The 72,089-nt window shown below is 34.5% G+C and overlaps 4 protein-coding genes across 11 annotated transcripts; 2 read left to right on the top strand and 2 right to left on the bottom strand.

Moving 5' to 3' along the window:
- Window positions 1-18,520: 18,520 nt before the first annotated feature.
- LOC112766302 (probable 6-phosphogluconolactonase 4, chloroplastic) lies at window positions 18,521-20,474 on the top strand. The gene is made up of 3 exons (XM_025812211.3): window positions 18,521-18,939; window positions 19,514-19,649; window positions 19,732-20,474. Exons 1-3 carry the CDS (start codon window positions 18,581-18,583, stop codon window positions 20,206-20,208), a joined length of 972 nt encoding a protein of 323 aa, XP_025667996.1. The 5' UTR covers window positions 18,521-18,580; the 3' UTR covers window positions 20,209-20,474.
- Window positions 20,475-24,678: 4,204 nt separating this feature from the next.
- On the top strand, window positions 24,679-26,451 carry LOC112766575 (6-phosphogluconolactonase 3, chloroplastic). Its single transcript, XM_025812470.3, has 3 exons — window positions 24,679-25,099; window positions 25,211-25,346; window positions 25,789-26,451. The coding sequence occupies exons 1-3, from the start codon at window positions 24,735-24,737 to the stop codon at window positions 26,251-26,253; spliced, it is 966 nt and encodes a 321-aa protein (XP_025668255.1). The 5' UTR covers window positions 24,679-24,734; the 3' UTR covers window positions 26,254-26,451.
- Window positions 26,452-28,336: 1,885 nt separating this feature from the next.
- Window positions 28,337-39,607, bottom strand: LOC112765111 (serine/threonine-protein phosphatase 7 long form homolog). 8 transcript variants are annotated; one of them, XM_072223457.1, is made up of 11 exons: window positions 39,109-39,607; window positions 38,346-38,569; window positions 37,796-37,865; window positions 34,246-35,394; window positions 33,697-33,982; window positions 32,663-32,745; window positions 31,935-31,985; window positions 30,252-30,332; window positions 29,378-30,085; window positions 29,185-29,275; window positions 28,337-29,090 (listed from the first exon to the last, which is right to left on the bottom strand). In XM_072223457.1, exons 10-11 carry the CDS (start codon window positions 29,269-29,271, stop codon window positions 28,599-28,601), a joined length of 579 nt encoding a protein of 192 aa, XP_072079558.1. In that variant the 5' UTR covers window positions 29,272-29,275; window positions 29,378-30,085; window positions 30,252-30,332; window positions 31,935-31,985; window positions 32,663-32,745; window positions 33,697-33,982; window positions 34,246-35,394; window positions 37,796-37,865; window positions 38,346-38,569; window positions 39,109-39,607; the 3' UTR covers window positions 28,337-28,598. The 8 variants fall into 8 exon arrangements, 6 of the variants coding, with proteins under 6 accessions (XP_072079558.1, XP_072079562.1, XP_072079559.1 ...); XR_003183518.3 differs by lacking the exons at window positions 37,796-37,865; window positions 38,346-38,569; window positions 39,109-39,607 and having other exon boundaries at window positions 32,637-32,745; window positions 33,697-33,797; window positions 34,295-34,686; XM_072223461.1 differs by lacking the exons at window positions 37,796-37,865; window positions 38,346-38,569; window positions 39,109-39,607 and having other exon boundaries at window positions 33,697-33,797; window positions 34,295-34,704.
- On the bottom strand, window positions 29,437-29,868 carry LOC140180710 (serine/threonine-protein phosphatase 7 long form homolog). Its single transcript, XM_072221993.1, has one exon. The coding sequence runs from the start codon at window positions 29,866-29,868 to the stop codon at window positions 29,437-29,439; it is 432 nt and encodes a 143-aa protein (XP_072078094.1).
- Window positions 39,608-72,089: the final 32,482 nt, after the last annotated feature.

A 72,089-nucleotide genomic window follows, 5' to 3' on the forward strand; every position in this document is an offset into this window, starting at 1 on the left:
TTTTGACGAAGTCGGCTGCTTCCTTTTATAAGGTCGGCCAAAAGAAGTCAGCTTGGATCACTTTTTTAACTAGTGACCATGCTCCTAGGTGATTTCCACAAATGTCGTTGTGGACTTCCTCTAAAACCTCATTAGTCTTGGAGGTCGGGATACACTTTAGTAAGGGCGTGGATACTCCTCTTTGATAAAGAATGTTGTTGACTAAGATATAGTTCTGTGACTCCCTTACGAGCTTCATTGCTTCTCTTTCTTCTTTTGGGATGATATCAAATTTAAGATATTCGATAACAGGAGTCAACCAACCTAAGTTTAGATTGGAGATAACTAATGCATCCGACTTCTCGACTTTCTTGACCACTGATGGGGTGTAGAAAGTTTTCTGGATAAGACTTCTATTATTGTCCCCTGGCTTGGTGCTCGCCAATTTAGAGAGAGCATCAACTCGGCTGTTTAACTCCCGAGTTACGTGCTTGACCTCTTCTTCTTGGAATTGGGCTAATTGTTCGAACATTTCTTCCAAATACTTCTTCATGTTGGGATCTTTAACTTAGTAAGTCTCATTTACTTGAGAAGTTATTACTTGAGAGTCGCTAAACACTATTAATTTTGCTGCCTTGCCTTCTTTGGATAGCCTCAAGCTAGCAAGCATGGCCTCATACTCAGCCTAATTATTGGAGGCCGAAAACTCGAATTTCAATGAAAGTTCTATTCGAGTTCCTTCTTCATTCTCAAGAATTATTCCTTCTCCACTTCTAACTTTGTTAAATGATCTATCTACATATAGATTCCAGGTCGTAGGATTTTCTTTGGCTCCTGTATATTCGGCTAAGAAGTCGGCTAGGTATTGGAATTTGATTGCTATTCGAGCTTCGTACTTTAAGTTAAACTCAGATGGCTCTATAGCCCATTGTAGCATCTGACCCGCAATATTTGTCTTCTGGAGGATTTGCTTCATGGGTTGATTAGTTCGAACATTTATGGTATGGACTTGAAAATAAGGTCGGAGCCTTCTGGAGGTAAAGACAAGGGCATATGCAAACTTCTCTATCTTTTGATAGTTTAGTCCTGCCCCTTATAAGGCCTTGCTAATAAAATAAACTAGTTGTTGTGCGTTCTTGTTTTTTCGGATTAGAGTAGAGGCTATGCTTTACTTGCAACTATCAGGTACAGTATGAGCTCCTCCCCTTTTTCAGGTCGGGTGAAGATCGATGGCTAACTTAGGAAATTCTTAAAATCTTGAAAAGCTTGTCCACATTCCTGAATCCATTCGAATTGACATCCCTTATTGAGAATTTAAAATAGAGGTAGAGATTTCAAGGCCGATCCTGCCAAGAATTTGGATAAGGCTGCCAGCCTTCTATTTAGTTGTTATACTTCTTTAAGGCAGGTCAGATTTTTCATCTCAAGTATTGCTTTGCACTTGTCTGGGTTGACTTCGATACCCCTTTAAGTGAGCATGAAGCCTAAGAACTTCATGACTTCTACTGCAAATGTACATTTTGAGGGATTTAACCTCATCACATGCTTCCTTATTGTCTTATTGTTTTGAATACCTCAGTTAAGTTAGGCAAGAGGTTAATATCTTCTTTAGTTTTGACTAGCATGTCATCCACATATACTCCCATTAATTTTTCAAGGTGAGATGAAAACACCTTGTTCATTAGTTGTTGATATGTGGCTCTAACATTTTTCAATCCAAAGACATCACCACATAACAATAATTAGCTTTTAGAGTGATAAAAGAGGTCTTCTCTTGGTCCGACGTGTATATCGAAATTTGGTTGTATCTTAAATATGCGTCCATAAAGGACAAATATCTATATCTCGAAGCCGAATCCACTAAAGCATCAATGCTAGAAAGAGGGTATGGATCTTTAGGACAATATTTATTAAGGTTGTTATAGTTAACACAATTCTTCATTTGTCGTTCCTGTTTTTCACGAGTACGACATTGGCCAGCCACAAAGGGTACTTCAATTCCCTTATAAACCCAGCTTCTAGCAATGCTTGGACCTGCTCTTCAATGACTTACACTCTTTCAGGACTGAGCTTTCACCATTTTTGTTGAACATGACATGAGCTTGGGTAGACGGCGAGCTTATGACTCATGAGGTCAGGATGTATTCCAGGCATGTCAAAGGCTTTCCACGTGAAAAGGTCAGAATTTTCTTGTAAGAGTTTAATGAGATCTGCTTTCAATTCTTTGTTCAGGTTTGCTCCTATGCTTGTTGTCTTTCCGACTTGATCTCCAATTTGAACCTCTTCAGTCTTTCCACTAGGTTGTGGCCTTAGTTCTTTTTGTGCTCGGATACCACCAAGCTCAATGGTGTTGACTTCTTTTCCTTTAATACATCAACATAGGTTTAGGCCTTCATTGTAGCATTTTCGTGTCAATCTCTAATCTCCTTTTATGGTTGACATTCCCTCTGAAGTCGAAAATTTCATGTAGAGATGAGGAGTAAAAATGATCGCAGCAAGTCGGTTTAAGGTTGTCTAATCTATTGTTGCATTGAAGCCTGATACTATGTCAACCACATTGTAGTCTATACTCAAAGTTCTGGACTTCATACCTTTACCAAAAAAGGGTATGTAACGGGATGAAGTCGAGAGGTCAGCTGGGCGTGTCTCTTAACCTGAAAAGGGTGTCGAGGTATGCTCTTAACTCTTTTTCTTCCAACCCAAGCTTGTCGAAAGCAGGCTTAAATAGTATGTCAGACGAGCTTTCTTGGTCTACCAGAGTTCTATGGAAGTTTGCATTAGTGAGTATCATCATGATCACAACAAGATTGTCATGCACTGGTATTATCCCTTGAGCATCTTCTTTCGTAAAGGAAAATCTTCTCTGACTTGATAGACTTTTTTCAAATGTCTTTTACAAGAAGACTTAGTTATTCCGCCTCCTGCAAATCCTCCAGCTATCATATGGATGTGTCTATCAGGGGTTCGTGGTGGCCAATCTTGTCGACCCCTGTCTTCTTCGTCTCTCTTTATTTTTTCTGGATCGTCTGATCTTTTTTGTAGGTATCTTTCTAACTGACCTTCTTTGGCCGGTTTTTCTATCACATTTTTCAAGTCGTAGCAATCGTTGGTGAAATGTCCATATAATTTGCGATACTCATAGTATTCTATCCAACTTCCACCTTTCTTGCTCTTGATAGGACGAGGAGGTGAAAGTTTTTCGGTATGGCAGATCTCCCATTAGATGTCGACAAGAGAAACTCGTAGAGGGGTGTAGTTATAGTACATTCAAGGCTTGTCTGAGCTGTACTCATCCTTTTTCTTTGCTTCTTTCTCTCTATCCCGAGCCCGATAAGAAGGATTTTGTCTGGGAAGAGTGATGAGCGGATATTTTATACGCTTTTTGGGGATAATTTCATATAGTTTAGAGTATGTTTTAGTTAGTTTTTAGTATATTTTTATTATTTTTTAGGAAAAATTCATATTTCTGGACTTTACTATGAGTTGTGTATTTTTCTGTAATTTCAGGTATTTTTCTGGCTGAAATTGAAGGAGCTGAGCAAAAATCTGATTCAGGCTGAAAAAGGACTGCTCATGCTGTTGGATTCTGACCTCCCTGCACTCAAAGTGGATTTTCTGGAGCTACAGAACTCGAAATGGCGTGCTTCTAATTGAGTTAGAAAGTAGACATCTAGGGCTTTCCAGCAATATATAATAGTCCATACTTTGCACAAGGATAGATGACGTAAACTGGCGTTCAACGCCAGTCCTCTGCCCAATTCTGGCGTCCAGCGCCAGAAAAGGATCAAAAGCTGGAGTTGAACGCCCAAACTGGCATAAAAACTGGCGTTCAACTCCACAAATGGCCTCTGCATGTGAATTGCTTAAGTCTCAGCCCCAGCACACACCAAGTGGGCCCCAGCACACAGAAGTGGGCCCCAGAAGTGAATTTCTGCATCATCCATCATAGTTTATCCAATTTTTGTAAACCTAGGCTACTAGTTTAGTATTTAAACAACTTTTAGAGACTTATTTTGTATCTCATGACATTTCAGATCTAAACTTTGTATTCTCTGACGGCATGAGTCTCTAAACCCCATTGTTGGGGGTGAGGAGCTCTGCTGTGTCTCGATGAATTAATGCAAGTATTTCTGTTTTCTATTCAAACACGCTTGTTCCTATCTAAGATGTTCATTCGCGCTTAACTGTGATGAAGGTGATGATCAGTGACATTCATCACCTTCCTCAAACCATGAACGTGTGCCTGACAACCACCTCCGTTCTATATCCGATTGAATGAGTATCTCTGAGATCTCTTAATCAGAATCTCCGTGGTATAAGCTAGAACTGATGGCGGCATTCATGAGAATCCGGAAAGTCTAAACCTTGTCTGTGGTATTCCGAGTAGGATTCAAGGATTGAATGACTGTGACGAGCTTCAAACTCCTGAAGGCTGGGCGTTAGTGACAGATGCAAAAGGATAATAAATCCTATTCCAACCGGATCGAGAACCAACCGGTGATTAACCGTGCTGTGACAGAGCGCGTGAGCGTAGTTTTCACTGGAAGGATGGAAGGTAGCCATTGACAACGGTGATCCACCAACACATAGCTTGCCATAGGAGGACGTGCGTGCGTGAACAAGAAGACAGAGGAAAGCAGAGATTCAGAAGACAAAGCATCTCCAAAAACTCCAACATATTCTCCATTACTGCATAACAAGTAACCTTTAATCCATGCTCTATTGTTTATTCGCAATTCAACTGATAAACATAATTTACTTCCTGACTAAGATTTACAAGATAACCATAGATTGCTTCAAACCAACAATCTCCGTGGGATTCGACCCTTACTCACGTGAGGTATTACTTGGACGACCCAGTGCACTTGCTGGTTAGTGGTACGCGTTGTGAAAAGTGTGATTCACAATTCGTGCACCAAGTTTTTGGCGCCGTTGCCGGGGATTGTTCGTGTTTGGACAACTAACGGTTTATTTTGTTGCTTAGATTAGGAAAAATCTTTCCTTTTTTTTTGGTTTAGAGTCTTTTATTATTTATCCCTTATTAAAACACTTTAAATTTATAGCTCAGTTAGTTAGAACGTGGTGTTTATGTTCATGGTAATTGGCTATCATATTTTTAAAACCTTTTTCAAAAATAATTTTTTCTATTAAATCCTGTGCCAAACTTTAAGTTTGGTGTTTTCTTGTTGATTTCCCTTTGGTTTTCAAAAATTTTGGCTTGGTTTTCTAAAAATTTTAAGTTTGGTGTTCTTTCTTCGTGTTCTTGAGTTTTCCTTGTGACTTGATTTTAAAATTTTTAAGTTTGGTGTTCCTTGGTGTTTTCCCTCCAAAATTTTCGAAAATAGGGAGCATTAGATCTAAAAATTTTAAATCTTGTGCTATCTTATTGTTTTTCTCTCTCCTCTTTAAATTAAAAAATATCCTTTCTCTCTATTTTTAAAAAACAAATTTTCGAAAATTATATTAAAAAAAAATTTAAAATCTTTTCCAAATCATATCTTTTTCAAAACTTTCTAACCACTTTTTCTCTCCTCACTTTTTCGAAAATCATAATTTTTGTTATTTTTATTTTTGGTTAAGTTGTCCTCTTTCCATAAAATAAAATAATTAAAAAGGTAAATCAGTCTAAGTTATATCCATATATCCATCATGGACATAAATGGAGATGAACAGTCCAGGAGGACTCTGGGGTCATATTCTAACCCCTCTACTGCTTCATATGGGAGTAGTATCTGCATACCCTCCATTGGAGTCAGTAGCTTTGAGTTGAATCCTCAGCTCATTATCATGGTGCAGCAAAGTTGCCAGTATTCCGGTCTTCCACAGGAAGAACTTACAGAGTTTCTGGCACAGTTTTTACAAATTGCTGACACAGTACATGATAAAGAAATAGATCAGGATGTCTACAGACTATTACTGTTTCCATTTGCTGTAAAAGATCAAGCTAAGAGGTGGTTGAATAACCAACCTAAGGCCAGCATAAGGACGTGGAAACAACTGACAGAAAAATTCCTGAATCAATATTTCCCTCCAAAAAGGATGACACAGCTAAGGCTGGACATCCAAAGCTTCAAGCAAGGAGATAATGAATCTCTTTATGATGCCTGGGAGAGATACAGAGAGATGCTACGAAAATGCCCCTCTGAAATGTTTTCAGAGTGGGTTCAGTTAGACATCTTCTACTATGGGCTTGCAGAAGGAGCTCAGATGTCTCTAGATTACTCAGCTGGTGGATCTATCCATATGAGAAAGACAATTGAAGAGGCTCAAGAGCTCATTGATACAGTTGCCAGGAATCAGCATCTGTATCTAAGCAGCAACCCTTCCATGAATGAAGAGGTTAAAACAGTAACTGCTGAATTCAGTACTGTAAAACAAGCTGCTGAATTTAATCAGCAATTGAATTTTCTAACAAAGCAGTTAGCTGAATTCAAGGACAGGCTACAGGAGACAAGGATAGCTAATATACATATGGACGAACAGTTTAAGCAAACAAAGCAGCAGCTATCAAGGCAAATAGCAGAAGAATGCCAAGCAGTTCAATTGAGGAGTGGGAAAACACTAAATACCCCACCTCAAGGCATCAAAAATTTAAGAAATGAGCGACCCACCAAAGATTCACCTGAGGACAGTAAGAGCCCAGGGAAAAATAATTCTGGCACTAAAACGCCAGAAAATGGGTGGAAGGCTGGCTCTGAACGCCCAGACCATGCCCAAAACTGGCGTTCAGCGCCAGAAACAAGGCAGGATTGGCGTTCAACGCCAGAAATGGGCAAGAATCTGGCGTTGAACGCCCAAATGGGGGCAGAATCCAGCGTTGAACGCCCAAAATGGGCACATTTCTGGCGTTCAGGCGCCAGGAACAGACAGTGAGCTGGCGTCTAACGTCACTCCAGCTTCTGACTCTGGCACTCAATTGCCAGTGAGGGATCAGACACACACAAGTGCTGATAACAACCCCTCTAAAAAGGCTTCTTTAACCACTAAGGTTGAGGAATATAAAGCCAAGATACCTTATCCTCAAAAACTCCGGAAAGAGGAGCAGGATAAGCAATTTGCTCGCTTTGCAGATTATCTAAGGACTCTTGAAATAAAGATTCCATTTGCAGAGGCACTTGAGCAAATACCTTCTTATGCCAAGTTCATGAAAGAAATCTTGAGTCATAAAAAGGAGTGGAGAGAAACAGAAAGAGTTCTCCTCACTGAAGAATGCAGTGCAGTCATTCTGAAAAGCTTTCCTGAAAAGCTTAAAGACCCTGGGAGTTTTCTGATACCATGCATATTAGAAGGTGATTGCACCAAGACAGCTTTATGCGATCTTGGGGCAAGCATCAACCTAATACCTGCATCCACTATCAGGAAGCTTGGCTTAACTGAAGAAGTTAAACCAACCCGGATATGTCTCCAACTTGCTGATGGTTCCACTAAATACCCATCAGGAGTGATTGAAGACATGATTGTCAGAGTTGGGCCATTCGCCTTTCCCACTGACTTTGTTGTGCTGGAAATGGAGGAGCACAATAGTGCTACTCTCATTCTAGGAAGACCCTTCCTAGCAACTGGACGATCCCTCATTGACGTCCAACAAGGGGAAATAACCCTGAGAGTCAATGATGATGAGTTTAAGTTGAACGCTGTCAAAGCCATGCAGCATCCAGACACATCAACAGACTGCATGAAAGTTGATCTCATTGACTCTTTGGTAGAAGAGATCAACATGGCTGAGAGTCTCGAATCAGAGTTGGAAGACATCTTTAAAGATGTTCAGCCTGATTTGGAGGATTCAGAGGACATGAAAGAGCCTCTGAACTTTCTTCTGAAAGAGGAAAAACCTCCTAAACCCGAGCTCAAGCCACTACCACCATCCTTGAAATATGCATTTCTGGGAGAAGGTGACACTTTTCCAGTAATCATAAGCTCTGCTTTAAATTCACAGGAAGAGGAAGCACTTATTCAAGTGCTAAGGACACACAAGACAGCTCTTGGGTGGTCCATAGGTGACCTTAAGGGCATAAACCCAGCTAGATGCATGCACAAAATCCTATTGGAGGACAATGCCAAACCAGTGGTTCAACCACAGAGGCGGCTAAATCCGGCCATGAAGGAAGTGGTGCAGAAAAAGGTCACCAAATTACTGGAGGCTGGGATTATTTATCCTATTTCTGATAGCCTTTGGGTGAGCCCTGTTCAAGTCGTCCCAAAAAAGGGAGGCATGACAGTGATTCATAATGAAAAAAATGAACTGGTTCCTACAAGAACAGTTACAGGGTGGCGCATGTGTATTGACTACAGAAGGCTCAATACAGCCACCAGAAAGGATCATTTTCCTTTACCATTCATAGACCAGATGCTAGAAAGACTAGCAGGTCATGATTATTACTGCTTTTTGGATGGCTACTCAGGCTATAACCAGATTGCAGTAGATCCCCAGGATCAAGAGAAAACAGCATTCACATGTCCATCCGGAGTGTTTGCTTATAGAAGGATGCCCTTTGGGCTATGTAATGCGCTTCCAACCTTCCAGAGATGCATGCTCTCTATTTTCTCTGATATGGTGGAAAATTTTCTGGAAGTCTTCATGGATGACTTCTCAGTATATGGAGACTCATTCAGCTCCTGTCTTGATCACCTGAAACTTGTTCTGAAAAGATTCCAAGAAACCAACCTAGTTTTAAACTGGGAAAAGTGTCACTTCATGGTGACTGAAGGAATTGTTCTTGGGCATAAAATCTCAAACAAGGGAATAGAGGTGGATCAAGCAAAAATAGAGGTAATTGAAAAATTACCACCACCTGCCAATGTTAAGGCAATCAGAAGCTTTCTGGGGCATGCAGGATTCTATAGGAGGGTTTATAAAGGATTTTTCAAAAATCGCAAAACCTCTAAGCAATCTGCTAGCTGCTGACACGCCATTTGTGTTTGACACAGAGTGCCTGCAGGCGTTTGAAACGCTGAAAGCTAAGCTGGTCACAGCACCAGTCATTTCTGCACCAGACTGGACATTACCATTTGAGCTAATGTGTGATGCCAGTGATCATGCCATTGGTGCAGTATTGGGACAGAGGCATGACAAGCTTCTGCATGTCATTTATTATGCCAGTCGCGTTTTAAATGATGCCCAGAAAAATTACACAACCACAGAAAAGGAATTACTTGCAGTGGTTTACGCCATTGACAAGTTCAGATCCTACTTAGTAGGATCAAAGGTGATTGTGTACACTGACCATGCTGCTCTTAAGTATCTACTCACAAAGCAGGATTCAAAACCCAGGCTCATCAGATGGGTATTGCTTCTGCAAGAGTTTGATATAGAAATAAGAGACAGAAAAGGGACAGAGAACCAAGTAGCTGATCATCTGTCCCGGATAGAGCCAGTGGAAGGGACGTCCCTCCTCTTTCTTGAGATCTCTGAGACGTTCCCTGATGAGCATCTATTTGCCATTCAGGAAGCACCATGGTTTGCCGATATTGCAAACTATAAAGCTGCAAGGTTCATACCCAAGGAGTACAACAGAATACAAAAGAAGAAATTAGTTACTGATGCAAAGTACTACTTGTGGGATGAGCCCTATCTCTTTAAGAGATGTGCAGACGGAATTATCCGTAGGTGTGTCCCCAGAGAGGAAGCACAGAGAATCCTATGGCATTGCCATGGATCTCAATATGGAGGCCATTTCGGAGGTGAGCGAACAGCCACCAAGGTCCTCCAATGTGGCTTCTATTGGCCCACACTCTATAAAGATTCCCGAGAGTTTGTACGTAATTGTGACAGTTGCCAAAGAGCTGGTAATCTGCCTCATGGTTACGCCATGCCTCAACAAGAAATCTTGGAAATAGAGTTGTTTGATGTATGGGGAATTGACTTCATGGGACCTTTCCCACCATCATACTCAAACACTTATATTCTGGTGGCAGTTGACTATGTATCAAAATGGGTTGAGGCTATTGCCACACCCACCAATGATACTAAAATAGTGCTGAAGTTCCTCCAGAAACATATCTTTAGCAGGTTTGGTGTCCCTAGAGTGTTAATCAGTGATGGGGGCACTCACTTCTGCAATAAACAGCTTTACTCTGCCATGGTTTGGTATGGAATTCGCCACAAAGTGGCCACCCCATATCATCCACAAACCAATGGGCAAGCTGAAGTCTCTAACAGAGAATTAAAGAGAATCCTGGAACAGACAGTAAGTACCCGTAGAAAGGATTGGGCAAGGAGCTTGGATGATGCTCTGTGGGCTTACAGAACAGCATTCAAGACCCCTATAGGGACCTCTCCATACCAACTCGTGTATGGTAAGGCATGCCACCTGCCCGTGGAACTGGAACATAAGGCCTACTGGGCAACCAGATTCCTAAACTTTGATGCCAAATTAGCAGGAGAAAAACGATTGCTCCAGCTAAATGAGCTAGAGGAATTCAGATTCACAGCTTTCGAAAATGCCAAGCTTTATAAAGAAAAATAAAAAAAATGGCATGACAGAAAGCTGTCATCTAGAATCTTTGAACCAAGACAGAAGGTTCTGTTGTTTAACTCTAGACTCAGGCTATTCCCCGGGAAACTGAAATCCCGGTGGAGGGGACCATATGTGATTACAAGTGTGTCACCATATGGTTACGTGGAGCTTCAAGATATTGATTCTGATAAGAAGTTCATTGTCAATGGACAGAGAATCAAGCATTATCTTGAAGGCAACATTGAGCAAGAATGCTCAAGGCTGAAGCTAGATTAAAAGCTCAGCAAGGTCCAGCTAAAGACAATAAAGAAGCGCTTGCTGGGAGGCAACCCAGCCATGGGGCATCAATCCTCTAAGCATTTTTGCCCTATTTTTATTTTTATTTGTTTATATAAAGTTCACTGACACTAAGGTACAGAACCATTTGTATAAGTTTACAGGGTTACAGAAGGAATCCGCACACAAAACAGAGATAGGGAGCTCAATGGCAAGAAAACGCCAGTAAAGGGGCATTTTGGGCGTTCAGCGCCCAAAATGGGCATCCACTGGGCGCTGAACGCCAGTAAGGGCAGCAATCTGGGCGTTCAACGCCAGAAACAGGCACCCAATGGGCGTTGAACGCCAGTAATGGCAGCAACTGGGCGCTGAACGCCCAGGAGATCAGCATTTGGGCGTTGAACGCCCAAAACAAGCAGCGTTTGGGCGTTCAAACGCCAGGAAGACAGGGAGGAGCCAAATCCATTTATCCCACACGTATTTCCATTCTAATTTCAAATTTTATGCTTCAATGCATGATTCTTACATGAACATATCAAGAACCCTGATTTCTAAAATCCTTAATTTTTAAAAATCCATCTTTCCAAATTCAATCCAACTCTTTTCAAAATCTTTTCTGAAAACAAATCTATCTTTTTCACTCAAAAATCTTTTCAACTAATCCATATCTTTTTCAAATATCCATATGATCTTTTTCAAAATTCAGAGTTATCTTTTTCAAAAATCTATCATATCTTTTCAAAATTAAACTCTATCTTCTATCTTATCTTTTTCAACTCAATCTTTTTATCTTATCTCTTCCATTTTTTCGAAAAGCCACCCCCACCCCTTTAAAATTGGGTTCGGCCTCCCCCCTCCTCCATCAACATGTGCACCTCGATCTCCTTCTATCCCCTCCTTTCTTTTCTTTTGCTTGAGGACAAGCAAACCTCTAAGTTTGGTGTGTTTTTCCGAGATCACTAAGATCATGGCTCCCAAAGGAAAACAATCCACTCCAAGAGGCAAGAAAGAGAGCGTTCCAAAACCACTTTGGAATCAAGGGAAGTTCTTATCTAAAGAACATTCAGACCATTATCTTAAAGTAATGGGTCTGAGATCAGTGATCCCGGAAGTTAGATTCGATCTGAAAGAAGACGAATATCCGGAGATCCAGGAGCAAATTCGAATCAGGAACTGGGAAGTCCTAGCTAATCCTGAAACGAAAATAGGAAGGAACATGGTCCAAGAGTTCTATGCTAATATGTGGCAGACTGACAAGCAAAGACTATCTGGAACTGCCTGCTACGAATTTCGGACCATGGTCAGGGGAAAGATTGTTCATACCACCCCTGACAAGATCAGAGAGATACTAAAGCTACCTCAGCTAAAGGATGATCCAGACTCCTTCAACAGGAGGATGATGAGAGCAGACATTGGCCTGGATAAGATTCTAGAGGACATATGTATCCCTGGAGCCAGGTGGACCACCAACACAAAGGGCGTCCCAAATCAACTCAAGAGGGAGGATCTCAAACCAGTTGCCAGAGGATGGCTGGACTTCATTGTGCGTTCTCTGTTGCCCACTAGCAACTGTTCTGAAGTCACAGTTAAAAGAGCAGTGATGATTCATTGCATCATGATGGGAAAGGAAGTGGAGGTTCATCAGCTGATTTCAACTGAGCTCTATAAGATTGCTAACAAAAATTCAAAAGAGGCCAGGTTGGCTTATCCAAGCGTGATTTCTCTGCTCTGCAAGGACGCTGGAGTCAAGATGGGAATAACTGAATATATCCTAATTGAAAAGTCAATCACTAAAGCATCAATGGAGAGACAACAAGCACAGGAGGATCTTATCAAGAAGAGAGCACAGGAATTCCTCCCAGAGATTCCTCAAGCGGAATATTGAGAATATCTTGAGACGTCTGTCACCAAGATACAGGAAGCTATGGAGCAAATAATAAAACAACAGAAGGAACACAGTCAAATGCTGACCCATATGTTTAAAGAACAAGAGGAGCAGGGACGTGACTTAAGGGAACTGAAGCGCCAAAAGTCTTCTGTAATACCAAGCATCCCAAGGATCAGAGGAACCCCCATACCCCCAGAATAAAGGTTGTTAATTTCCAATTTCTGCCTTAACTCTGTGACAGTGTCCTTATAAAAAGTTTACCTTAGAAGTCATATAAGAGTAATTAGTATCTATTTAATTTTATCTCCAATTAAGCTATAGTTTATTTTTCTCATCATCATTAAACATGAATAAAATAGTAGATCTTTTGAATAAGAAGCAATAAAATTTCGAGTTTAATAAAAGAAATTCTAATTGGTTAAATGTGGTGGCAATGCTTTCTGTCTTCTGAATGAATGCTTGAACAGTGCATATGTCTTTTGAATTTGTTGTTTAAGACTGTTAAATATGTTGGCTCTTGAAAGATTGATGAACATGAGACATGTTATTGATAATCTGAAAAATCATAAAAATGATTCTTGAAGCAAGAAAAAGCAGCAAAGAACAAAGCTTGCAGAAAAAAAAAAAAAAAGCAAGAAGAAAAAGCCAAAAGCTCTTAAAACCAAAAGGCAAGGGCAAATAAAAAGGATCCCAAGGCTTTGAGCATCAGTGGATAGGAGGACCCAAAGGACTAAAATCCTGGTCTAAGCGGCTAAACCAAGCTGTCCCTAACCATGTGCTTGTGGCGTGCAGGTGTCAAGTGAAAACTTGAGACTGAGCGGTTAAAGTCAAGGTCCAAAGCAAAAAGAAGAGTGTGCTTAAGAACTCTGGACACCTCTAATTGGGGACTTTAGCAAAGCTGAGTCACAATCTGAAAAGGTTCACCCAGTTATGTGTCTGTGGCATTTATGTATCCGGTAGTAATACTGGAAAACAAAGTGCTTAGGGCCACGGCCAAGACTCATAAAGAAGCTGTGTTCAAGAATCATCACACTGAACTAAGAGAATCAATAACACTATCTGAATTCTGAGTTCCTATAAGATGCCAATCACTCTGAGCTTCAATGGATAAAGTGAGATGCCAAAACTGTTCAGAAGCAAAAAGCTACTAGTCCCGCTCATCTAATTAGGATCTGAGTTTCAATCAAAAACTCTGAGATATTATTGCTTCTCAACCTATTAGTCTTCTATTTTATTTGTCTAGTTGCTTGAGGACAAGCAACAGTTTAAGTTTGGAGTTGTGATGAGCGGATATTTTATACGCTTTTTGGGGATAATTTCATATAGTTTAGAGTATGTTTTAGTTAGTTTTTAGTATATTTTTATTATTTTTTAGGAAAAATTCATATTTCTGGACTTTACTATGAGTTGTGTGTTTTTCTGTAATTTTAGGTATTTTTCTGGCTGAAATTGAAGGAGCTGAGCAAAAATCTGATTCAGGCTGAAAAAGGACTGCTGATGCTGTTGGATTCTGACCTCCCTGCACTCAAAGTGGATTTTCTGGAGCTATAGAATTCGAAATGGCGTGCTTCTAATTGCGTTGGAAAGTAGACATCCAGGGCTTTCCAGCAATATATAATAGTCCATACTTTGCACAAGGATAGACGATGTAAACTGGTATTTAACGCCAGTCCTCTGCCCAATTCTGGCGTCCAGCGCCAGAAAAGGATCAAAAGCTGGAGTTGAACGCCCAAACTGGCATAAAAACTGGCGTTCAACTCCACAAATGGCCTCTGCACGTGAATTGCTTAAGTCTCAGCCCCAGCACACACCAAGTGGGCCCCAGCACACAGAAGTGGGCCCCAGAAGTGAATTTCTGCATCATCCATCATAGTTTATCCAATTTTTGTAAACCTAGGCTACTAGTTTAGTATTTAAACAACTTTTAGAGACTTATTTTGTATCTCATGACATTTCAGATCTAAACTTTGTATTCTCTGACGGCATGAGTCTCTAAACCCCATTGTTGGGGGTGAGGAGCTCTGCTGTGTCTCGATGAATTAATGCAAGTATTTCTGTTTTCTATTCAAACACGCTTGTTCCTATCTAAGATGTTCATTCGCGCTTAACTGTGATGAAGGTGATGATCAGTGACATTCATCACCTTCCTCAAACCATGAACGTGTGCCTGATAACCACCTCCGTTCTATATCCGATTGAATGAGTATCTCTGAGATCTCTTAATCAGAATCTCCGTGGTATAAGCTAGAACTGATGGCGGCATTCATGAGAATCCGGAAAGTCTAAACTTTGTCTGTGGTATTCCGAGTAGGATTCAAGGATTGAATGACTGTGACGAGCTTCAAACTCCTGAAGGCTGGGCGTTAGTGACAGATGCAAAAGGATAATAAATCCTATTCCAACCGGATCGAGAACCAACCGGTGATTAGCCGTGCTGTGACAGAGCGCGTGAGCGTAGTTTTCACTGGAAGGATGGAAGGTAGCCATTGACAACGGTGATCCACCAACACATAGCTTGCCATAGGAGGACGTGTGTGCGTGAACAAGAAGACAGAGGAAAGCAGAGATTCAGAAGACAAAGCATCTCCAAAAACTCCAACATATTCTCCATTACTGCATAACAAGTAACCTTTAATCCATGCTCTATTGTTTATTCGCAATTCAACTGATAAACATAATTTACTTCCTGACTAAGATTTACAAGATAACCATAGATTGCTTCAAACCAACAATCTCCGTGGGATTCGACCCTTACTCACGTGAGGTATTACTTGGACGACCCAGTGCACTTGCTGGTTAGTGGTACGCGTTGTGAAAAGTGTGATTCACAATTCGTGCACCAAAGAGGTTTTCTTAGTTAGGCATTCTCTTCCATATTGATGTACTTTTCTGCTCGCTCTTGTACCTCGTACAGGAAGGTCAGATTTCGCTTTGATATGGATTGAGAAAATTATCCTTTTTTGAGGCCATTAACTAGCCCTATTAATACTGATTCTAGAGGCAGATTTTGAATCTCCAAGCAAGATTTGTTGAATCTTTTCATATAGGTTCAGAGAGTTTCTCCGACCTCCTGTTTAACCCATAGGAGACTTGGAGCATGCTTGACTTTTGCCTTCTAGATTGAGAATCGAGTGAGAAATTTTCTTGTAAGATCGTCAAAGAAGGTCACAAACTTGGGTGTAGACTATCAAACCACTTCATCGCCGCTTTGGTTAATTTTGTCGAAAAAGCTTTGCAGCAAGTCGCATCAGACGCGTCAGCCAAGTACATCTGACTTTTAAAGTTGCTTAAATGGTGTCTTGGGTCAGTCATCCCATCATAGAGGTCCATGTTGGGCCTTTTAAAGTTTCTAGGAACCCTAACCCACATAATCTCTTCAATGAATAGATCTTCTCCTCTAAAAGGGATTTCTTTCCGATCTGCGTGATTGCTCCAACCTCAAAGATCAGCTTCTAATTTCAAGAGCTTTTCTTCCAATTCTCTTCGTCGACGCACCTCCCTTCTTAGGTCTCTTTTAGCTTCTTTTTGTCGCTCTATCTCTTGCTCGAGATGCTCTAAACGGCCATGGTATCCATATATCAGACCCATCAGTTCTGTTGAATTCCAGTTTATCGCATCTTCGGGTGGGTGGACTTCCAAATTTATCCTTTTGGGTTGCGGATTTCGTGAAGTCCCCTCTCCATTATGGATGCATGTCCTATCTTGTTACGGGAGTATCATCGATGCTCAATTGTCGTTGTGATATTCTGGCTCGGATTTGGATGTCGTATGCCCATATTCGGGTTGATCATCCGCCATTGTTGGGTGTAAATTTTCAGGTCCCCGACAATGACGCCAATGTTCCAAAGGTTATCTGAAATGATGATTTAGGCTTGAACGTGAGGTCCAAACTCCCTTTGGGGTTAATTCTGATGTCTTTTAGTACTGAGGTGCCGCCGTTCGACGTTTTGGCAAAGGTGGGGGTGGTACCTGCAAAGGACTCTGATGCTTAAATTAGCAAGGGTTTTAGCAGGTTTTTAGTAGATTGGGTTTTGAATATACCTGAGGTGTCAGTTTATTTATAGTAGAATTAATAACCATCTTTTAGAGTAGTTCTACCTTTGATGGTGGATAACCGTTCCCATTTGCTAGGGAAGTTGTTGAGATCTCTCTTCTAGATTAATAGGAGACATCTTGAGAGTTAGTTACTTATTTGAATAAGTAGGGCCAGACTTTTGTCGCTGTGTCCGACCTTTATGGAATCGGGTAGATGTTGACTGAATCAGATCTCTTAATTGGGTTTTATTCATTTTGAGTCTGGTTGTGTTTTTGGACCAGGGTATGAACAATGATAAAGATAGAGAATTTTTTGTTCAATTTTTACCTTAACAAAGAAAAAATAATTAAGATATATTTTACGCTCTAGAAAGACTTTAATTAGAGATACCATTATTTTTTGTATAAAAATTTTATTAAAATGAAAAATATCCTACCTTTAAGTGTGATTTGTCCTTCTTTCTTCTTTCATTCTCACCTTCTCCTTGAGGTCTTTATCACCTTCTTCATTTTCACCTACTCCTCTTCTTCAAATCTGTCAATAAAAAAAATTCTCAAAATAGTTTCTTTAGTTTACTCACCCACTCAATCACTCCATTCCACCCACATTCTCACAACCAAGTAGCCACACCATAAATTGTTTATATAAGGTAAAACCTCTTCGACATGGTATAGTTCTCATTTCTCACTTGATCTTCTGATCCTATATTTAGGTTACGTTTATTTTATAGGATTATGAATGGAATTAGGAGATTCAGAATAAATATTATGTTTGGTTATTAAAAATTAGAACTAAAATTTTGGTTTTGAGTATAAAATTTTAGTCATTTTAATACCTTTAAAGAGGGGAGACACAAGAGCCTGAAATTTCTAAAAATAGAGATTATAACTCTAATAATATTTTTTTTCAAAAATACTCTTATTTATTTATTTTTTTAATTCTAAACCTAACCCTAAATCTCTATATTTATCTTAAACCAAATATAGTACTAGGGTTAATCTAAAAATACAATCTAAAAACTTAATTTAATCTCTGTCTCTTAATATCTGTCTCATAATTTCATCTTTCCGTCTCTTTTTAAAAAATAGTCTTAGATAAACTCACAAGATCCACATTGCTAACTTGAATCTTCTCAAGGTGAACATCGACCAAAAGCAGTGGGGGTACCCAATCTTCCCAAGAGTTTCATCCCAATTCCCAAACACTAAATTATCTTCTGTTCTGGTATGGAACTAGACTTCGAGGTATAGGTCATCCACAAATGGAAGAGTGCTAGAAATGTCGTCCGATGCGTTGCATCAAGAATTTCTCTTTTGTCCGAGTAGTGTGGAGTACCTTTTTACTTCAAAAAGGATTCCGACGCTTAAGTCAGTTTATAATCTCAAAAATATCAAACTGGAAATTGGGACTTTTTGTTTTGTTGTATATAGTTCCTTTTTTGTTATACCCCCTATAGGTCGCCCGCATCGGGTATTTATTGTGAAGTTTCATTAGCCGTCCTTTTCATTGTGCTCCGAAATTCGCATGACGACTATGGAGGTGTATAACGGATCTGTTATACCAATTTTGACTTTGGCAGTTCTGAGGTATAACGTCGTCTCCGAGTAGTTTGGGTGTGGATCACCTTGGATATATAGTTTTTTCAATAGTTTAAGGTGAGATATAAGGTTCATAATTCTAGCTTATCAAACAATAAAGTAAATAAATGTGATGCGTAAATCTGTAAGATCTTATATGGTTCATTTAAAGAGCTTTTCTTGAACTATTATTACTTTACACTTAATTCACTTTCTGTACTATTATTGCTTCTAGTTGTAACATTCGGATCCATACCTTGCTTCCATGAATAACAAAGGGATCCAAGCCTGCATGTTTAAATATAAACAAGCATAGCAATATCAACAACACATCTTGATTTTCCACTTATTCATAGCTACCACACGAATGGCTACTTCCACACCTTTCTCACTTTCATGCACTTCCCAAACTAGATTGCTCTACAAAAAAAATCCAATGCAACCATCCCATAATACAACATTATCATTGTTTGGACACAAATCTTTACTTTGCAATAATCCTCTAAGATGCAATCGTGCTTTTACTCCAGTTGTCATGAAACCTAAGAGAGCTCATGTTGGTGTATCAGTGAAGGCACAATGGAACAACAGGAGCATCGAGGTGCTTGATAAGCAGCACATTCCTGTGTCTTTGGCCAAATATGTCTTTGATCTCTCTGAAAAATTCATCAAGGAGAAAGGCTCGTTCACCATTGTTTTATCTGGGGACTCTGTCAAGTACCTAAAGTAAGCATGTGCTGCTACATATTTTTTAACAGAACTCAATTAGGAACAAACTTTTTTCACTCAATATCAACTAATATTTTTAGAATCACCTTTTTTATCTTAAATTATAAACTCTCAATCTTAAATCTTGATTTCTAAACCCTAAATTCTAAAAAAATGAGAGTTTTTACAATTACAAAAAATTAGCTAATTAAAGTTTAGTTCCCTATACTTGTTCTTTTTAACATATTCTTCTTGCAATATTTTTACATATTCTTCTTGTTGCAATTGAATTCAATCTAACGGTATTGTACTAAAATAAGGTTTGTTTTGCAGATCATGAGGGAGGACCTTATGTAGTGTATGGCAGCTTGTGTTCTTTCCTTTTCTTCTTTTTCTTCTTGTTTTTTTTTTTCCCCTTTTCTTTGGTCTCCGTTCACAAAAAAAAAAAAGGTTTGTTTAGGAAAATATTAATATAAGGCCTTCCTAGATAACCACAGGGAGATCACAATCAAAATCTGGAAATGACTTATTAAGTTTGTTATTTAAGATAGACAATTTAAAGATTGTTACATATGATGTGTTACATTTACAGGATGTTGGTGGAACCTCCATACATTAACACTATCCAGTGGTCCAAGTGGCATGTATTTTGGGCAGATGAGAAAGCCGTGCCTAAAACCCATCTAGACAGCAACTATAAGCATGCTTATGATAGATTTATTTCCAAGGTATAATATACAAATGATTCAAACATTAATATCACCTTTATAAGATATAATAGTAATTCTGTATTTTATTAATTTCTAACAGGTGCCAATTCCTATGAATGTGTATACAATTGATGATGCTCTATCAGCTGATATTGCTGCTGATGTGTATGAGATAGGCATCAAAATCAAGGTTGATAGCAAGGTGATAGCTTCATCACAAAACAGTAGACTTCCAAAATTTGATCTCATGTTATTAGACATGGGATCAGAAGGGCAGTTAGCTGGTCTATTCCGAGGGAACCCTGCTCTAACAGAGACTAGAAAGTGGGTTACTGCGGTTAAGAACGCACCTTCGCCACCGGCAGAGAGGATCACTCTTACACTTCCAGTGATCAATGCTTCTTCAAACATAGCAATGGTGGTGACTGGTGCTGGTAAAGCAAATGCAGTGCTGAATGCATTGGCGGAAGGTCAGGAAGGTGATGAAAAGATGCCTGTTCAATTGGTTTCTCCAGAAGGTGAAATGAAATGGTTTCTAGACAAGGGTGCAGGCTCAATGTATTTAAATAGATCGTAACTTAATTATCATATACTCTATTTTCAACTTTTCCTAAGATCAAGAATAAGGTGTGTCATACATGTTGCCAAAGGACATTGTTCAAATTATTGTACCCTGGTTTCTTGTTTGAGCTTTTACCATTCTCTGATTTACATGTTAAAGAGGAACCTGCTTGTTATACGTTAATACGTGAGTGAAGTAATAAGATGAAATGTGTTAATTGTGAGAAGATTTGGAAATAAAATACTTAGAGCAACTTTAATGTAGTGCTTTTTTACCGTGCACATTGGCTCATTCTCCTCTTCGTAAGTAACTAATGATCATAGAATATGTTTTGTACAAATTAAATTAAATTAATATCTTGCATGGTCAAAATAAAATATAGATCTATTTATTTTATTTTTTTTTTGAAAAATAATGTCTTTTTAAAATTAATTTATAATTTTAAAAATACGTAGAAAATTTTGGTATATATAAATAATTAAATTTGAGAAAAATAAATAAAAAAAGTTAAAAACTAAACTTTATTAATTTAGAATATTTATATATAAATAATTCAAATGGACTATTTTAAAATTGTTCAAATTTTTCAAAGATTATTTTAAGATTTTTTAAATGTTTTAAAAATTGTTTATATTTTATTCTAGAAATTGATTTATCCAGATTACACATGTAAATATTTAACGATCATGTGTATAAATTAATGTTTACGTCAACGATCACTATTAATGACTAATGAAAAGAGACTATATATATTATCTAACATAAATAAATATTGGAGACTATTTTATATATTTTAAAATTTAATAAATTAAAGTATCTAATTTTAAAAGCTTCAAAAAATAATTTGGATAATAACTCTAACTTTTTGTACTAAGCATGTATTACTTTTTTTTCTCCTCAAAAGTATACAATAATTTAGTTCAATTTAAATTGATTTGGTCTATTTTACTACTATTATTACTACTACTACTACTACTAATAATAATAATAATAATAATAATAATAATAATTTAAAAGGGAACATTAAATATCTAACAGCAATAATAATAATAATAATAATAATAATAATAATAATAATAATAATAATAATAATAATAATAATTTAAAAGGGTACATTAAATATCTAACAGCACTGGATGATTCAAATATATACACAAAACGGGAGATTATTTTTTTTCCTTCTTCTATGTTTTATTTGTGTTTTACTGAGTACTGACACGGGAGCCATACAAAAATAACGTGGAAGATGGCCAATATAAAATTGTGGGCAATTCAGGCAAAAAAAAAACGAGTTCACAATCAATTTTAGCTGAATTTTCTAAATCAAAAAATATTACATGCATATTTTTATTTATAATTATATATAAATTGAATTGGCTAAATTTTATTTAATTATTCTAGTGATAAATTGAATTAAATAGATTCAAAATACTAGATATATACATAAATTAAATTTATCAGTTTTGATTTAATAATATTTAAAATTTATCCATAATAAATCATAATTATTAAATAATGTGAAAGATGGCCAATACAAAAAGTGGGCAATTCACGCAAAAAAAAACGAGTTCACAATCAATCTTACCTGAATTTTCTAAATAAAAAAATATTACATGCATATTTTTATTTATAATTATATATAAATTGAATTGACTAAATTTGATTTAGTTATTTTAGTGATAAATTGAATTAAATAGATTCAAACTATTAAATATATGCATAAATTAAATCTGTCAATTTTGATTTAATAATGTTTGAAATTTATCTATAATAAATCAAAATTATTTGCTTAGAATTAGATTCATGGTATGTGTTCATAATAATTCAAATTGAATGGATTTGAATTAGACTAGTAGTAAATTAAATTGAGTGGCTTCCATTTATATATAATGAATGTTAGTAGTAAATCGAATCCACTAGTTTCGATTTTGCACACACACACATATACATACATTATATATATATAAAGAATTTGAATTCACCTGCTTCGACGAATTACCATTCACCAAAACCTTCTATCCCAAATCCTCACTCCATAGAAAGTTTGCACAGAAAAAACTCTCACTCCAAAAATGAAAGACGATCTGAATCGTATCTCTCTCTCTCTCTCTTTCTCTCTCTATATATATATATAAAGAATTTGAATTCACCTGCTTCGACGAATTACCATTCACTAAAATCCTCCACCACAAACCCTCACTCCATAGAAAGTTTGCACAGAAAAAATCCTCACTCCAAAAATGAAAGACGATCTGAATCGTATCTATTGGTTGGACGGCATTGTCCATATTACTGGTTTCATCTATGAAGAGGTTAGTGAATGAAATTTAGCATCTTTAAAAAATAAATAATAGTTTATGATGTTAACTCGCTTAGAATTTTATTGTATGCGCTATTGAGATTTTTAAACCACAAATAATAGTTAGAATAGTGATTTAGTAGGTTGTTAGAATTTTAAAAATACAAATGCAAGGTGGAGGAGTGATAAACAATGCTTAATTAGAGTAGTGATTAACTAGATTAAAAAATTGTTCGGAGTTTAGGTAAATCTAATTTAAGTTTCGAATGTTAGATTAAATACGTAGTAAAAATTTGGCAAGAATTTAATTTAGTTTAATTTTTTTAAATTTAATTTAATTCTTAAACATTAAATTAACGAGCCAATAATTTAGTTTGATTTTAATTTATTTTAAATTAATTTAATCTAATTTGTTTAAAATTAATTTAATTTAGTTTAATTTATTTAAAATTAATTTAATTTAATTCTTAAATATTAGTGAATTTGGTTTAATTTTATACTTTACGTCTTGAATAATAGATTAATTATCTACTGTTAGAATTTAATTTAATTTGGTTTAATGCAATTTAATTAAATTATTGAATGTTTGGTTATTTATGTCCAGGATTGCAATATAATTGACATTAAAATTTATTTTTAGTAGAGTTGTTCGCTTTAGATAATTTTTGATATAATTTGGATATGTTTTTCTTAAAAAGAGTTTGCATTACTTAATGCCTTAATGGTCTTTTGGTAAATTGGTTTGCTAATTGTCATAGTTTTAAGAGAATTTTTTTATATCACGGTGCAGTCATATTGATGTATCACTAGCATGATGAGGCAGCATGGTATGCCTCTAGACGACAGGATCATATCGTACTTGTAGATGACCGGCTTAGTCTATCTCGCAAAGCTCAACGACCACTTGTTTAGGTTGGATAAGCCGCTGGTCAGTGTATTTGTCGAGCGGTGGCGGCTTGAGATGCATACCTTCCACATGTCATTCAAAGAGTGCACGATTACGCTACAGGATGTTGCGTACCAGTTAGGCCTTTCTATCGATGGACAATACGTTAACGGATGTCTGACGGACTTCGAGCAGTACATTAATGGCAAACAACCTGCATGGGATTGGTTTCAGGAGTTATTGAGTGTGTTGCATCTGACGGACTACATCAACAAGTTCATTGTGAAGTGCACTTAGATGCAGGAGACATTCAGTCACCTCCCCCAAAAGACAGTCAGGAGGTACGCGAAGACGTACATCATAATGTTTTATCCATCAAACTCTTCGATGATAAGTCTGGTATACGCATGCATATTTGGTGGCTACTGTACGTAGTGAGATTAGAGGACAAAGTAGATACAGCTAGAAATCCACCGCTCTATCGTAGTTATACCGGTGCTTATGCCGTGTGGTAAACAAGAACGTGATTAAGTTGGCCGGTCCGTTGTAATTCCTACAGCCATAAATCTTTTGATAAAAAAAATGTACATAAATTATTAGACCTACTAATACTTTTATATATCTATTTTTTGTACGTGAATCTCTACCATTTTTAAGAATTTATAATAGTAGTCACTTTTCATATAAATTCCTATAGCCTCTAGAGATTTATGATAGCAGTCAATTTTTACATAAATTCTTACAATTTTTAATAATTTATGTATAAATTTTAAAAATTCTAAATTCTATCATAATTTATATAAAATAAGTACAAAATCAAAATATAATCATTCTTTAAATTTTGTAATTAGTTTATTTTAAATTTCACTTTTTTTTAATATACAATTCAACACGCACACAAAATTCCTTTTTCCCCCTATTCGTAACCTTATAATAAACATCTTTTTAGTTAAGTTTATGACATATCTCTTTTCAATTTGTTGTTTTATTCACATACTATAAAGCTTTATATAGACGTATAAATTATTTAAACTTTAGATAGAAGTATCGCACTATTTAAACTATTTAAACCATAAAAAAAAAATCATTAAAAAAAAAATTCTCATGCGTAAATCACTAAAATCCAAAATTTGAAGAGCTTCTCTTAGACTATATCATTACTTATTTACTTTACACTTGTTTCCCCTTTTACAACATCTCCAATATATTTTGCTTCTACTATTAATATTTGGATCCATTCCTTGCTTCACTAGTAACCAAAGAATCCATTCCTCTTAACATATAAATAAGTGTACCCAATGACTATGTAAAAACACAACCAAAATCCAATCTTCCAATTGTTCATAGCTACCACTAATGGCTACTACCTCACCTTTCTCCATCTCATGCATTTCACAAACTAAATTGCTCCACAAACAAAATCCACACCAACCATCCCATTACACAAGATCATCATTGTCACCACAATTTAAACACAAATCATCATCACTACTTTACAACCCTCTAAGATACAATGGTGTTTCACCAATTGTTATGAAACCCAAAAGTGGTAATGCTGGAGTATCCGTTAAGGCATTGTATAACAAGACCGTGGAGGTGTTTAACAAAGAATACATCTCTGTGTCTTTAGCCAAATATGTAGCTGATCTATCTGAAAAATTCATCAAACAGAGAGGATTTTTCTCTATAGCTTTATCTGGCAACTCTGTCAAGCACCTCAAGTAAACATATGCTATACACATTTCTATAATAGAAATAAATTACATGTATAATTAACAATATAATTTACAATTATTAATAAGTTTATTACATTGATGATATAAAATTTTCAGGGCCTTGGTGGAACCTCCATATGCTAACACAATCCAATGGTCTAAGTGGCATGTATTTTGGGCAGATGAAAAAGTGGTGCCTAAAACTCACATAGACAGTAACTACAAGCTTGCTTATGACACATTTATTTCTAAGGTATACTATATATATATATATGAGTTTAATTTTGATACATTATACAGAGACTATTAAACTACTCTTCTATCTTAACCCATGACAACAATAAAAAAGTTTTGTGATCCATAAATTTAGCCCAACAAAATATATAAATTCAATTATAATTTTAGTCTTTATTATCTTATCTTATGAAGGTAAAACTAAATATATATAGAACATTACTTACGAAAGATAAAAATAAAGATAAGATAAGATAAGAAGATAATATAAAGATAAGATAAAATAAGATAATAAATGCTAAAATTGTAACTGAATTTATGTATTTTATTGGACTAAATTTATGAGATACGAGATTTTTTTTATTTTTGTCATGAGTTAAGGTGGAAGAGTAGTTTAATAAAGAGATTAACCACTCTTTTTATATTCAATTGATTGATATAATAATGATTAAATGAGACAGGTGCCAATTGCTATGAATGTGAACACTATTGATGATGCTCTATCAGCTGAAGTTGCAGCTGATGTGTATGAGACAAACATCAAAATCAAAGTTGATAGTAATGTGATAGCTTTATCACCAAACACTAGACTTCCAAAATTTGATCTCATGTTACTGGACATGGGATCAGAAGGCCAAGTAGCCGGTCTGTTCCGGAAAAACCCTGTCTTAACAGAGGCTAGAAAGTGGGTTACCGCTGTCAAGAATGCACCACTGCCGTCCGAGAGAATCACCCTTACGCTTTCAGTGATTAATTCTTCTGCAAACATAGCGATGATAGTTACTGGAGCCAGTAAAGCAGACGCAGTCTATGCTGCATTAAAAGAGGATCAAAGTGATGATAAGATGCCAGTTCAGTTGCTTTCACCAGAAGGAGAAATGAAATGGTTTTTGGATAAGGGTGCAGCTTCAAAGCTATATAAGTAGATTAATAAATTTATGTAGTAATTAATGTCTTTATGTTAATTTATTCGTCAGCCATTTCTTGATGAGGAATAAGGGGTGTGTGTGTGTTTTGTTTCGACAGGGTTGCCATAGTTGAAATTATTGCATAAGTTTCTTACAGTAAAGAGCCAGAAACCTGCTCATTATGCCAGAGATTCAATAAAGAAATGTTTTATTATATATTGTAATTATATTTTACCTTTTTCTTATCTCAAATAATTGTCTATTATTTGGATAAACTACAAAAAATATCTTTAATCTATTTATCATTTATTAAAAAGGAAAACTAAGATAATTTCATAACCAGTAGTTGACATTTTGCAATTTTATAATTTTGGCACATCAATATTGTCATATAAATATCATTATTCGTAAATAATTTGATCCCAAATACAGAAGTCTGGTTATTTTCGTCTCCGAGCCAACTAAGTTTAGTGCAAAAAAATGTTCATATTTCAAATAACTGTATTTGATTCATGGTAAAGTATTTGATGGGGTTCTTTACGAGAGTTTCATCCAATGGAGCTTTCTAAAATATTCATAAATTTGTTTAGTTGATTATGTTGTATGTATTTATCTAGGTGCCGTCTCTTCCCTTTATGTTCAGTGGCTATGCTGGCTAAAAGCTAAAGACCAATCAAAACTTGACAGGTAAAAGATAGAATTGCAGCTGACTAAGGATTTGACCTGGTTAAAGACACGGTAAATTTTCTAATAAAGTACGGTAAATTAGTTAGGAGGAGTTAATTACTAGTTGATTCTTTTTTTCTTGGACAATGTCTGGACTGGGCAGCCCAACCCGAGCCGGACTTGGATCTATAACTTGTTCCCCACCCAAGTCCAGATTGGCAACTCTCTTCTTCTTCAACGTTCTTCATCTTCCTCCTCAAGGTTCCATCACATTGCGGTCCTGCATAGAGTTTTGCGTTGCCGCCTGTCCTTGCATGAAGCTCTTCCACGACGCCGCCCGTCCCTGGCTGTTGCTGTGCTGCTGCAAGATCATATGAATTGGCACACGTTTCTCACCCGTTGTGGTCCTTCCATGCCCGTCCAAAGCTAGCTCCGAAGTATACCCGTTGTTTTAATATTATATATTTTCAGAATAAACTAATCTGTTAGAAGGTTTAAAATCCACACTGAACTCAAAAAATTAAAGCCTAAACAAACCTAACCTATTATCTTCTTCAATCTCTTCCTCCCAAAAAAACCTCTTCCTCCTAACTAAGGAGAGGATCATCGCCGAAGAGGATCATCGCCGAAGTGTCCGCATCCTCCTCCTCAAGTCTTAGCTGAAGACAGAACCATACCGTTTCATCCCTTCAGGACACTGCTCAGCGCAGACCCTCAAACTATAACTATCAGCTCCTTTTCGTTTCTCAGGTCCAGAGATCAAAGTCGCAACCTCATTCAAAGTGAAGTTCGAAGACAGAGAGTTTGTTGGTTTGTTAGAGAAGGATGAAGACTTTATGAAAAGACCCATTGTTAACTTAGAGGAATGATAGGAGGCCAGCAACTTTTGTAATTTGTAACCATCAAATAATCATCAATAATGGTTTTAATGGTGTGAGATTTGTGTGAGATTTCATCCAATGGCTCACTTTTCTTTGCTGGTTACATGCTGGTCAAAAGTTAAGAAAGTTGCTGGTCTGATTTGGTGCATTGCTTCTTTGGCTTGGGGTTGGACTTGCCCAAAAGAAAACAAAAAGGCTATCCAAGATGAAGGCGGCGATGCAGATCGGTGGCAATGGCCACAGGAGGATTGGCTATGGAAGGTGACAAAGGGACAACTACAATTACCTTTTTAACCTTTGGTCATTCATAAATATTTAAAATTATTTCTGGTAAAAATATTTTAGTTACCTATCTTGGATTAGTGATGATGATTAATTTTATAACTACAAGCCTAACCATCTTTAAAATATGACAAGTGTCATTTTATTATTGGAAAGTCAATACCTAACCATCTTTAGCCACCACTAACCAAGGCAGCAGAGATTTCACCATTTATCTATTATCAATAAAATTCATATATTTTAACCTTTTTTTTCACATCATAACAAAATTAATAATAATTTAATGACTTTTTTATTTAAATAGGCAGGAGATCTACAAAATAATACGGCTCATTTTTTTTAATATTGGTTAGGATTTAGTGTAATACTTTATTATTGGATGTGGTGGTGTTTTACATGTTTCTGGGGCTGACAATCCGCATGGAGCGAATTGCTTTAACCAAATATGTTTTTTAAAATAAAAAAAGACAATACAAGAGGGGCGTATTGCTTTTTTGAAAATTTTAAAAAGGAATACAAGGAGGGCGTATTGTATTAATTTAATATGAAAAACATAATACAAGGGGGACGTATGATGGGCTGTGGCTGCAGCTGTGGCTGCGGCTGGGGTTGGGGCTGTGGCTGTGGCTGTGGAACATAACCAGTCAATCGCAGGTGAGCCCCATATGCTTCTGTATACCATTGCATATACTGATCGGATGGTTGATAGTGTAGTGCAGGATCACCAACCAGAACAGAACTCAAACGGTTTGTCCATCTCATAATGTATCCAGAATGCTCAACTCTCCAATCTTTGTTTTTTGGTCCAGTCAAAACCACGTTGTGAGATTCTGCAAGACGAGTAGCTTCTCTAGGAACTTCCTGCGCTAGACCGAATTGCCTCATCACCCGGTCTGATGCATGCCACTCAATGCATTCAAACGATATTAGTGGCACAAGTGCACTCCACATCAATCGATGCTGCAAAATGTCATTTGGAACTACAATATTTTCTATATGATTAGGACTATACGGGTTCCACACATACTGCAAAAACATTCCAAAACGACTGCATAAATACAAACACAAATATAATGCCAATATTAATAACAACACTGTTAAATACAACAAAAAAACTAACCCCATCTACAGGAATATCATCTAGTAAATGCCTGATCTGAGAAATGGTCCACTTTTGGTATCTGTGAAACTGTGAGCGCCAAAACATCCATCTGAAATAAAATAAATCTCTAACACTCAGTACCAATATATGTTATATAATATACCTAAACAATACATAAGCGATAATATGTTAACATATGAAATAATTTTACCTGCACGCAAGCGGAAAACTAGGATGCGATCGCACCGGTGCTAGGAACGGTAACCGTTCCTAAGCCCATATACAAAGCAGTGCCAATGGGCCATCCACCTCCTTGCAATCATAACGTGATGCCCGACATAATGCCCTATACAAATGTGCCAAGCAAGCGGATCCCCAGCTAAAGCCTCTAATGTCAGAAAAATTTCGGAGCAAAGGCAAGAATTTCCAGTCGATTGTCATTCCTGACTTGTCACAAACTAAATTTGTGCCAAACAACAATAATGAGTGTATCTTGATGTACATTTGTCTACCAAGTGCGGTGTCCAACTGCATGCGCTGCTTTAGGGTGCGGAGCCATGCAAGCTTGACACTGCTTCCTTTATGATCAGCGGCAGTAGGTACAATACCAAATTGTGTCATGAATTCATTTTCGAGGCCATTAGTGCTGCTATCCATAAATCCTGACATCGGTATACCATCTATCGGGAGTCCAAATATCATTGCAACATCCTCTAAGGTTATCGTGCATTCACCGTGTGGAAGATGAAACATATGAGTCTCTGGACGCCATCGCTCGATTAAAGCATTTATAAGTGCATTGTGCAAAACAAGTCTCCCAATTTGAGATATGTGATAGAATCCACTATCTCGTAACTCGATCTCAACTCGGGGATCATATGAATCTTGGTTCAGATGTCTTGATTCTAAATTTTTTGAACTTTGAAACAAATAAAAAATTATAATTCACAATAGAAACAAAAAAAATAAACAAACATAAATAATAATAATAATCATCATCATCATAATAACGACAATATTAACAATAATACTAAGTACGATAGTAACAACAATATTAACAAATATACAAACATAAAAATATTTACATATGGTGAACGTTCAAGGTATTCAACAATGTGATCTTCAGGACGCGTAATGTCACGAACCACCTTCTATTTGTATTCTTTCTGAAACAAAAAGCTAATACATTATATAAACTATATCTAACATATATTCAATATTTTTCTAACATTAAATAAATAAATAAAAGCATATTTAAATAATTTTATATATAATATTTTCGGTTCTGTTTGAAATAAATAACATACCCCACTTTAACATTTATTCAACATAAATTTAATCATACATTAAATAAAATATATTCTGAACATAGCATGAAATCTTATATTTTATATTTTTGTAAATAATATATGTAAACAATATAATATTAATATATTATATTAAATATGATTAACTTATTGTAAAATATATAAAATATATATTTAAATTTTAACATATCTATGTTCGTATGTATGTATTGTAGTATATATTTAAGTATTTAAATTCTTCTACAAAAATATATAATATATAAAGTATGTTTAAAGTATCTTAATAATATATTAAGTATTGTTTCTGTTTACAAGTTAAAAATATATTTTATTACTATCTTAATCTAACAAAGATTGTGATCCTAACTAATACTAGGTTCAACACTATTATTACTAACAATGAATTAACTAACCCAAATTAATTTCTGAAAACTAATCTAATTTATTTTTTATTTACACTAATTAAAATAATTAAACTCACTAAAAATATTATTACTAAAAAATGTACTTACTTGGTGATGTTGATGGAGATATAGTTGAAATCAATAAATCTGAAGATGAAGTTCTAGTATGGGGGAAGGGGTTGTTTCACTACAATAAATTCGGGTTGAAGCAACCCTTTAAAAATGTTGCCTATAAGAAGGAAAAGTGTTGCCTTTGATCAAAGGCAACACTTTCCAACAAAACGCAACGCTTTTTGGGGGGTTGGCTATACGGCCGTTATCTTTGATCTAAGGCAACGTTTTTGTGTATCAAAGGGAACCCTTTTTATGGCAACTTTTAAAAAGCGTTGCCTTTTCTACAAAAAAAGCAACTCCACAAAAGCGTTGCCTTAGGGGACCCAAACACAACGCTTTAAATAAGACTTTATGGCAACACTTTTTATGAGTTGTATTTTCTAATACATAAAGCAATACTTGTCTAATTTTTTTTAAGTTGCCTTTTCATATACCTAAAGCAACACTTGTATAAGTTTTTTCTGATTATTTTTTTATATACCTAAAGCAATATTTTTCCAGATTTTTTTAAGTTGCCTTCTTCATATACCTAAAGCAACACTTATCTAAGTTTATTTGCAGTTATCTTTTTCTAATACCTAAAGCAACATCTTATTGAGTTTTTATGATGTTCTATTTTTTTATATCTAAAGCAATATATTTTTTACTTTTGTTATATTTATGACATTTGAAGAATATATAGCACACACTAACAATATTTAAATATTTAAATTCAATGTAATCAATATAGGAAGAATAAGCTAATAATATATATTGCATATATATATAAAAAGGTCTTTCAAGTGCCAATTAACATATTTGTTAAGTTACTAAGTCATATAAATAATAAACATAAGTAAACAAAATACATGTTTTTCTCATGATGAACTTAAATAAAAAAAAACTAGTTTTTTTCATTTGAAACCAAGAAAACTTTGTGTTTCACCATTGTGCCAAGAATCACCTTTATCTCTTCAGAAAACTTCATCCAACTATAAGCAAGCTGCAGTCAAATCTAAACGGACGAAAAAAAATATAGTCAAAACATCAACCATGACAGCCATAAAACTTTTATAAATCTTAACCTTCCCTTCATTTTTAATTATTTCTATTATTATTTCTATAAAGTGTTACCCTTTTTTCAGCAACAAAAACAGCAACCAAAACAACCATAAAATAGCCACCAAAATAGCAACCATGACAGCTATAAAACAGCAACTAAAATACTTTTTCAACAGCCATAAAACAGCAACTAAAACAGTAACCATCATAGCCATAAAAGAGCAACCAAAACAACAACCATGACAGCCATAAAATAGCAACCAAAACAGCCATAAAACAGCCTTAAAACAGCAACCAAGACAAGAAAATTATAAATTGTTTGCCTTTGGTGCCATAAGAAATTATAACACTTTGCACAAGGGGATAAGATTTTATCTCCTAATTATTCATATATTTTTACCACTAATTAACCAAGCATGTAAATAATAATGTTCATGCATATTAAGTATATAAATTTATTAAATGGCACACAACAATATTATTATTATTAAAATTAAGAAAGAATTATATTGTTTATCCAAAAGTAGACTAATAAATATAAAAAGACATTCAATATGAAAAACAAAACTGCACAAAGGTACAAAATATATTTATGAAAGCATACAAGTATAAGCAAGATAGAAAATTTACGGAGTCATGGCTCAACAAATTGCAATCTTCAAGTCCTAGAATGTCCACCAATGTTCCTCAAACTCCTCTGAAGCAATCTTTATCTATAAAAGAGTAAAGAATAAACTTTACATTATTCTCTATTAACTATTTAACTCAATTAAAGTAGCCAACATAACAAATAAACAAAAAATAATAATTGATTCTATATAAAATAGTTAACTCAGTGAATTATGAAAATTAATCATTCTTTAATTTACATTAAAAATGAAAAAATCAAAGGAGAAAAATACCAAAATCATTGTGGAGAACAAAAGAAAAAGTTAAAAATTTCATAATGCTTTACAGAAATAATAAAAAGGGAAAATTGACATTCAAGTTACTAATTATATTTAATATCTCTATGGATATGATAACCAAGAAATTTAAGCCTTCTGATTATGGAATAAGCGTAGAATACCATTACTCTCTTGTGAATAAACCAAATATACAAATATTTAATATTTGCATAGAGCCATATACTAAAATACTGAATTTAATTGATACAGCAGGAGCACTCTCATCAATCATCATCATATTATATATACTCCCACCTTATTTGGATACTCATATTAACTCCAAAAAAAGGGGGCCTTACTCTGTTTTAGATAAACTTAAAGCCTTAAAAAAGTTTTCAAGAATTATAAATGAGAATTATAAAGAAAAATTTAATTTTCTTTTCACAAGAATTATACGTGATATCTAAAATTACTATTATTATGAACTTTGAGACAAACTTGAATATGTACAAATTTGTTATATGGGTTCCGGACAAACAAGGTTCAATAAATTTGTCATGCTATTACTTCTACTTTTAGGCAACATTTTCTTATTAGCAACACATGTGAGCATCCAAAATTGATTGAAAGGAGCCATACACTAAAATACTGAATTTTAGTTTTTTCAGAGAATAGCACATTAAAGAACAGCAACTCAAGATTTTTCAGAGAACAGCAAATCACAGAATAGCAAATCAAAACACATTTACACAAGTCCTATGTAAAATTTGCACATACCTCAAAAATATTAGAATACCTCAGAAGCTTTAGCACCCCATAAAAACACTCATAGTCGAAATTGAGGCAAGCCATATGCTCCAGCGACCAGAATTTCCAAGCTACACCACATATTACATCAGCATCTCCTTACAAGACAACAATGATGATATATTTGACATTAAATAGCAGTCAAAAGAAAACTAAAGAAAAAAACAAACACCCTGAAGATTAAAATTTTAATAGTGTCACAAACTGCTCCTTTTGTTCCTTCTTTCTTGTTCTTTTCCCTTTAACTTGAATCCTACTGAAAAGCAGTGAAAAACTTGAAATTCAACAAAATATCAATCAAGCCAGTCCAAATAAATTGAAATTTCAGACTCAAGAATCATAATAGCATGCTTAATTACATATGAACTAAGACAAATACTGATAAGAAAATCCTAATTTTAATCTAAATTAACCTAATTAGCAAAAATAAGTTTGACTAAATAAAATTACTAAGTAAAAATTAAAATCTAACTAAAATGAATTAAATCAGAGAACAACATAATGGGTTTTTGAATAAACCTGGAAATTGAAGGACAGAGTAACAAGAAGGCAGGGGTGAGGAGGTTACAGTTGAGGGGTGGTTGCCGTGTTGCGTCAAAGCTCGCCAGCGGAACAGAGGTTGCTACGATTTTGGATGCATCTCCAGTTCGCAAAGAGGAGGATGCGGGAAAAGAGAAAAAGAGGAAGAATGAGAAGAGAAGGGAGAAGGGGTTTCTCGCCGGTGGTCGTTCGGCGCAGAGCGAAGAGCGCACCGCACCGTCGCCGTGGAGGAGAGCACCGCGCCGTCGCCGTGGAGGAGAGCACCGGGCCGTCGCCATGGAGGAGCTGCTGTCGCCGTTAGCGTCGTCGATTTTGGAGTTGACAGTGGAGAAAGGAGAGAAAGGGTTCGTGAGTGGGTGTTACTGGCTTGGTTAATGGCTATTTAGGGCTCAGGGTCTCTTGCTACTGAACTCAAACAATTTTTTTTTAAAGTTATTTGAGGGTAAAAATAATTGGTGGGAATATGATTAAAAGTTTTCATCTAAAATTTTTAATTAGAAATAATTTTAGGCAACTTTTTATAAATGTTATTTGTTAAATTTTTTTGACAACTCTTATAAAATGTTGTATTTTTATTTAAAAATGTTGTCTTAAAGATTTTATATTGCAACATTTTGTAAATGTTGTTTTAGATATCAAAGACAACTATTTTTAGGGGTGGCAAAAAATTTTGTTATCTTTGCCTTACTCAAAAGCAACTCATCAAAAATGTTGTCTTTGCCTATCTAAGACAACTTTTATTAAATGTTGCTTCGAATAAGGGTTACCTCAGGCCAAAAATATTGTAGTGTTTTGAGTTATAGAAAAAAGAAGAAAGAATTGTTGAGCCACTTGAGTCTGGTGTTCAGGAGAGAGAACGAGATTTAAAAGTGAAAGGAAGAGAGAGAACGTGAGTATGAAAAGGGACCAAGGGGGATTATGAGATTCACAAGTTGAGGGGGGTGATAGACACGTGTCATGCATGCAATCAATACAAGGGGGACGGATTGTGGGTGCATTACGAACGGGGCATATTGCAGATCCGTCAGGACGGCGCCCCCAGTCTCCTGTATAACTCCGTTTTCTTCCATTTTAATGCAAAACACCATCTCTTTCCCAATTAAAAAATAAAAAATCCAAATAATACACCTACAAATTAAAACACAAGATGTATTTATCAATAACAAAAAAATAGGCCCTCCAACTGCATTTTGCATGAGAATGAATGCATGTTTAAAACATGTTCCTCATGCCTTGATCGTTTGATCAACTTTTTGTGGGACAAAACAAAACACAACCTGTGTTTTACAGGCGCGCAGATTGAGATGCAATATGCATTTTGCAGGTGCACCACATTGAACGTCTATACATTTTCAACACGTATATTTTCATTTGACTGTTTTTCTCCTTTTTTTTCTTTTATATGCTCGTTACTCCATTTGTGTTTTGTCTTGGCATTGTGTTAAGTTTCTTCATGTTGAGGGTGAAAAACTTGAGCTTCTTCTCTTCCTCAATATTAGGACAAGTCTTTTATTTTTATTTTTTATTTTATTTTAAATTTATTAAAATAGTTCATGATTTTATATTAGTTGCGCAACATTTTATTGAACATCTGAATAATCTTCAATATGTAAGTTTTTATTTTTTTATTAGTATATTATACTATTATTGTTACTATTATTATTATTATTATTATTATTATTATTATTATTATTATTATTATTATTATTATTATTATTATTATTATCAGTGCAATTAGATATTTTTTAAATATTGTCTTTTCTTTGGTTTTTAAAAAAAAGAAAAATAAAAAATAAATAACTTCTCTAATTTTTTAAACAACCAGTACTATAAAAATGGATATTTAAATTAATTAAATAATAATAAATCTTTAAAAATAAGAGATATATTAATTAAAAAATTAAAATAATATATTATTAAATTTAAAGATGAACCAAAAACTGAATTTTAAAGGACAACTAATATTTTTCTGTTATTATTACTGTTATTATTATTGTTATGTTATTATTATTATTGTTGTTGTTGTATCACTACTACTACTACTATTATTATTGTTGTTGTATTAATATATTATTAAATTTTGCAGAATTTTGTTTTCTGCAGGCTATCAGGAATTTATTATCCAAAAAATTTGATCCGCCAAAAATCTATAATATAATAAGATAACTGCATCTACCTTAGCCTCTATAGTCACCCCACTTAAAACCGTGACTATAACCCCTATGGTCACCCCTCTTTAAAACCGTGACCATAGTCTTATTTATGGTCACGATTTTTTGCCGTAACCATAGCCTCTATGGTCACCCCACCTTAAAACTATGACCATAACCTTATCTATTGTCATGGTTTTCACTATGGCCATAGCTTATCTATGGTCACAGTTTTTACCGTGACCATAGTCTGTTTTGTTTTGAGATTTAATTTTTTTGTAAAGCATAATCACATCCCAAAATGATGATAATCACAAAATAAATCTAAGAATGAGAAATTTAATAAATCTAAATCATAAAAGTTTCATTAAAAACTAGATATCCATTACAACACTAATCAAAATAAGGTGTAATTTATCCATTACATGTAATATCGGATAAAGTCTCTTATCAAAAAGTAAAGAATACATCAAAATAATACATTTAGATAACCAAAATCATTATAAGACCCATCCCATCTTATATTTGTATAGAACATATTTTCTTCACATCATGTCCTCTTGCTAGCAAAAGAAATAAACATGCTAGAACATAGCAAAAATGTTTTTGATGATGCAATACAGTTGAGTAATGAATATGGAGCACAAATTTAATAAGTCAATCAACATTAAAATTTCAACCACTAAACAACAAGGAGCATTTGCTAAGAAGTAAACTAGAAAATATAGATTATTGGCAATAACATCTTAGACAAAGACTAGATTTCACTTCAGATATATAGGATCTAATTAGCCAAATAAAATTTGTCTTCCATGGAATGTTGACTGTGTGTTAAAATCAAAATTTTATAAAAGGATTATACACATATAGACTACTGCAACACATTTTCATATTACATATCTTTTCCATATCTTCATCAACTGTTTAATGAACAAAAACTCAATCAACTGAATAAAACACACCAATCAAAAACTCAAATTCACAAAATTAAGAGAGAGCAATACATACCCCAAAGAGCAGCAGTTTTCAAGAGAGAGGACTTATGTTTGTTCCAATAATGCAAATAAAAATAATACATCACTGCTTTATATAGGTATAATAATAATAAAAACAATCATATTTTATTATTTTTATAAATTCTGTGACAAGAATTCAAAAGATTTAATATATAAGATATCAGGGTAGGTATATTTACATATGTATACCTTTTGGAATTCATTATTATAACATTTAGAAATTCTTGACCAATAAGAGCACTTAAAAAGGCCATGATTCCTTGCAATGCACCTTGAACAGAAAATGTGTCAAAAGTAATAAACTGCTACTACAAAGCAAATTACAGTAAAAAAAGTTTTTTCCCCTCCAAAAATGTAAGGCACCTTGATGAAGTATGTGGCAATGCGCTGCTTTAGAGTGAATTTACATCCTGGCCTTTCAGCTTCGAATACACTGCATTCGAGTAGAAATTTGGTATCATAAACATTATCAACAATGGGATTCACATTCAACTAGATCTCTAACATGTAATACACAAATTAATGGTGCACATTAGACACTTGAGTTTAGTTCATGAAATTACTGTGTTATTCAAATGTATGTCATATCACGTTAAATCATATCAACATTTAGCATGAAATACAAGTGGTGTTAATGCCGTGTTATGTTATTGATTAACAGTACATGAGATACCACATTGTTAATCATCACTTGACATGTGATGTTATACAATATATAACAAAATAGAAACATGTCACGAAATCAATCTGTTCAAGTTAGTAGAAAATAACTTACTTATCTAATGATCTTAAATGATTAATTAATACTGCACATGCATATATAGAAGTAGAGAAAATTCTTAAACAAACGTACAAATCAGTCATCTTATATTTATAGAGTAGGCACTCTTCTGAGTAGAGAGAATATAATAACCTGCCAGGAAGAGATGCAATAGTATGCTGAATGCCTCCAAGCAAATCTTTGGAGTTATAAGAATAGTTTCCAAATCTAGCTATGGGTGATAAATTGGTCACCACAATAATGAGAGGTATAATTCCAACCACAATATCACCAATGACCAGATGAATCTCATTCTAGAAATCCTCACGTCTTTGGAGATATTCCACAACCAAAGTACATAAGATGTCTATAAAAACCTGCACACATTAACATGAGTTCTTAAGTTCAAATTTTACGAGAAGTGCTATATGGCCAAAGTTCTTGAGACTTCAAAACATAATACAGAGGTCTATTATTCAAATTTTATGAGAAATGCTATATAGCAGAAGTTATCAACACGAGATCTTAAGTTCAAATCTTATAAGAATGAAATTCTCAACGCCTCAAAACATATAGATATAGAATCAACGCCTTAAAACCCTAATATTACTCAGCTATTTAATGAACAAAAACTGTTCCACTTGTATACATATTACAGGAGGCAATTCAATTCAATTACAAATTCCTAAACCTACAAATTCATCCAATTTCTGAATCCAAACTAAACTAAAAATACATAAGCAACAACAACTAAATTGAATCCAATTCCAAACTCATAATCCAAATTAAATTGAATTTAGAATCACATCAGTATTCAACAAATTAAATAAATAATCCAATTTCAAACTCAGAACACAAACTCAAAATCTTAAAAAAAATTAGAAAAAGAGATGAAACAAAAGAAGCATTGGCCTACCGGAGAGATGGTGATAGATGAACGGCGATGCAGAGTGAGCTTGGAGAGTGTGAGACAGGGTGAGCTCACGGTGACAGGGAGCTCGCGGTGACGGGGAGACACGACACAAAGCAGGGAAGTAACAGCAAGACTGGCGAGGAGGCAAAGAAGCAGTGACGTCCCACAGCAAGGAGCGGAGCAACGACGACCCACGGCCAGGAGCAATGAAGCAGCCACAGCGCATATAGTTAAGAGAGACTGAGTTGAGATATGCAGTGAATAAAGTGGGGGTTTCTGCCTTCGGTGATGGTGGGGGCTGGGAGGAAGGGAAGTGAGCTCGGCGATAGTGGGAAGAAGAAGATGAACGAAACGGCGAGCACTGGCGGCCGTTTGAAGACGAAAGATGGCTTGGCAAGAACACACACAAGGGTTTGAAGAAGAAGGAGGGCTTCTGCGAAGAAGAAATGGTTATCTTTTTTTTTCTTAAGTTACGAGGGAATAGGGATTTTGGGAGGGAAGGGGGGAAACGACCACGTTTTGGGGAGGGATAATAAAAAAATGAAAAAATGGGGATTTTGGGAGAGGAGAAACGATGCCATTTTGGGAACAAATTAAAAAAAAATGAAAAAATCGTGACCATAAATTATTTTAGGCCACCTCAAATAACCGTGATTATAGATATTTTATGGTCATTCTTTTTCAAAAAAAAAAATCGTGACCATAGACAGTTTTAGGCTACTTCACAAAACCGTGATCATAGACCTCTTTAGGTCATCCCCAAACCGTAACAATAGAACTTTTTAGGTCACCATTTTTTGAAAAACCATAACAATAGAACTTTTTAGGTCACTCTTTTTTGAAAAATCGTGACTATAGACCTTTTTTGGTCACTGTAAAAAACTGTGACTATAGACCCCTTTAGGTCACCCCCAAAACCATGACCATAGACCCTTTTTAGTCACTGTGAAAAATCGTGACCATAGACCCCTTTAGGTTACCCCCAAAACTGTGACCATGGACCTTTTTAGGTCACCCCCCAAAACCGTGACCATAGACACCTTTAGGCCACCCCCAAAATCGTGACCATAGACCCTTTTTAGGTCACGCTTCTTTAAAAACCGTGACCACATAAATCGTGACCATAGACCCAAAATGTTGTAGTGACATGCTGCACTATTGAGTGCTTTGGTGGAGCGATGGAGGCCAAAATCTCATATCTTCTACCTTCCAGTCAGCGAAGTAAGACGTCACACATATTTTTGGCTTGCCGATTAATGGGGACAACATGACGGACATAACTGATAACAGTCACTCATTCTTGGTGGAAAATTGCCTAGCAATTTTTGGTAGGCAATCCGGTCTACACGATCACACGTTGGGAAAGGTAAATCTAGCATGTGTTACTACAAAAATAAGGCCGATTAGCTACCACAAAAATAGTCGTAAAATAATCCCTAATCTGACACAAAATATAATTTGTGACAGATTAGCTATTGCCTAGCAACTAATGCTTTTCTCGCTAATTACAAGTCGCAGATCAGTGAGGCAAACACAACAGTCGCTAATTCATCAGAAAGTTTTTTAGCGACTGAATAGATAGTGGCAAATCCATCACTAAAGTAAAATCTAATTCCATAGAAGAAATAGACTAAACGGTAGTCACTAATTAGTGATAAACTCTATTGCAATAGACTCGTCGCTAAATACAAATTAACTTCGTAGACAAAATGGAATGCTTAGTTGACGCTAATTAACGAGAAATCTTTCCGAATCTAACTCGTCACAAGTTGTCCGCTAATATGATTGCAAATCTATCACTTTTTGTAGCAAATCTATAGCTAATATTTGAAAATCCTTAATCAAATTTCTAAGAATTTTGTCGCTAAACTAAAGCTATTCTAAATGTGAAAGCAAAGTTATGAAGTAGTCACAAATTTGCTAGAAAATAATATGTAGTCAATTAGTTGCAATACTATCGCAAATGTTATCCTGCTTCTATAAAATTCATTATACATTATACATCTGAGTTTCTCGTTGCACATTGAAAATTAAAAAAAATAAAATAAAAGTACAAATAAACAACAGTTAAGACTTGGTAGTTGATACAGTGAGGTAAATGTATTAAACCGCATACTTGCTTCTTCAAAACTGTAGGTATCTATATTAGTATCTATCTTCGCAAATATAGTTAGTTGATTTGCCGAGATACTGCTGCAAAAAGTAGAAATATTATTTTCTCCATCATCCCTCCCTTTTATTATTATGCACAAAATATAAGGAGAATAATCTATTTTAGTAAACTTGCAGGCATGAGCAGAAAAATGACAAGACGATAAGCCTAAGCATTAGGTGAATCATTTTTCAAGGAATAGTGCTAATAAATATGTTTCATGTTCAATACGAAATATATCATAATGAATTTTTTGACCCTAATGTGTAATGATTTACTCACCAAAAGTATTATACAAACTTGATGTAATAGAATTATTTCCATGAGTAAAAAACAAGAAATATGAAGGAAAGAAAATGAGAATTCAACTATGAAATAGTGAATAATGAATTATATGCTAGAAAAGCTCACAACGAAGTTTTCTTCTATTTTTCTAACAAATTAACAAATGATAGGTTCTATTAATACTTTGATGCCGAGGGAGTCAGCTACAAGTCTATGGGTGTATTAGTTTCTAATGATCCAGGCCTTACAAATAATGCAAGTACAAGAAGATTATAAACTACTTAACCAATTAATATATGCTACCAAAAGTAACAGTCTAAAAGGTAAAAAAATCACTTCCAATAAGCAGAAAAAAGCAATAAAATTGCAATTTCAAGAACAAAATATAAAATGCTTACCCTTAAAATAGGAAGAGTTGCATTTATGTACATTTGTTGACAAGTTAAGCAAATTAAGAATGTCTAGAGAACGATTTTTTTTGCAGTTTTGTCCAGTTATGCCTATATTGTTAGAATAGTTATCTGACCTAAGTTTCTGCAAATTTGTTGTTGATGCTTCCTTCATTCAAAATATTATTTTTGCCTATAGAAAAGAAGGAGTTAATTGTTATTCCAGTAAATAACCACCAAATTTTTAGTAGAACCACACCCTCCCAAGACTTAACCAACCAAACTCCATCAAGATAACTAACTTCTATATCTTACCTCTTTTGTGTTAACAATTTGACATTCTTAATGAAATTTTTCATCTCAACATAAGTGATAACATGCACCCAATAGAACATTTAAATATCAGAAGACAAAAGAAACAAAAACAAAAAAGTCAGTTTCTATATTAAAATAATAAGCCATTGAGAATGGCATGACAAACTCAATGGAGCTGTTAGCAATTCATGAAAAATTATATTTATACATTAAAATGATATTTAGCACACAAATTACTCAAAAAGCAGCATGAAATCCATGTCCATTTATAATTTTTTCCACTCTATTTTCACATGCAGTACCATTCCAACAATATAATTAAAGCAGAATGGATAAAAGAAATAATTTGTAAAGACAAATTGAAATTAATGAGTAGCAATGCTACGAGGCACTAAATACAATTGCCAAGTGAACTAATGCATAACATTGATTTAGTTAGGAAAAAGAGGTGCATACATGGTGAATATTGGGTAATGATGGTTCTTCGACTCTAAAGTAGCTTCTGATGAGAGTCCAGCAAAATCAAAGTCATAAGAAAATGGAACAAACAAACACAAACACATACATGGCAATAACACAAACACAAACATATACAAGGAAATAGAATAATAAAAATAGAAATTAAAAAATCAGAATCATGACAATAAACTTACAAATAGAACATCAAGAATTAGAATTATAAAAACATAAATCAAGGATAAATAAGATACTGTTCAACAATAATGAGTAACAAATTAGAAGTTCAGACTAATAATCAGCATAATAAACAAAACAATCAAAAACCTTATAATAACAAGAATAAAAAAAATCAATAGTAGCCACATCAATTAACATAAGAACAAATCAGAACAATAATTAGTTTACTATAAGAATTAGTAATCATAATAGTAATTAGAAATTTAGAATCATAACAGTAATCATAATTTCAGAATCAGAAGCTCAACCTTAATTACTTTTTTCTAGAAAAAAAAATTTTAGTTCACTGAGAAGCAGAACACCAATTCAGAAGATCAATATTAATTATTTGTTTTAAACAAAAAAAGAAAATACCGGAGAAGAAGAATAGGGAAAGGCTTATTTGAGTAGAGAAGAAGAAGGACATGGGTAGCAACGCTGGGGAAAAGGAGGACAGAAGCACCGAGAAGCAATCATTACTGAAGGTCGTTGTTGTCACTAAAGCAGGGCAGCACCATCGGTGTGAAGCAAAGGGCACCGAGAAGCAGTCGAGTAGAGAAGCAGAGAAGTGTTGAGAAGCAGGGTAGCACCGTCGGTGTGACTCTATGGCTACTGTAAATGGTGGTGTTTGCGGCTTTGACAAGGTGGAGTTGAGACAGAGAGGGGGCCGCCATGCCCTAATCGAGAGAGAAAGGAAGAAGCAGATTCTTCTTTTACCGTGCCCTAATGATGAATCCATATTTGATGATGATTTTTAGTTGAAATTGAATGGATTTCATCATATAAACTTGCACTTATTCCTTAAATAGCATGCTTTTGAACTTTTTTCCTAATTTGTGTTTGATTATGAAAACATGCTCTTTTGTGCCTAATTTGATCTATTTTATTCCATTTTTCTTCCATTCAATGCCTTGATGTTGTTTGTGAGTGATTTCAGATGTATAAGGTAGGAATGGCTTGGAGAAAATGGAAGAAGAGCATGCAAAGTGGAGGAAGCATGAAGAATCAAAGGAGAAGAGCACAGCGATGTGTGCGTACGCACAGACCTGCATGCGTACACACAACCATCAAAACAGAGCCATGCGTGCGTGTGAGCCGCTTCGTGCACGTCGCGCGTCCATTCGAGCATTGCCTAGTGTGCGTGCGCACAACCCCTTGTGCGTACGCACAGGAAGAGATTTTGGCAAAGTGTGCGTGCGCACACGTTTGTGCGGACGCACAGGTGTCCGCATATGCCTTCATTAAAATGGCATGTGACTCGCAATTTTGGTGGATTGGAGGCCCATTTCTGAAGCTATTTAGCTCATAATGAAGGGAAAATGAAGACCATAGCATAGCATAACATTAGGGTAGCTTAGGAGTAGTAGTAGTAGGAAGCTTTAGTATAGTTTTTCTTTAAGTTTTTCATCATCTTCTTAGGGTTTATACTGGGGTTTTTACATTTAAGTGCCATTTTCATTTTTGATCTTGGATTTTGCTAGCTTCCATTGTAAGTATCTCTTTGTTATTACTCTTTATAGCTACATTGTTCTTACTCTTTCTTATATTTCAAGTTATAGTTCAATTTTATTTCTCTTTTGCAATTTCAATTTCTTGTTGTTGAATTTGATTATTGATGTTTGTTACATGCTTTCTTGAGTTATTATTGTTGATTGAGATTATTTGTTGCTTTTAGTTTCAAGCCTTTTGTCATTTTTCTCATGTTTAATGTTTTTGCCCACCAAGTGTTTGACAAAATGTCAACCATGGTTTTAAGCTAAATTTCTAGCTCTTGGCTTAGGGAAAGTGAGCAATTGGGTTCCTAGAGTTGGAATGTCCAATATTTAGTGTCAATTCTTGGATTGTTAATTGTTCCTGTTCCCACTAACGCTAATTTGTTGCTAAGGCAATTAGCAAGCAATTTAGGATTTGTGGGTTAAGAACACTTATGCTCATTTAACTTACTCTCTGATGTCAGGGTTAATCAAGTGAGACTAATCCATTCTAATTGTCATAGTTGTGGTTCCAACAAGGAAAGGACCCTTAGCTCATTCCAAGCCAAGACTCTTTTTATGCTTTAAATCTTTCATACACATTTACATTAGTCCTTTTTATACCTTACTTGTCTATATTGCATAGTTAGTTCTTTAATTCCTTTATTAGTTCAATCATTACAATTTTGCATATTCCTTTATTGCTTTATATGTTTATCTCTTCATTGAAAATCCCTTGATCACCACAACCAGAATTGTACACTCTTTGATCTCAAGTGTTCTTGGGAGACGACCCAGGAACTAAACACTCCCGGAATTGAATTGATTTTGAATAGTGACATTCTTAGAATTCAAACTTTGATTGTGAGTCGATTGTGGATTAGGACTATACTTGCAACGCCTATTCTATTTTGAGGAAAATTCCTAACCCGCTATTTGGCTCGCATCAAGTTTTTGGTGTCGTTGCTGGGGAATCACTTTAAGTGCAATGAGTGCTATAATTTTGGTTGTTGTAAATATGTGAATAGTGTGAATATTTGATTTTGGTTTGCTACTTGGCACTAATTGGTAGGAGGTGCCTCTATCTAAGTAGTGATAGTAACTAACATTCTTATTTGTTTAGTCCTAGGTAAGTAGATATAATTAGAGTATATATTCATTTGTCTATTGCTGCTATTAGTATTGTTGCATTTTATCTTTCCCTTTCATAATGAGTTATCACTCTTTTGACTTGGAGTCTAGTTTTTATCATGTTGTAGGGGGTAGCAATTCCAACATTGGTCCACATCGAGGTATGGGAGGCCAATTCGAGGAAGGGTCACAAGCAATCAATTCTTGGCAACAAGGACCTTTGCAAGGACCCTATGATCCTAATGTCTATCAACCTCTCACACCAAGTGGAACACATCATCATTACAATATTTTCCCTCCATATGTACATACTCCATACCCTCTACATGAGACACAACCATTATACTCTCAAGCCCCTTTACCCTTCCCACCACCAATTTCTTCTCAACCAACCCACCCATCACCATATTTGGGACAACTTAGCTTTCACCATCATCCCACTCACATCAACCTCCCTCATGAGGAGCATAGCTTTTAAGCCCTCATTCAAGAGCAACGGGAGTTTCACAAGAAACAAGAAACATATATGGCTACTATAGCCGAAGCTCTCTCCCGTTTGACTCTTTCTCCTCTGACTACATAAAATGCCCAACAAGCCTCAACCTCTAGTAGCCTACCGTCTCAACCCCAACCAAATCCTAAGGGAAGCATCAATGCTGTCACCCTTAGGAGTGGCACCAAGTTGGATGAAATTGGTGTTGTGCCTACAAATTTGAGTGAGAAAACCCACAATGAAGAGGTGAGAGATGAAGTGGAAGTGATGAAGGATGAGGAGAAAAATTTTGAAAAAGGTGAGGAAGAACCACTCAAGGTCAAGGAGCCAAAAAGGAAAAATCCGCTTGAAGAGCCTATGCCAATTCCCTTTCCAACTTTGGCCAAGAAGACTAAGAAGCAAGAAAAACTTGACCCCAACATGGTGAAAATTTTCAAGAATATTGAAGTCTCCGTTCTTCTCTTTCAAGCCATTCAACAAGTGTCCAAATATGCCACGTTCTTCAAAGATGTTTCCACACATAAGGACAAAATTGGCAAGCTCAACAAAAGGGCGGTAGATGATTCTATCTCTTCTTTAATTCCTGAAAAATGCAATAATCCCGGTCCGTGTTTGGTTACTTGTTTGATTGGTGGGATGAAGTTCATGGATTGTATGTGTGACTTGGGGGCGTGCGTGATCATTACGGCACTCCCCATTTATGAGAGATTGAAATTGTCATCCCTAAAGAGGTCTGGGGCGAGATTTGTGTTGGCCGATAAGAGCATTGTATCAGTTGTGGGGATTGCGGAAAATATCCTAGTTGACATCCAAGGATTACTCTTCCTGGTGGATTTTCACATCTTGGAGACCCCTCCCATTGACTCAGACAAGCCATCATCCATTCTACTCGGAAGGCCATTTTTGAAGACATCCTGGTTTAAGCTAGATGCGCATTCAGGAGTCTATTCTTTTAAGGCTGATGACAAGGTAGTAAAGTTCACTTTGGAGGAATCCAAGAAGCCTGTTCTCGAAGCCTATTCCATCTTTGGGTGCGATATAATTGAAGATCAAGTGATTAAGGTTAGCAAGGAGCAAGAAGAAGAGGATGCCAAGAAGTCTAGTTCTATGGATCACACTCAACCCAAGAATGCCAAGAGTTGGAGATTTTTCTCCTTGGAGAAGTCTCAACTTGATCAATGAAGCCATGCAAGTCCAACTTTGGACTCTAAACCAAAGTGTTTGGTGGGAGACACCCCACCACGGTAACATTGTTCCAACTTTATCTTTTGTTTATAGCTTTTTGAATTAGTTGCTTTCTTGTGATATGATGATTAGCTTAGGTTTGGTTTGATGTTTTTGAGTTGAATAAGTTGAATTGCTTGTGGATCATGAATTTGTGCTTGTTTGTATGATTTGGGGTGGTATGTTGATGTGCTAAGGGTAGGTACCTTAGTTTTGAAAAGAAAAATTTTTGTGAAACAGGGCATCTGTGCGTACACACCCTGCTATGTGTGCGCACACAACTGCGATTTTCACCATCTGTGCGTGCGCACAAGCCTGCGCGTCCGCACACCCCTTGCAGAGCTTATTTTGGGGGCTGTTAATGAGGAAATTACTAAAGACAATGGGATTTTAAATTTTTTATTTGAAGTACTGAAAAGGGCGCTTATACGTATTTTCAATTTTTGAAATTAAAAGCTTTTTTAAATTAATATAACTTATTTTGTTTTTTGAGTTACTATTTTTTTCCTTTTGTTTTCAAATTTTTATTTTGATTTTTTTAAAAAAGAATTTAAATTTTAAATTTTTTTATAATATAGATAAGATTTTTTAAATAAATATGAAAATATTTATGTGGATGTCAATGATTTTATATTAAAATAAATAAACTAAAATAATTTGTATTTATCTTCTAATTTAAGAATATTTTTATGTTTTATAATTTATGTTTTCCTGTTCTATTATATATTTTTCTAGTATATTTTGTGGATGAAAATGATCATTATACTTCCATTTCCTAAAAATATTAAATTTTTAAATTTGTCTTTAAATTATATTAATTTTAAACTTCAATTCAAATTAATAGCAAACTTCCCATTAAAAATAACAACAAATTTGCGACCTAATTACGGCAAAAATCTTTTTAAGAAAAAGCTTTTAAGTTGAGTTGTTTGTGAGATTTTTTAGAATCGACATCTTACTAGAATATTGTAAGTTATTAGTTATTAAAAATTAGCTAGCTAATTAGTCACCACTTTGGGACTTTAATTATTCTCTCGTTTAAAATAGCTTTAGATTAGTGACAAAATTATGACAAATTACATTAATTTGTTTGGCAAATTTGTTTCAAACTTTTCATGAATTTTTCATAGATTTATATAGAGGTTAGCGATTAGTAGCAACATGAAATAAGGACGAAATAAGGACTAACATTTTTACTCAGAAATTAGTAGCAACATGAAAGCAGACGAACTTATCCTAGCTAATCTTTATAATGGATTAGCTAGGAACATTGTTCCTCACTAATTAGCCCTTCCGCACAAAGTTTATTTAGCGATGTACTAGTGTGTGAATTGTTTCTCGCTAATTGTACATCAAACTCTTGCAATGGAATAGTGATAACAATATCCTTTGCTACTTTATTTTTATTCGATTGAACCCTTAAGTAACTGATTTGCTAGAACATTATAACTTGCTAATTAATTTGTGACAAATTCATTAGAAAAATTTTTCCGCTCTTTTTTAGCTACAAAACTCAGTTTGTGGGAAACAAACTTACTCGTGAACCTATCGCTAATCAGTTGCTTATCTCAAGTTCAAATATTTTGTGCCCGTTCATTAATTTTGTCGTTAGTGCGTCACTAATTTCTCACTAGTTAGTGACGGATTAGTGACAAAAAATATTTCTCGCAAAAGTTCGTCGCTAATTTGTCAAATTCTTGTAGTCGTTGGACAATACAGAGACACCGAACCATTAGACACCCAAGAGTCTATCGAGCGATATGTCCAATTCACATATTCTTCTTGCTTGGAGCTATTGTGTTCCCAGACAAGGCTACCAATTCTGCTAACTCGAAGTTTATACAGTCGTTGTGTCGTATATTGCGATACAACTGGAAAGAGATGGATGACCCCCTTATTCTGCTCTTTGTTTGGACATGGGAGTGTATGTCGTGGATAGTACTCGTTCCTCATGGTGAGCTTCCCGTTGTTGGCATTCCAATTGGACAATGGTAATAGTTATTATTATTATTATTATTATTATTATTATTATTATTATTATTATTATTATTATTATTATTATTACCAACAATGTAAACTGACTTAGGTGGAGTCATTGTGCGCTGATTAAAGGAGTATATGTGAAGTTCTACGGAACAATTTAGGCAACAATTAGATTACTTGGGCATGAATGACGTATGTTTTAACGATTTCTTTTAAAAAGTTTTTTATATTTAATAATCTAACTGATTGTCGTCATATTTATCGATGTGCAGTTTATATGGCGGCCATATATGGGAGCTAATATTCCTGATGACCTATATTTACATCTGTATGTGTGCCCTCACAAAGTCTCCATTAGTGTCATTTAAGTGTATGGAATGGCACCCAATAGATAGAGTAAGACGTCAATTTGGGCTTGTACAACTTCCACCAGAGAAAGCATTACGGATTGGAAGGGTAGTTGACTAAAACACAGTGCCATGACTAGAGGCAAAGGAACGAAGTTTGGGTCGATATGTGGATTAATAATTGCTATGATACGGTGCAAACATGATATGAAACTGTCAACTTTCACCTTCTTCCGGTATACTATGATTGATACACACAATAGTATGGCAACCACTTAAGGTTGTCAGAAAGAGTTCCGCATGCAGACCCCGCGACGAATCAACCACACCCCCCGCCCCCTCCCCCGGCGCCACCATCACCACATGGACCTCCTCATTTTTTTCCATTATGAGCATCTGTTTCTTCATTATGAGTAGCAGCCTTGGTTTTCCCATTATGACTAGCAGCATCAAATTTCCCATTATGACCAGCAGCCTCAGTTTTCCCATTATGAGCTGCAATATCAATTTCTGACTTACCCACCACAACCAATTCTGGAACCAAAACCAGAACAAGAACCACAATCACAGTCGCAAGCAGAGCCGTACGTACCACAATTGGTAATTCCAGTAGAAGAAAACTTCAGTCCGTTGAACCTATTTGGTAAATTTTTTATTTATTGTATTTATTTTTGTATGTTTGATTTCATATTTTGTATATTTGATTTCATGTTTTGTAGTTTCTTTTTATTTTTGTATATTTGATTTCATGTTTTGTCTGTTTCTTTTTATTTATGTAGTTTGATTTTATCTTTTGTACGTTTCTTTCGAATACTTTTCGTCTCATAATATTTTACCCAAAAAGCATATGTATAAAATAGTTCACATGCATAAATACATAAAAAGTTGAAGAATACATAAAAACCTGAAAAATACATAAAAAACTGAAACATACATAAAAAAAGTTATATAAAACGCTGAACAATACACTAGTTACCCTATTAACCCTATTGAGCTCCAGCAGAACATGGATACGCACTGAGGACATCGACTATATGGCTATTACTCTCTCGTCCACATAGAGTACACCGGCGAGGAGCGCACATATCTCGTGAATCCATCTCATTTAAGTAGCAGGTTGACTTCGGTCATCCTTTAGTCGCACGCCACAATGTCCAGTTGGCGATGACCTTCAGACCATCATATCTAGGCCACGTAGATTGTTCGCCCATCGGTACAAACTTGCCTCTGTATACCTTCAAATTTTTTGACATCTTGTACATGTCATATACACTACTTGCTAATCAAAACGCTGGTTGGCGCAACATACATAAACATGGCGACATGGTAGCCGCTCTACCTGGAAATGGCCATGATGAGTCTATATTTGATAATAATTTTTTACTTGAATTGGATGAATTTTCATCATATAAACTCACACTTAATCACTAAAATAGCATACTTTTGTGTTCTATCCCTAAATTGAACCCAAATGTGAAAATATGCATTTTTGTGCTTAAATTGAATAATTTAGTTCCACTTTTATTCCATTCAATACTTCCCCCTGCCTTTCATTGATCAGATGCTTGAGAGGTTAGCTGGTCATGCTTTTTATTGTTTTCTAGATGGATATTCTGGATATAATCAAATTGCAGTGGACCCTCAAGATCAAGAAAAGACAGCATTCACATGCCCCTTTGGAGTATTTGCCTATAGGAGAATGCCATTTGGACTCTGTAATGCTCTAGCAACTTTTCAGAGGTGTAGGCTTTCAATTTTTTCTGATATGGTTGAAAAATTCATTGAGGTATTTATGGATGATTTTTCTGTTTTTGGTAATTCTTTTGAATCCTACCTTCAGCATCTATCCCTTATCTTGAAACAGTGTCAAGAATCAAACCATGTTTTAAATTGGGAAAAATGCCATTTTATGGTTACAGAAGGCATTGTTCTTAGACATAGGATTTCAAGCAAGGGGATTGAGGTTGACAGAGCAAAGGTAGAGGTAATTGAAAAATTACCACCACTAGCTAATGTTAAGGCAGTCCAAAGTTTCTTGGGTCATGCAGGATTTTATAGGAGATTTATAAAGGACTTTTCTAAAATTGCTAAACCGTTGAGCAACCTGTTGGTTATTGATGTTCCTTTTGTGTTTGATGCTGAATGTCTGCATGCTTTTGAAACTCTGAAAGCAAACCTTACCTCTGCTCCTATTATAGCTCCCCCTGACTGGGATTTACCATTTGAATTGATGTGTGATGCTAGTGACTTTGCTATAGGAGCTGTTTTAGGACAGAGGCATGGTAAGATTATATATGTCATTTACTATACCAGTCGTGTGTTAAACGATGCCCAAAAGAATTACACAACTACAAAAAAGGAATTATTAGCTATTGTGTATGCTGTTGATAAGTTTAGGTCCTATTTAATTGGTTCTAAGATTATTGTTTATACTGATCATGCTGCTTTGAAGTACCTTCTAACCAAACAGGATTCTAAAACAAGATTAATAAGATGGGTGTTACTCCTTTCAGGAGTTTGATATCGAGATAAAAGACAGGAAAGGGTCAGAAAATCAAGTAGCTGACCATCTCTCCCGAATTGAGCCTGAAGCAGGAGTACAACCACCCACAGTTGTGACTAAGACGTTTCTGGATGAGCAATTGTTCCTTATTCAGCAGGCTCCATGGTTTGCAGACATTGCGAATTACAAAGCCATGAATTTTATTCCAAAGGAGTACAGTAGGCAACAAGTAAAGAAGCTATTGACTGATGCACAGTACTACATTTGGGAGGAACCATACCTTTTTAAAAGGTGTTCAGATAGTCTAATCCGGAGATGTGTCCCGGATGAGGAAAAATAGCAGATTCTTTGGCACTGTCATGGTTCTAATTATGGAGGCCACTTTGGTGGTGAAAGGACAGCTACAAAGGTCCTTCAGAGCGGGTTTTACTGGCCGACTCTCTTCAGAGATTCAAGAGAATTCGTGAAGCACTGTAACAGATGTGAAAAAGCCACGAATATCCCTGCCAACCATGAAATGCCATAGCAGGAGATTCTTGAGGTTGAGTTGTTTGATGTATGGGGTATTGATTTCATGGGACCGTTTCCACCCTCACATTCAAACAACTATATTTTAGTGGCAGTTGATAATGTGTCCAAGTGGGTGGAAGCCGTGGCTCTACCCACCAATGATGCCAAGGTGGTAATGAGTTTTCTTCAGAGATATATCTTTAGCCAGTTTGGTATTCCAAGGACACTCATTAGTGATGGAGGAAGTCACTTCTGTAACAGACAGCTGGACTCTCTTCTGTAGGGATATAAAGTCCGTCATAAAGTGGCAACTCCCTATCACCCTCAGACAAGTGGACAGGTTGAAGTTTCCAACAGGGTACTCAAGAGGATTCTAGAGAAGACCGTCAGTGTTTCAAGAAAGGACTAGTCTAGGAAGCTTGATGATGCTCTCTGGGCATACCGAACAGCGTACAAGACTCCCATTGGCATGTCCCCTTATCAGTTGGTCTATGGCAAAGCCTGTCACTTGCCAGTCGAGCTGGAGCATAAAGCTTACTGGGCAATCAGGTATCTGAATCTTGATTCAAAAGCTGTAGGAATTAAGCGAATGCTTCAGTTGAATGAGCTTGATGAATTCAGATATGCAGCCTATAAGAATGCCAAGCTCTATAAGGAGAGAACTAAGTTATTACACGACAAGAAGATTGCCATCAGAGTCTTTGAGCCAGGACAGAGAGTGCTTCTGTATAATTCAAGGCTCAAACTCTTTCCCGGGAAGCTGAAATCCCGGTGGTCAGGACCGTTTATGGTTACCAGAGCTTCACCATATGGTCATGTGGAAATACAGGAAGAGAATTCTGACAGAAAATTTACAGTGAATGGCCAGAGGTTGAAGCACTATCTTGGAGGCGAGATCGATCGCCAGAGGTCCACTCATCTGCTAAATTAGCAGAACTGAGCGTCAAGCTAGTGACGTTAAAGAAGCGCTTGTGAGAGGCAACCCGATGTTTTCGTATCCTTTACTTTGATTTCTGTTGATTTGATTTTGTTATTTATTTGGTTTTAGTTGAAATTTTACTATTTTTCCTTTGTGTTACGTGTGTTTGGATCATGCAGAGCAATTAGAAGAGAAACAGGTTCCTGAATATTGAGCGTCAGACACCCTAGAGCATATTGATTCGGATTGGGTGACGCCTAACTTTAGAATTCTCAAGTTAGGCGCTAGGTGTGAGGACCAAAGGAAGTTAGGCGCCAGGTGTGAAGGAAGCATGAAGTTAAGCGCCCAAAATCACAAGTTAGACGCCAGTGAAGAGAGGTTTACCAAGTTTTTGGCGCCGTTGCTGGGGATTGACTGTGATTGACAACTATTCGTTGTTTGATTGCTTAGATTAGATAATTTTTTTTTCTTTAACTAATTTTTTTTAATATTATCAATTTCTAATTTTATTTTTTATTTTTCATTTTTTTTATTCTTTCTTTTTCGTTTACATCCCCCTTGCCCCGTATCTTCTTTTTATTTTCTTTTTTTTTTTGCTTTTAATTTTCTTAACTTCATTTTGATTTTTTTAAACTTTCGTTCGCTCCTTTTTCTTTTTTTTATCTTTCCTTTTTATTTACATTTTTTTATTAGTTTTCTAATTATTTAATATCTTTTTTATTTTATTTTGTCTTTTATTTTTGTTTCCCTTTTTATTTTTTTTTGTTTTTTTCATTATTTTTCTATTCTATCAGTTTTATTTAATTTTTGTCTTTGATTTTTAAATTTTTTTTACATTTATTTTTTTAATTTTTGAAATTAAGTTTGGTGTCCCGTAGTAATTTTTCTTTTAAAAATATTTTTTTAAATCCTAATATATTTCTTTGTTTAATTTTTGAATTTGTAGTTCACTTCTTTTCATTTATTTTCGAATTTTTTTATTATTCTTTACTTTATTTCTTTTCAAAAAAAAAATTCTGTTCTTTCTTCTTTACTTTCTTATTTACCACATGGTGCGTTTAATTTTTTTTTTTTTTGTGTTTTGTGCTAAGAAAAATAATGGAGAGAGATCACATGGGTTACTACTCACACCCAAGGAGTGATTCATATTATTGTGGATGGAGGAACTATCCGGATGTTGGTTGGCAAGGTCAAGAACAAAAGGATTTCAATGTCTCATATCCTATCCATCAAGAACCACCATCTCCATATTCATACCAAGAACCACCACCTCTCTATTCATATCAAGAACCATCATCTTTCTACCCATATCAAAAGCCACCATCTCCCTATTCATACCAAGAACCACCACCTCTCTATCCATATCAAGAACCATCATCTTTCTACCAATATCAAGAGCCACCATCTCCCTATTCATACCAAGAACCATCCTCTTTTTACTTTTATCAAGAACCATCATCTTCTTCTTATTCATATCAAGAACCATCATCTATTGAGCTTCTCATGAAAGAATTCATACATGATATAAGGACAAGTGTCAAAAATATAGAGAAATATGTGCAGTTGATTATCAAGTTCTAGGAAGAGGAACAAGCAAATTCCTTCCCAAGAGATATAATGCAAGATCCTATGGAAGAAAGTGAGAAAATCAATCAAAGGAGTTCATACTCTAGTGAATTAGAGAACTTTCCACCCTCACACATGGAAGAAGAGGAAGATGCAAAAACAAAGGAGGAAGATGCACCAACAAAGAAGGAAGATGCACAAACAAAGGAGGTTGTAAGGGATGAAAATAATTATGGGAATCTACACTCCAATGAAGCAGAGAGTGGCATAGAGAGTGAGTTTATTGAACCACCAATTCAAGAAGTTCTTGATGAAGGGTACACTCTAATCATCACACAACACGCAAATTTTGAAATCAAAGAAGTGAAGGCAACCAAGGAAAATACTAAAAAGGAGATTGTGACCAAGAAACAGAAGAAAATATCCATGAAAAAGAGAATGTCAGAAAAAAACAATCCAACCTCTACACCAACAAACAAGGTGAATCAAGCTAATCACAATAAAAGAAAGCTTATTAAGAGGAACTTATATCAGGGGGCACTAATTTTCACTTCTCTCCTCTTGGAGACATTTCTTTTAACCAACTGGAAGAAGAGGAAGAAAATTCAACAATCAAGTGTCAAGTACCCAACTACTAGTATCCTTGTTTTTGCAGTTACTGTGGTTTTAATTTATAGTTATTTTGATTTTAGCATTATAGTTATTTTAGTTTTGGTTTTAAATTACTTTATCTAATTTTTTTTAGAATTTTTCTTGTTTTACATGTGTTTTGGTCATGCAGAATGATTAGAACAGGAACAGGAGCAATTAAGAAGAATTTTTGACACCCTGTTTTCAGATTTTCTTTGCTTGAGGACAAGCAAACTTTTAAGTTTGGTGTTGCCGCTTCGATTTTGGCCTTTTCTGTTTATCTTAATAGCACCAAAGGGAAATGAATGTTCTTCATGGAAGAATGAGATGGCCACCAGCATAACTGAGGTAGTTGAGTTCCTTTCATTCTATTTCTCTTCCGTTCTTATTTTGTTGTCTTCTATTTTCTATGCTTTGATTGCCTGCATGATCTTTAGTACTTTCAGTTCTTAGATTTAGTTTTATTCTGTCATTTGCTTTTAGTTAAAAAATTTTTTCTCATGTATTGCTCATTGAACTTGAATCTAAAAAGAAAAGAAAAGAAGTGATGTATTACATGAGAAATTGAGTTTATATTTAAGATTAGTCTTGTTTACTTAAATGTGGTGGTATTATTTATGATTCTGAATGAATGACAAGAACAGTGCATATTTGAATTTGAATCAAAGGATGTTGATGTAAAGACTTTAGAAAACTATTATGACTTCTCTGAAATTAGTGAAAGCTTAATCCTTGAAGAAAAAGAAATAGCAAAGAAAAATAAAAGCAAGGTCCAAGGCTCTGAGCATCAATGACTAAGGAGGTCAGACATGATTAAAAGCTCAAAGAGTTGTTTCCTTAGTCATATGCTTGTGGTGTTCTTGTGTCAAGAAATTCTTGAGACAGAATATCTAGAGTCAAGGCCAAATACATTTAGCAGAGTATGCCAAAGGCTTTGAGCACCACTGTCTGGGAGTAACTGAAAGAAAAATCATAACTTAAAGAGAGTTCCCCAATCAAGTGCTTGTGGTGTTTTTGTGTCAAGTGAAGCTTGAGACAAACCATTTAAAGTCACGGCTAGACTCAAGGTGCAAAGCACCAATTCATTGAGAAGTAAAGGATGTATGTTGTGTTCAAGGATTAAACTGGAGTACAAAGAGTAGAGAATTCATAATATGATCTGGATTCTAATTCCGAATGACAATGACATTCTTCTGATTCAAAGGAGAGTGAGATGGCAAAACTGTTCAGAATTATAATAGATAAACCCCACTTTAAGAAGAGACATGAGCATAACTGAACTCTCACCTCTCATGCAAATTCACATCTTAATCATGTACTAATTTTGGTTGCTTGAGGACAAGCAACAATTCAAGTTTGGTGTTGTGATGCGTGAGCATCTTTCCTACCCTTTTCTAGTGAATTTGCATTTAATTTGTTGAGTTTGATCAAGAATTAATTATCTTTTAGCCATTATGGATGCTACTTTGAGTCTTGTGCAATTCTGTTTATTTTAGGTAGCATTCGGATGGATTTGATGGAGTTTCCGCAGAAAAGGAGAAGAAGGCGAATGATGCGTCAACCTTGACCTCTCTGCACTCAAACCTAAATAACTCAAGCTACAGAGATCCAATGGACGTGATTCTAGTGGTGTTGGAAAGCTAACTTCCAGAACTTTCCAACGATATATAATAGTCCATACTTCTTCTCCATCAATTTGGCCAAGGCTGCGCCTAACTTGAGATTTCTCAAGTTAGGCGTGGATTATTAAGGAATCAAGTGGTCTCCAACTCTCTAAGAAGCAAGCACGCAATCTCCTATTAATTTCGATTTAAACTTTATTTTATTTAAAAATAGGAAAATATATTATTTAGTTTTAGAAATATATTTTACATTAATTAGGATTAGATATAAAAGGGAAAAGAGGCTCTTCTCTTCTCTCCTACCTCATTCCACAATTTACAGTTTTTCAGAATCCTTATTTTCTCTCTGAACCATGAGCAGCTAAACCTCCACTGTTAAGGTTAGGAGCTCTATCTATTGTATGGATTGATACTATTATTTTTCTATTTTAATTCATGTACTGATTTATATTTCAAGAATTATTTTCGTTCTTTATTTTATGAATTTGGGTGGAACGGAAGTATGACCCTTGTTCTAATTGAGTTCTTGTATAACTTGGAAAAGCTCTTTACTTGAATAATTGCTTGAAAACATATTCTCCTAAATTCTAATTATCTGGACTTAACGGGATACGTGACATATAATCCTCTTATATTTGGGTAATTAGGATTTCTGTGGCATATAAACTAGAATTGAACTTCACCCTCTAACTGGAATTAAGTGACCAATGAATTGGCGGTTGATGAATTTTAGAGAATGCTAAAAAGGTATAAGGAATTAGGGTTTAGTCACATATAGTTTGCCATGAATTAATTCTTGCATGATTAAAATAGTTAGTAAGAAAAGTCAATCCAAAAAATAGATAACTCTGAAGTCTTAACTGTTTCTCCATATATTATTCACAACTCAATCCAAAAAATAGATAACTCTGAAGTCTTAACTGTTAATGCTTTTGAACACTCAAACACTCTTTTCTGTTTGTCTAATAAAGTAAATCACTTAACCGTTGTTGCTTAATCCATCAATCCTCGTGGGATTGACCCTCACTCACCTGAGGTATTACTTGGTACGACCCGGTGCACTTGTCGGTTAGTTTGTGGGTTATAAATTCCGCACCACACACCCTTTTGTGTCCGCAACCCCTTTATTTTCGCCTGTTGTGCGTACGCATGGGCCTTTGTGCGTACCCACAGGCGTCGATCTGGGCAGCAATTAGAAAACTGCCCTGTCACACCAGACTCGCCATCCCTTTTCTTCCTTCTTCACCCACCTACCCTAGCCCAGACCCACCACTCCCATTCTCCCGGCTACACCACCACCGCCGCCGTCACACTCCTCTTGTTCCTTCTCTTTCTTCTTCTTCTTTTCTCTTTACTCTTCTTTGTTTTGTTTATTGCTTGCTTAATTTTCATTTTCATTATTTAACTTTGGTAATGTAGGTTAAGTTTTGCTTAATTGTTTGTTTGTTGCATTGCAAGTGTTCAATTTCTAATTTATGGGTTGTTGATGCTTGAATTTAGGCTTGAATTTGTTGAATTTGTGCACCACGTACCATGTGTTTGATATAATGCCTGAACGAACTTTTGGACTAATGCATGTGTTGTAGCTACCATATGTGTTGGATTATATCCTTGTTTGGCATTCTAATAAAGAATTGTGCACTTTTGAATGATTATGATGATATTTTGGATTGAAATTTCAATCATGTACTTGTTCATTGCCTTGAGTTGCTAGCACCAAATTGATGTGAAAATTGACATTTGATTTCTTATTTGGTAAAATTTTTTAACAAGTCCATATTGAATTTAGTGAATTAAACTAAATTGCTTGTTCATCATGGTTTTCAAATAAATATAATCACATAACAATGTCCTTGTTTCTTGTTAATGCTTTCATTTGTTTGAGTTGACTTGACTAGATTCTTATCAAGCTTGTCACTTTTTGTAACAAGCACCTTATCCATGTGATTATTTCATTATTCTTAAGGATGAATAAGTAGTCTTCTTTTCATTATGGAATTGGTTATTGTGTGTTGTGCTATTTTTTATCAATCTTGCCCTTTCACTTGCACAATTTCAATATCCAATATATCCTAAATTCAATGCACTCTTGGTATAATTGCCTAAGCTTGCTTGTGTTTAGTTGATGCTTATCCATTGCATGCAACTTGGGTCATTTAATTGAGAAACTCATGCTTGCTTTTTGATTGCGTGGTTGCCGTTTTAACCGCCCAATGTGTGTGTTCTAACCGTGCACATTTAGAATCCACATATTGTTTTTATCATACCACACTACTATGCAAACTTCCTCAATTAGATGCTTATTTGCTTCCTACTTTACCTTTTTGTGCCACTTGCCTTACGATTCTTAATTATACTCTATTCATTCTTTTGAGGATAAGCTATAAAGGCAAGGAGTTAGTAGAGAAGGAGGACACCGAGAATGGAGATACCGAGAATGCATTGGACTTGGCAATTTCTATGCAACCCGAGCCCCCGCATCCGCCATCTGAAGGTGGAGGAGCTTAGAGCCATTCACCCCAGATTGTGTTCGAGCACGGAGGGCCGTGCAATGCTTAAGTGTGGGGGAGGATTTGCCATTTTTGGGGAGTAAATTTTCTTTTCCGAACACTGTGCACTTCATTTTTGTTTTCTTTTATTATGTTTCTTGTAGATATTTGAAGTGTTTTTGGCTGTTGCATTGCATTTTCTTCTAGTACATATATCTTAGACTATTCATAGTTTATATCTAACTATTACATTTTGCATATTTTGCTTGGTATATATGCTATAGATAGAAGTTGTGATTGGATGATGTGAATAGCATAGTGCCTAGTTCAATTTTGTCCTAATTGTTCATGATAGTTTTTAGATGTTGAAAATTAGGAAGAGAACTAGAAAATTTTGAAAATTGCATCCATCACATCATACATACATATAGGAATTAATTTTGGTGAAAAAACAAAAATTTCCAAGAATTTTGCTTTTAGGGCGTTCTATTGAATTGATTTAGAAAAATCAAACTTGCTTGAATGGTTTTTGTGGAACATAGAAGAGAGATAGAACAAACAACCTTGGGAGTTGTTGAGCCTATAATGTGTGGTTGCATATTTTAACCACTATTTTTGTTCATTGTGTGCTATGCTCCTTCTATTATTGTGATCTTGGTTTGCTTGATCCTTTATTTCCAATAGTTGATGTTTGAATGCATTTAGCATGATTGAGCCTATTTTTGAATTAATCTTACTAACCCATATGGCCATACCCTCATATCTACCATTGTGAGCCACTTTTGAGCTATTTTTTTATCCCCTTTTATTCTAATTGTGACCACATCAAAACCCTAAGTATAAAACCATGGAATAACCATGAATTGCATCTTTGATTAGCTTAGGTTGAGGTGTGTGTGTCATTTAAGTGTGGGGAATTTTGGGAAGCTTTAGTAGAAGAAATGAAAAAATTTTATTTTGGGTGTTCATTAAAAATTTGGAAAATAGGTGCTCATTCATGTGTCAATTTACTTTAACCATATGCATTTGTAATAGAAAAAGAAAAAAATAAAAAAATAAAAAAAATGAAATGAAAAATATAATGATAATAAGATGGGAACAAAAGTTATCCCAAAGAAAAAAATAGAATAAGAAATTCATATGTGGATTTGGATGAAAAGATGCATGAATGTGTATAAAAAGAGAGGAATGGAAAGTTAGGTTGCATATTTTTTGTGAATTGGATTGATATAGGTTGAGTGGGACATTTGAGCTAATCAAAGATCCAATTTCTTAGTCCACTTAGCCATATTTATCCCACCTGAACCCTAACCCCATTACAACCCTACGAAGTCCTCATGATAATTGTATTCATGCATCACATGTTTGTTGATTGTTAGATGAAAAACAAATCTTTGAAAGAATGATTAGATGAGACTTGAGTGATTAAATCTTAGACACCGAGCATTGAAAGTGTATACACATCCAGTGAGGGTTCGATTTCTCAATTCTATGTTTCCACACCTCTTATTATGCATTCTTGCAAGTTGCTTCATTTTGAAACTTGAATCAATTCTTTGGATTTTTTATTGCATTGAATTATTTCTTTGCTTAGCCCTATATGTCATATGCTTGCTTGAAAATTTGATTGTTTGTTTTCACCAAATCAATAGTAAACTATAGTATAGATAGATATAGATAGCATTTAGTTTACTTGCATGCATATAGATAGTTGCATTTAATAAGTTGTTACCCTTTGATCATTCTCCTTGTTTGTGTTTAGCATGAGGACATGCTATTGTTTAAGTGTGGAGAAATTGATGAGTCCATATTTGATGATAATTTTTGGCTTAAATGGGATGGATTTTGATCATATAAACTCACACTTAATCACCAAAATAGCATACTTTTGTGTTCTATCCCTAAATTGAACCAAATGTGAAAACATGCATTTTTTGTGCTTAAATTGAGCAATTTAATTCCACTTTTATTCCATTTGATGCCGTGATATATTTTGTGAGTGATTTCAGGTCCAATAGGCAAGAACGGCTAGGAAAAAGTGGAATTAAGCATGCAAGAAGGGAGAACACATGAAGAAAACAAAGGAGAAGCACTCAGTCAAGTGTGCGTACGCACAACCCCCTGTGCGTACCCACAAGTGGAAAAATCAGCAAGTGTGTGTACGCACAAATTTGTGCATACGCACAAGTCCCAACACTTGACTTCATTAAAATGTCATGTGGCTCGCAAATTTAGGGCTTTCTTGGTCCAATTTTGAGTGTGCTGAAGCTGATTTGAAGCCTATATGAAGGGGACAACATCACATATCAAAGCATTAGTTTAGAGAGCTCACTTTTAGATAGAAAATGCATTAGGAGTAGGAGTAGTGTAGAGTAGAGAATTTCTCTTAGGGTTTACTTAAATTTCCATTGTAGCATTTTATAGTTAAATTTTGATCTTGAATTTTACTCATCTTTATTGTAAGTACTCTTGAATCTTCTCTTTAATTTCACTACTCTTGTTACATTTTCTTCTATTTCAAGTTACTTTGTTTATATATGCAATTTTAGTTTTTTGATGTTTTAGTTGATGAATTTTGTCTTTTATGATTTCTATTTGCTTGATTGCATGTTTATTGTTGATTTTGTGAATAGTTTGGATATAGTTTTCATTTTCCTTTGCAATTTCTTATGTTTTAGTTTTATGCCCACCAAGTGTTTGTGAAAATTCCACTTGGTAATTTTGAGTATGTTTTCACACCTTGGCTTGGAAAATGAGTTCCTAGTATACTAGAGTCATAATGTCCGACATTTAGTGGTAATTCTTAGGTAGTTAGTTGACTTTTGTTTCCATTGACGCTAGCTTTTTACTAAGAAATTAGTAAGTTAGCTAGGACTTATGGATTAAGGTCAATTATGCTTGTTTGACTTACTCCTCGATGTTAGGGGTTAACGAAGTGAGATTGATTCATCATAGTTACCATAGTTGTGGTTATGGTAATGATAGGATTCCTTAATTCTCATCCCCAAGTCAAGGCTCTTTTATACATATCTTTGCATTTTCACTAGTTTTGACCTTTTTTTTAATTGCATTAATTACCCTTTTGATCATTTCTTAATTCTTTTATTCCTTAGTTCTTTTAATCTTCTGTTCCTTGATTGCAAAACCCCTTGAATCCACAACCAAGAATGTGCGCCTTAATTTGCATTGTCCGAGGGAGACGACCCGGGACTTCAAAACTCCCAATTTTTATTGGTTTATATTGTGACAAACAAAATTAAACTTTGATTGGGAGTTAATTGTTGATTTATACCATACATGCAACGAGATTCTATTTTGTGAAATTCTAGATCAACGTTAATTCTCACTATCAGGCTACAATCACAAAGTTGTTGCGTGAGATTAACGATGTATATATAACCGTCATGCATTTCACGGATCTCAAACATCTCATTGCGCCTATCAAATCGGTTAACAACTATGTTTCCTGCATGCCGAAAACTTTCTTCAAATTGTCGATGGGTCTACTTCAACCAGCGGCCTAATAGTATCTGCAATCGTGCCTGAGTCTAGCTTAGCATAATCTTCTGAAATCATCCCCATGCTGCACGTATATTTACCATTGTATCTCCTGATCTCCCAACAACCTTTCTTTCGGATCAAACTAGCTTGAATAAGCCAATCACATCCGTACCATACCCCTTGCATTTTGCGTAGAATGTCTGCAACTCTGACTCATACACAGTGTAATCAACTTCTCTAGAGATAGTATAGCTTTTGAGTGTAGAGATTACCGAATCTCTAGAATCAAATTCTATTTTGTTACTAAATTGTCCGTCTTCCGCCACAACATTGCCTTCACCTATCAAATGCGAACTATCGTTAGTCAGTCAAGGCTAAATAAAGAAATGGTAATGGTAACTTTAATGAATAAACACAAAATACCAATATTTGCATTCTCAGAAAATTTCAGAACAGGCATTGCTATGAGATCCAGAGCTCACATAAAAGACGAAACACTGAAGGGATGCTAGTTGACAACTGCATCTGCTTCTTTTTGCACCACTGAATTATCTGCCTCGTCTTTGTCATCGTAGTCGTCATCGACTTCATAGTTGGCTTTGAATTTCTCTTCACTATCATTGTTATCTTCTTCCTAACCTATGGATTTCATCCATATTCAACTCCTCGCCAACCGCGTCCTGCCCCATATGCTGTTCAAACTCAATATACAACTCTATCGTTGGCACGCAAAATTGGATTTGTTGATTAATATAGAATATCTGCTGCATACGTATGTTGTTAGTGATGGTATTATTTGAAACTATATAAAATGTTGATCACCCTTTTTGAAATGTGACTTTCTATGTTTTCACAAATACTATTTTGTAACTCTACAAAACTTATGGTGCATGGAATAGCAAAAAAAAAAAAACTGACATTTACATACAAAAGCCACTACCTCGTGTGTGTTTGGTATGATCTCACGGTTATAATACACTTGTAAATTTGCAATACCTTCCATAGCTTTAATCTCACCTCACCCAATTTTTTTGACACTATTAATTGTCACAAAAAAAATCACAAGTGTGAAAGAGAGTTGAATGATAATGGTGTTTATAGGTAAGGCTCTTATATTAAAATATTTTAATTACGCAAAATGCAACCTATGATTTATAATATTTAAAAAAAAAATCAAAACGCAACCTCCATTTTGCAGGTTTTAAAATAAAATAAAAATTCAAAATTCAAAACATAACCTGCATTTTGTAGTATTCAAAATAAAATAAAAAAATAAAAAAGAAAAGCATAAAATGCAACCAAGATTTTGTAGATTGCATATTTTAAAAATATTAACCTGCTAATCGTAACCTACGTTTTGCATGATTCAAATTTAAAAAAAAAAATCACATCACAACCTATGTTTTGTGCTAACATCATACCAGTGTAAATTCTTTACCCACGTCCATTTCATTATGTAACACCAATTTTATTTTCATATCTAAAAAAATCAGCCTTAAAAGTTGCATTAGATATTTTTGTTAAAAATTGCATAATTTATTTCATCACCACCACCACTACTACCACCACCACCACCAATAAAATGGGAGCCAACATAGCTTGGCATGGCCATTTGTCAGATAGTGGCTCATGCGAAATGAAAAAATGTGATGGTAGGCCATATCAATAATGACCTATGAAGCACGGATACTTCGTTGAGTTACCGTGTCCGGGTGTCAGATAGTCTAGGGTGTACATGGGTCGAGTGAAACCGGATTTTTTTCTAACCAAGATCCGGCCCTAAATATGTACCGAGCTTATTTTTTAGATCCTAATCTGACCCTAAATCAGATGAAATCTATAACATTCAGGCCACAATTATACCGGATAAAAATCGGACCATTCATATAATTTTCAAGGAAAAATAAGATATTATTCAACAATAATTAGTAACAAATTAGAAGTTCAGACCAATAATTAGCACAATAAATAGAATAAAAAACCTTACGATAATAAGAATAAAAAAATCAATAATAGCCACATCAATTCAAATAAGAACAAATCAGAAAAAAAATAGAACAGTAATTAGTTTACTACAAGAATTAATAATTAAAACAGTAATAAAAAATTTAGAATTAAAATTTTAGAATCAGAAGCTCAACCTTAATTAATTTTTTTCAAAAAGAAAAAATTTCAAGTTCACTGAGAAGAAGAACACCAATTCAAAAGATAAACATTAATTATTTATTTTAAACAAAAAAGGAATTATCGGTTTACTTGAGAAGAAGAACAAGGAAAGGCTTAGTTGAGTAGAGAAGAAAAAGAACAAGGGCAGCATGAGCGGAATTTCCAAACCACAAACTACCGACAAGTGCATCAGATTGTATCAAGTAATACCACAGAAATGGGTTATCGTTTCCACAAGGATTAAGGATTAAGCAACCAATAATCGATTGATTATTCTAGTTAGATAATCAGAATTTAGAGTTTCAATAGTAAAGAGCATAAAACAATGAATTAAGTAAAGCAAACAGTAAATGTGTGAGAAGATAATATGAGAAGAGAGTTAAGGTATCGGAGGTGTTTAGATTTCTGGATTAACATTCATATTCATCTACTTGATTATGCAAAGATACAATTCATGGCTAGGTAATTGAACTCTAATTCCTTGGTAATTCAACTTCTTCTAACTAAGGATCGTTGTCGTCTTTGAGGGTCATCGTAGCCACCGATGGTCGTCGTCGTCACTGAAGCAGGGCAGCATCGTCAATGTGAAGCAAAGAGCGGCGATAAGTAGAGAAGCACCGAGAAGCAGGACAGCATCGTCGGCGTGACTCTGTGGCTGCTATAGACGGTGGCGTCTGCGACTACGACAAGGTGGGGATGAGACACAAAGAGGGGGCCACCGTGCCCTAATGGAGAGAAGGGAGGAAACAGTTTCTTCTTTTACCGTGCCCTAGCTCCTAAGTATATTTCAAATTTTGAAGCCTTAACTACTCACCGGACTGGTCCGGGTGACCCGTGCCATGGCCCAGACTCGGTCTCGATTTTCTTCAGATGGTTTGCTTTTTTCGTGTCATACCCGGGTCATTTCGGGTCCGGGTCAAGGCATTTAAAAATGCATGGGTCCCAGGCTGGGCCACTAGACCATACCAAGTCATGTACAACCCTATCTAGGGGTGTTCAAATTCAAATCAATCCAAATTAAACCGCTCATCCAATCCAATCCAAACCGAAAATTGATCATTAAACCACACTAATTCGGATTTGATTGGATTCTATTTTTTGCAAACCGCAGGATCGGATTGGATTTCGGATCTACTTTTCATAACTGATCCAATCTAAACCAAACCGCATAATGTGCTATAATATTATTATTTTATTATTATATTTATAATTATACTTATAACATGTTCAATTTTTTATATATTTTTATGTTATTCATGTATTATTATTATTTAATAAATATTTTATGTTCAAAATGTTAATTATTTATTTATTTTAACTAATTTATAATTTTATTTATATTGTTATGTTATCATGGGTTGTTTAAGATATTGTTGAGACTTGTTATGTCATTGTTGATTATTTAAAATTTGATGTTGAGACTTGTTATATGTATTTATTTTTTTTAATTTACAAAACTGCAAATCCAATCCAATTCATACCGCTTGAAACTAGATTGGATCGGATTTTTTTAAAAATCATCCAATCCAAACTGCACAGCAAATAAAATTAGTGTTCGGATCGGATGAGTTTTTGACTCAAAACCGATCCAAACTGCACCGCGAACACCCCTAACCCTATCAAACACCATTCGGATACGACACTCGTTCGATATGCGTGTCTGCTTTGTCCAACCGTGTCTTAATAAAACAATAAAAAAATTTCTCCGGACATGTTTAGACACATCTAAATACCATCACGTATCAGTGTGTCCAACCTTATTCTTAACTTATATTTTTGAAATAGATTTAGAAATAGTATATATTATTATTTATTAAAATAAAAAATATTTTAAGTACTTTATATAATTAAAATAAGACATTAGAAATAATTAAAAAAATTAATTTATATTTTAATATCAATAAAATATCAAAATATCATTATAATTTATCTAAAGAATACTTATATTTTATATATATGCATGTCTCCGTGTCTTATAAGAATTTAAAATTCGTGTGTTGGCATATATATAAAATCTTATAAGATTTTAAAATAATACTCTCTTGCATAATAATATAAATGTATTTTAATATATTTAGTTTTCTTTTTTGTTGGTTAGATTTATTTTTTTATATATTTATTTGATGTGTAGGTTTTTTTAAGATAGAGGATGGACTGAGAAACCCAATCCACACAAAAAAAAAAAAAATATATATATATATATATATATATATATATATATATATATATATAAGAAAAGATGTTAAATACACTTGACAATACTATTTAAGTGAAAATATTGAGAGAATTTATTCACAATTTACAATATAAAACTAAAAAAAAAAAAGTAAGAATAATGATAGAGAATAAATTATATTGAAAAGTGTTTGAAACAAAATAAATAGATAATATTTCGATACTTAAATCAAGGTTTCATTTTTGTACCTCTAGTCTGTAATTGTTAATTAGACAATGGTCTCTACGCATCTTCTCCATCTTTAGATTTAAGTTGGTGTCTTAGGCAGATACAAATTTAAGTATGCAAATAATATTACTCATTTGATTATACTTAAAAGAACGAATTACCTTTTCTACCTTTTGGAAAGCTTAGTTGATGAATAATTCACGTTTTTAGCTTTTACATTAGTCTTTGTTTCCGGATGTGTATATTGGTGGTTAAAGATGGAATTAATTACATTTAACCTTAGGTCAAGAGCTGCTTAAGAATCAAAACAACCACTTAATTATTAGATTTGAATGCAATCAATTCACATAATTAAGGCAACACTTTAGGTTAACACCGAGTGCAAATTGTTGTAATTAGAGAGCAATACTAGCTTACATGACACCCTTCGCATGGTGACGTTGTCATCATTCTACAGAAGACAAGGCTCACTTTAAGACTCCACTGTTTATTCTTTTGAAAACACTCATCATTATGGTAGATAATGAAAGGGACCTATATCATGAAATATTCAAAAGCTAGAACACATGGGCCTCAACAAGATCATTTCTTTTCATCTTGATTCTCCTTCTTTGTTTTTTAAATATACAAAAAGATTAAGATCATTTTATTGCACTATTTGTTTTTTAAATAGAATAAACACCCAACTCGGTCTTTGTCTATTTTTACGAAGAATAAAGTGATCTTTATCCAAAAAAAAAAAAAAGGAATACTTCGATCCTCAACTTTTTTATTTTGGGATAATAGGATTCTTCTGTTAAAAAATTCGTTAAATAATAACAAAAATTAATTTTGTGGGATTTTATTTGTATTTTGTGGAGGGTTTTAAACCTCCACAAACTATTAATAAGTTTGTTTTTGAAAAATTCCTTTACCAATGGGGTTAAGTGAAGAAAAACCATTAATGAAAATGATGTCGAAAAAAAATTATAGTACAAATACCTTTTAAAGGAAAAAAATAACATCGAATAAAAAATAAAAGAAGAAAATTTTAATGTTGATAATATTGATATTGGTGATAATAACGGTAGAGGATATAATGATTATGATAAAGCAATAAAAATAATAGAGGTAAAAGTGATAATAATGAAGATGAAGAAGGTAGTAATAGTAGTGGTAGTAATTGGTTATATTATTGAAAAATTTTTTATAAAAGTTTAAAACCCTCACAAAATATAAATAAAATTCCCTACAAAACTAATTTTTATTATTATTTAACGAATTTTTTAACAGAAGGTTGTATTGTTCCAAAATAAAAAAGTTGAGGGTCGGAATATTTTTTTTTTTTTTTTTTTTTTTTTTTTGACAAAGATTGCTTTGTCTTTCATTAAAATAAACAAAGACCGAGGGTTAGATGTTTATTCTTTTAAATATACAAAAAGATTAAGATCATTTTATTGCACTATTTTAGTACTTATATAGATAGATAGATTCTTACAAAATATTTATCAAAATGACTCTCACATCATTTTATTGCATTTCTATGTTAATTATGTTTAAAAAAGGATTTACATTCCATGTCAACAACCCCAATATTAAGCTTTATGGTTCCCCTAAGTTGTTATGGGCATGGGCACTGTTGTTGCTGTTGATTGAGGAAACATGTGGTTATAACACTGGAGATTTTGTATATAGAAAGTCAAGTATATGGTATTCTCAAGGCTGTAATTCATCATGGAAATGTGGGGTAGCTCAGGCCAACAAATATGAAAGGACTCAGATTGCAGCCGTGGAATTGGAGAACCGAGATAATGTAATGTATTCTATAATTTAGGAAGAGTTTTTTTCTTGTCCATTGTCCACCAAGAATACTTAATATTACAGTGAATAAACTATTAAAATTGTCTCCGATATTTTAACACGTTGAAAAAAATATCATTTATTTTTATTATTAATAAAAATATTCTCAAAATATTTTAAAACACGACAAAAATACATAACATTACGTATATATTCTCAAAAAATATTTTAAAGATTGAATTTTGATATAATTTTTTATAAATATGATTAAAAAAATAAAATAATTTTATATTAAAGGTTATCAATCGCCTAAAAAATGGGAGATTAAATCAATGGCCTCTTTTAAACTTGTGCACTTTAACTTCAAACTTTGATTTATCTCAATATTCTTATTAAGTTCTGTAATGTTGATTATACATGATACAATTTTGTTTTGTCTCTTAATGATTAAACAAGAACAGAACAAATACGTAATTTTTTAGTGTATTAAAATACTGTGACTTTAGCTAGATTTATTATATAGGATATAATTTTATTTTGTCTCTTCTCGAATAAAACCAGAAACAGAATAGAGAAGAAAAGATCACACAACCATATATCCTGATTCAACCACCATGTGCAATGTGGCCTACATCCACTCTCTACCACAACTGTGGTAGAATTTTCACTATCTTTCACAAAGATTACAATCACCAATTTCCTAGGATTCTACCAAATTCTATTTGGGACAAACCAAACTTCTACCCAAACTTGATTTGGCTAGGTTCACTCCCTATACTTTCAACCACTAAGTGCTTACCCAACTTAACAAGAGAATCCCCTCTGGATCATGAATACAAAATAAAAATACATACAAAAGATTTTTTAGCCTTTTTAAGATTACCCTCTTTGCCTTTTCTCTCAATGACTTTTACTAATATCTCACTTAATACCTTTTTTCATTGATAAGAAACAAATAAAGATAAAAGTTTGAAGAACAGAAAATTCAATGTAAAACCATGAAGGAAAAGAAAGGATAGCTTGAAAGCTATGAAGATCCAAACGGTGTGCTCACTCTCCTTACTTCAATTTCTAGTCATTTGCCCTTTTAAAGAAGATTAAAACTTCCAAAACTTGAGTTTGGTTGAACACCTTTAATTTGTTCTTCTTCCTCAAAATCAGAGCAGTAATACAGAGAAAAGATGGGATAACAACAATGATTAGAGTTGGCACGCATCCTTAGCTAACTACTTCTCTTAATTTCTTTTTCTTTTAGCTTCAAGAATCTTAGCATTTATCTATTCTTTGGCTCTAAGTTTTGTTTTTAACCTTTAATTTGTAGTAGTGATATACAATCCTCTATTTTTTTTAATCTTTTTCAAATAGTGTATGCATGAGAAAGGCAGTTTCAACAAGCTACAATAGAAGCACAAAGATAAAAATGTTGTTTTAATACAATCTTATATTTGATTTTTGCTTTTGTGCCCTATCCTCTGATTTTTCTTTTTTTTTCTCTTTGTTACTTGGATTTAGTAATCTCCTTTTTCTTTTTTATTGAACTTTGATTTTAACATCTCTTGTTTTAGTAAGTTCTCTTTTTTTCTTAACTTAGGATTAATCACATGGGTTACTGTTTTGAAGAGAGAGGAGTTTTTGGTTGCTAGGTTAAGGATTAGAGAAGAAATTGTTGTTTTCCTCCTTATTTTGTGATCAGTAACAATTGTCATGGGTCTCAAGAGAATAAAATATCTGTTTTTTAAATGTACTTTTAAATAGTTACTCAAATATTTTTACAAATTTTTTTATCAAATGCATAAATAATTTGTCAAATATAAAAGTAATTTGTTGCTTATAAAAAAAACTAATATTATTTTTTATTATTTTTGTCGCATTTTAATATTTTGAGAACATTTTTATCGTTATTAAAAGTAAATTTATTTTTATTAGCATTTTCAAAAATTAAATGCAATTTTGATACTTTACTCTAAAAATTTCAATTTCTTAAATTATAAGTTTAACATGTATTCTAAAAATATAAGTTAATTAAACTCATTTTTTAAATCATTAAGATTTTTTAGTCTCTATCTTAAAAAAATTTTTTTACATGGTATTTACAGCTAACATGTTGGTAGATTACCATTTTACAATTGGTTAGAAGAAGTAATTTGATCAATAACTTTGATGAATAAACATCAATATGATATCTCATGATAATCGAAAGATACTTTATCCATTAGAAAAAATAATTAGAGATCAAAGTGGATATTTATTCATGTGAAAAAAAATATGATTATTTTTAAAATTTATTCTTTTTTTTTTAATCCATCCTCTAAACACATTCTATGGATTACTCTTAATTAATTCAAAAAACACTAAGCCTGGTTTTTTTTTTCTTCTTAATTTGCTAGAATTTTTTTTTTTGTTTACAACATATTAATTAAGAGGATACT

Source organism: Arachis hypogaea, chromosome 17, assembly GCF_003086295.3.
Source record: "Arachis hypogaea cultivar Tifrunner chromosome 17, arahy.Tifrunner.gnm2.J5K5, whole genome shotgun sequence".
In the NCBI taxonomy this organism is placed as follows: Eukaryota; Viridiplantae; Streptophyta; class Magnoliopsida; order Fabales; family Fabaceae; genus Arachis; species Arachis hypogaea.

Coding starts and splice junctions, on each gene's coding strand:
- LOC112766302 (XM_025812211.3), top strand. CDS start 18,581: ATGGCTACTTCCACACCTTTCTCACTTTCATGCACTTCCCAAACTAGA. Junction 18,940..19,513: donor GACTCTGTCAAGTACCTAAA/GTAAGCATGTGC, acceptor TTACATTTACAG/GATGTTGGTGGAACCTCCAT. Junction 19,650..19,731: donor ATGATAGATTTATTTCCAAG/GTATAATATACA, acceptor AATTTCTAACAG/GTGCCAATTCCTATGAATGT.
- LOC112766575 (XM_025812470.3), top strand. CDS start 24,735: ATGGCTACTACCTCACCTTTCTCCATCTCATGCATTTCACAAACTAAA. Junction 25,100..25,210: donor AACTCTGTCAAGCACCTCAA/GTAAACATATGC, acceptor TAAAATTTTCAG/GGCCTTGGTGGAACCTCCAT. Junction 25,347..25,788: donor ATGACACATTTATTTCTAAG/GTATACTATATA, acceptor TAAATGAGACAG/GTGCCAATTGCTATGAATGT.
- LOC112765111 (XM_072223457.1), bottom strand. CDS start 29,271: ATGTTTTGGCGCTCACAGTTTCACAGATACCAAAAGTGGACCATTTCT. Junction 29,091..29,184: donor ATGATATTCCTGTAGATGGG/GTTAGTTTTTTT, acceptor ATGTTTTTGCAG/TATGTGTGGAACCCGTATAG.
- LOC140180710 (XM_072221993.1), bottom strand. CDS start 29,868: ATGATATTTGGACTCCCGATAGATGGTATACCGATGTCAGGATTTATG.